Source organism: Mchenga conophoros, linkage group LG11 (genome assembly GCF_057382185.1).
Source record: "Mchenga conophoros isolate Kocher_MC1m ecotype Shallow Benthic linkage group LG11, M_conophoros_male_GT1.1, whole genome shotgun sequence".
Taxonomy (NCBI): Eukaryota; Metazoa; Chordata; class Actinopteri; order Cichliformes; family Cichlidae; genus Mchenga; species Mchenga conophoros.
Genome location: NC_140536.1, coordinates 29,086,997 through 29,144,292, shown reverse-complemented (window position 1 = coordinate 29,144,292; position 57,296 = coordinate 29,086,997). Strand labels below are relative to the sequence as shown.

The 57,296-nt window shown below is 40.9% G+C and overlaps 4 protein-coding genes across 7 annotated transcripts; 2 read left to right on the top strand and 2 right to left on the bottom strand.

Annotated features, from left to right (window-relative positions):
* Positions 1-3,767: 3,767 nt before the first annotated feature.
* nkd2b (NKD inhibitor of WNT signaling pathway 2b) lies at positions 3,768-28,595 on the bottom strand. 2 transcript variants are annotated; one of them, XM_085292299.1, is made up of 10 exons: positions 28,330-28,595; positions 28,175-28,201; positions 27,965-28,056; positions 8,187-8,247; positions 7,569-7,696; positions 6,219-6,314; positions 5,737-5,878; positions 5,432-5,489; positions 5,206-5,330; positions 3,768-5,066 (listed from the first exon to the last, which is right to left on the bottom strand). In XM_085292299.1, exons 1-10 carry the CDS (start codon positions 28,352-28,354, stop codon positions 4,450-4,452), a joined length of 1,371 nt encoding a protein of 456 aa, XP_085148425.1. In that variant the 5' UTR covers positions 28,355-28,595; the 3' UTR covers positions 3,768-4,449. The 2 variants fall into 2 exon arrangements, with proteins under 2 accessions (XP_085148425.1, XP_085148426.1); XM_085292300.1 differs by having other exon boundaries at positions 5,206-5,327.
* A 3,745-nt stretch (positions 28,596-32,340) lies between these two features.
* trip13 (thyroid hormone receptor interactor 13) lies at positions 32,341-39,141 on the bottom strand. 2 transcript variants are annotated; one of them, XM_085292298.1, is made up of 14 exons: positions 39,009-39,141; positions 38,507-38,590; positions 38,070-38,229; positions 37,849-37,975; positions 36,304-36,359; positions 36,111-36,201; positions 35,948-36,020; positions 35,790-35,853; positions 35,617-35,703; positions 35,372-35,478; positions 34,682-34,835; positions 33,526-33,638; positions 33,362-33,431; positions 32,341-33,286 (listed from the first exon to the last, which is right to left on the bottom strand). In XM_085292298.1, the coding sequence occupies exons 2-14, from the start codon at positions 38,578-38,580 to the stop codon at positions 33,191-33,193; spliced, it is 1,272 nt and encodes a 423-aa protein (XP_085148424.1). In that variant the 5' UTR covers positions 38,581-38,590; positions 39,009-39,141; the 3' UTR covers positions 32,341-33,190. The 2 variants fall into 2 exon arrangements, with proteins under 2 accessions (XP_085148424.1, XP_085148423.1); XM_085292297.1 differs by lacking the exon at positions 39,009-39,141 and adding an exon at positions 38,797-38,981.
* Positions 38,934-46,865, top strand: brd9 (bromodomain containing 9). 2 transcript variants are annotated; one of them, XM_085292296.1, is made up of 17 exons: positions 38,939-39,233; positions 39,766-39,986; positions 40,369-40,506; positions 40,594-40,723; positions 40,817-40,874; positions 41,633-41,777; positions 41,889-41,999; positions 44,143-44,330; positions 44,507-44,639; positions 44,769-44,844; positions 44,959-45,054; positions 45,147-45,279; positions 45,367-45,478; positions 45,591-45,647; positions 45,754-45,859; positions 46,300-46,470; positions 46,577-46,865. In XM_085292296.1, the coding sequence occupies exons 1-17, from the start codon at positions 39,185-39,187 to the stop codon at positions 46,675-46,677; spliced, it is 2,025 nt and encodes a 674-aa protein (XP_085148422.1). In that variant the 5' UTR covers positions 38,939-39,184; the 3' UTR covers positions 46,678-46,865. The 2 variants fall into 2 exon arrangements, with proteins under 2 accessions (XP_085148420.1, XP_085148422.1); XM_085292294.1 differs by having other exon boundaries at positions 38,934-39,233; positions 44,507-44,844.
* A 3,137-nt stretch (positions 46,866-50,002) lies between these two features.
* Positions 50,003-55,949, top strand: zdhhc11 (zDHHC palmitoyltransferase 11). The gene is made up of 11 exons (XM_085292293.1): positions 50,003-50,303; positions 51,157-51,375; positions 51,801-51,979; positions 52,110-52,211; positions 52,310-52,434; positions 52,516-52,671; positions 52,777-52,895; positions 52,976-53,025; positions 53,113-53,176; positions 53,279-53,348; positions 55,083-55,949. The coding sequence occupies exons 1-11, from the start codon at positions 50,280-50,282 to the stop codon at positions 55,223-55,225; spliced, it is 1,251 nt and encodes a 416-aa protein (XP_085148419.1). The 5' UTR covers positions 50,003-50,279; the 3' UTR covers positions 55,226-55,949.
* Positions 55,950-57,296: the final 1,347 nt, after the last annotated feature.

Sequence of the window (57,296 nt, the reverse complement as noted above, 5' to 3'; positions counted from 1 at the left end):
TAAATAAGCCGCACAGAAAAAAAAGGTGGGTCAAACAAAAGTGTTATATATTGGGAGAAAAAAGCTGCAGAACACCCAAAAAAGTTTGCCTCAGAAACTTCGTAAATAGAAATGGAAAGTAGTTGTGAGCAATGCAAAGGAATGCTGATGCACGAAAAGGCAGATTAAAGTGTTTAAGAGGTCTTTTCCCGCATTTAGTCATACTGCACTTGTTGAAAGGGGACACTTCCTACCTCCGTATTTCGTCCGTCAGCAGGTGCATTTGGGGCATTTCAGTGATGCTGTGGCGCCCTGTCTCCAGAAATCGTCTCCTCTCCAGCGGGTCACGCCGACAAAGTTTCCCATTTGTTGCCGAATCGACCAAACCTCCATGTAAGAACTTTATCGGCAGCTTTGTGCGTTTAATATACCAAAAAACAACAACAAAAACCCTGAAGCGTTTTTACGGCCCAGCGCCTACTGAACTCTAACTTTGGATGGAAGTTGGTAGTTGTCAGTGTTTAGAGCTGCCCGCTTCTCCAAGGCGTACAAAGTAGATATTTGCATTAGGGCGACCCTCCCCTCGCCTTTCATAGCTGCCATTGTTTGTCTCAGCCTGAGCTCGGATTCGGTCCTTCTCTAAATCCCTGACGGAGGGAGAAGGGAACGCAGCTTTCTCTGAGCCCAGGCTGGCAATTAAAAAGCTGCACAAAGAAACTATTATGCCAACATTTTTATGCACAATACATTAAACAATCGTTGGATTAAAGCAAAAGTGGAAAAGAAAGTGAGAACAATGATGCTATTTTGCACTTTTCCAGTGCCAACTTAAATGGCAGATTCGTTTGCAGCAACCACGTGAGAAGCAAAAGTAACAACCAGACCTCCGTAAATACCTGAAACAGGTGCATGTTGAAGACACGAGGCTCTGATATTTCTTCTTTATTTGAATCAGATGTCACCATCTGTTTGAAGTTCAGCAGGTTCAATATGGAGGGCAAAAACTGTTTCCTTTTTCTTTTTGTCTTTTAAAATATTTTCCATTTATTGTTTAGTATTTTACTCTTACTGTGCATTCAAAGAACTTAATACAGTGTTTTTAATAATGCAATATAATAATAATAATAATAATAATAATAATAATAATAATAATAATGTCATGTGCACAAATGTTCACAGTTTAATATGGAAGCTTTTCTACCACCGAAAACAAACAAACAAACAAACAAACAAACAAATAAATAACTGACAGGAAGAGATAAGTTTGTTTCAATCTCTGATTAAGTAGAAATTTTGATATTCTATCCAAAATATTTTTAACTAAATAAATAAACAAACTTGGTAACAGAAACAAGCTTCCATACCTTATCACACATTCATGCAGCACTTTTACACCATTAAGCTTTTTACATACACACAGGGCCAATTTGGGGTTCAATATCTTGCCCACTTCAAAAAGCCAGGGATTGAACCACTGACCTTTTAGTTAGTAAATGACATGCTCTATGTCCTAGCCTGACTTGAGTGACAAACCATCCAAAAGTCTTTAAGAGGAGAGGAAATCTCAGAACTCCATATTTCATGTGGGACGCTCTGCAGGGCCTCATGGAGCTGTAGCCGTGGAAGTATTAGGGACTCCCAGAGACACCCTTTTGCTTCAAGAAGCAGCAGCCACACAGGAGCACTTACAGTCAACCTTCATTAGTGGCAAAAAAAAAAAAAAAAAAGAAAGAAAGAAAGAAAAAAAATTGTTTTGTGAAACACTCTTAAGTTTTGTTTTGTCTAAATACTCTCCGAACATGTGTTGTAGTTTCGGTTCACCACTGAGTGAGAGCCATGAATCCTGAACTGACCAATCAGGATAAGCAGAATGACAGTGTTAGCTTCTAATAAATACTAAAAGACGCTGGTATTTTTTAGCTTTGATTTCTGACGTTTAATTGATATTTATACCAGAAAGAATTAAAATAATAGTCAGGCTTTTGTGTGGCCTTGCTGACAGTGGACCAGCTTGCAGTCTATCACAGAGCCAATGAGCAAACTCCTGTTCACTGAGGGTTATCTCCAGAGCGCCCTCTAGTGGAATTCCAGCAAATTTCAGTGTAGTGGGATTAATGTCAGCAACTGCCCTGTTCATTTTGTTGCTTAGTTTAGCTAAGTATCAGTTGTCTATGGATGCCCTGGCCACAAATTTAAAACCAGGACACAAAAAGGTTTGTACACATAAGCAGCTTGTTCTGATTTGATTTTGAAGTTTTGTTTTATAACAAGCAAGCTAACGTCTCCGTTTCTGATAATATTAGCCTAAAATTTCCTTTCTTGAACTTACAAAAAACTGGTTGCTAAAACCAATGTCATCAGTGCAGAGGGACTGAAAGCAGTTTGAGCTCAAAGATTTCAAAACAGCTGCTAAATGCACCACGAGGTAAGACCATTTAGTTAGCCAGTCATCAGATGATCATACAATGATTACTTAAATGATCTGTACAGTCACCGGATCTCAGTCCTTTGGGATGTGATTGAGTGGATGATTTGCATCAGGTATCAGCAGCTGACAAATCAGCTGCAACCGTGTGATGCTACCTGTCACTGTGGACCAAAATCTCGAAGGAATGTTTCAAGCACCTTGTTGAGTCTATGCCACGAGTTTTCTGAAGGCAAAAAGGGGTCTAACCCGCTGGTAGCAAGGTGTACCATATCACTTGTATATGACGAATTATTGCCACCTAGTGGCTGGCAGATTGATTAAAAACAGATTAGTATGCAGCTTGAAAGCCCCAGGTTATTAGTGGGGTAATGGGCTAGTAACAGTTTGATCATGAAGGCATGGTTGGGGGAATGTGCATCATTAGAGCACAGATACTTAATAAAATAAGGAGCCCCGTATGAACATCTAGTTAACTTATTTCAGTTTACATTGTGAAGGATCTTAATAAATATAATGCCCGTATATAGTTAAGACTTTTATGACATCTAATGGACTGGGTGACTTGTATGCTGTTTTTTAAAGCCACGCTTCAATATTCTTGTGATACTTAACACAAAACCCACACACAATATAGGACATTGATTTTTTCCTTGACTAAATTACTTCAATTAGTCAGATTACTAAAGTATTTCCAATAATTTCTATTAAATTTCCTACTAAATCATTTCTTGTAATAATAATGAGCATGGCTGGTTTAAATCAGGGATCTCAAATTCATATGTTATGTGGGCCAGACCAGTGAAAGTCCCTTTTCTGTCAGTGTGAAGTTTAACTCAACATTTAATCCCAGAGATTTCTTAATATAAGAAAAAGAAGTGCACTTTCAACAGTTCAACGTCTCAGTTTGACTTTTTTCCCCCTTCTTTCTCTTTTTAATGAACCTATCTGGTCCAGCAGTTGTAACAAGCAGTCTTTCTACATGAAGGACAGAAATTTCTATAGTAGATAGTGAAAAATCAGAACTTTTTATATCATTTAGTTGTTTATTTATTAATTAATTAGTTTGGTGTAATATGAATGGCCAAGGGGAGATCTTTATCAGTAGGAAAAGCTGTAAAACTTATGAAAATACAATTAAAAGTGAGGAACTTAAACCCTTTTCCACATTTTGGAATTTTCCAAGCTGTCCAGAGAGCTGGATTAGAGTCTTTGGCAGACTGAATCCAGTCCCCGGGCCTTATCTTTGACATCCTTGGTTTAAATGGTTTAAATTTAAAATAAAAAAAGTGTTTTTCCTCTTTCTGTCCACACTTGCAGCAGTTACAAGGATAAATAAACAGACGTTCCCTGCAATAATATAAATGAACTATATAATGTTTATTAAAATATATAAAAGACAAAATACATATATGCATAATTATACCCATGATGAAATATGCATATAGAGTATAATAATTATACAGTAAAATGTGTTTACATATATATATATTTTTTATACATATACCAAGATATTTTTGCATTAAAACTGGCAGTGGTGATTTCATATCCCCCCTCCCCCCCAAAAAGGAAACCCCCTCGGTCCACAGCAGGCCTCCGAGAGGAAATAACCCTCTGAAAAGCTTGAGAGCAGCAGCACCTTTACACCTGAGATCCATGTTTTGGAAAGGTCTCGCACAGAACAATACAACAATTCTGACAAATAGCTTCCATGAAGTATAATCAACAGCTTCAGGAAAGGAGGGCTGTTACATCAAAAGTCATCCTCTTTTATACTGGTACCTTCCCGGCAGAAAATCTACAAATAACACTCACAGTGTGGCACACGATATCATCCTTGTGGTGCAGCATTATCTGTCACCAAGCCACATGCTCCCCTGGTACATCGAATCTCGGGATTTAACTGTTTAGCTTTCAGGAAGGAAATTAAAAGATCCTGGGCAGAAGAGTGAGACCCTCCCATGGGATGACATTTAGTCCTTGTGACTGGTGTGGTTGGCTGTGGTTGGTCCTGTACAGTTTCAGCCACTGCACGCTGAAAGCGGTCATGTCTGGTGGTAATGGTGGTAGTGGTGATGGTGGTGGTGTTCGTGATGATGGTGGTGCTCATGGCGCTGGACCACAGGAACCACAAAGCCAGGGCTTCCAGGAGGGACAGACACCTGCTCTCTCTCCAGGCCTGGCAGTACAGAGGGCACTGGGGGTGGCTGCTGGGGGTGGGACTGACTTGGCAGAGGGGTTTTGGATGGGGATAGCGCCTCACGGCCTTTGGCCCTCAGGCGTTTACTGTGGCTGTATTGCAAAGGATGCTGGTGGTGGCCGGAGCTTTGGGCTTGGTGTGGCAAGTGGTAGACATCCTGACCTCCATGAGCTGCTGCGCTGCCGCTGTGGAGCACCGTCTGCAGAGGAGGGTGGTGGCCATGACATTTAGTGGCTTTACCACTTCCGCTTCCCCCATTGTTGCCTCCGCTACCCTTGGAGGTTCCTTTAGGGGACTTGACGAACTGTGCACCTTTGCTTCGAGACTCGGTAGGATTGTAGCTATCACTGATGACCTGTGAGCGGCGCTGGTGCGCAACTTGGACTTCTGGTTCCTGGGAGCGCGAGCGGCTCTGGGAGCTGCGAGCATGAGCCTCCTGTGGAGGAAAGACAGGGGTGGTTCCTGACAGACAGGGCGGAGACAGAAATTAGTGTAGAACAGCTAAATTAAAGCTCCTGTAAATAAAATTACAATTTTATTTCTCTTCCCTCAACTTGCAAACGAGAAGGCTGCACGAAAACAGAACAGAAAAGACATTTACCTTCAAATCTGGAGGTGTAGTTCTCTATACCAGCCAGGTCAAGGTAGTGATTCCTCCTCTCTGTGTTCTCATCCACACAGTAATGTTGACCCTCAGTGGCTGGTGGCTCATTACTCTGCCCTCTACTGTTGTAAATAAGCATGTGGGTGCGTTAAGAAATAAATAGCTAACTCTCAAGTCGAGTCAACACAGTGTACACAGGAAAGGTTTTAAAACAAGTGCTGACCTGATGTAGGACGATAGCCTCTTGTCGGCTGAACGACCCTCCTCTTGGTGACAGCGCTCTGATGAGGGAGAGATCAATAGTTCAGACAAGGGAAAACTATCTTTCCCATAGATTTGCCATATCTGTAAGCTGCTATGTATAAATCATAAGCCAGGCGCTGTAAGTTTTTGTATGGTTACACGTGAAACACTGGCCACATTTGTTGCTTCTGTTGCAGAAAATAATTCTAATAATGATAATCGTAATGATATAATTAAGAGTATTGTTACAACGATAATCTAAGTTATAATGCTGGTGCCATCTACCTGCCCCCGTTTCTCTTCTGTGGCTTCTGGGCTCTGGAGTGACAGTCAGTTTGACACGCAGAGTCTTGCTCTTGTTATGACAGGACTGATTCACAGAGGCATCCACCACATCATAGATGGTGTGCATCAAACTCGACATGTCCTACAGTGACAGATAAAACACTTTTAATACAGTTTCTAGTGCTGTCGTCTGACAGAATAACGTGTAAAAGGACAGACTATGAATAGTAAGAAGACACATGACACATGTAGAAGGCTCAGACAAGCACAACACAAAGGTAACATGATGCGAAGTAGCAGTGATCTCAACTCTGAATCTCAAAACACGTATAAGGTGCTTGGAATTTATAAAATATGAAACCAAAACAAAGTACCAGCACTCGCGGATGAACATGTTTATTGATATAAAATTAGTTGCCAATAAATGAATAAATATATTTAGAGGTATGCTCATCAGTAAGTGTCGCTATGTTGTCACATACCTCTTTAGTAACTTTTCCACTGTTGTCAAAGTCATAAAGAGTGAAGATCCACTCCTGGCGGTTGTCATCCTCCACAGAAACATCACACTCCAAATCCTGAGAATACAAACATTTAAATTTTTAGCAGTTGGTTGGCTTTAATCTCCATGTTTTTACCAATCCTAAGCACAGTAAGAGCACTGCATGCTCACTACTGCATGTCTGCAGTGTGCCAAAGAGAAAACACAGCAGCATTAATCACTGTGGTCAGTAAGTCCTTCAACTTTCTACAGATGAGTCAAAAATAAGTGTGGCCACCTTTTGGAGTTACCACTTTTTCTTAACCAACTTGAAGTCAGAAGTATCAGGTAACATGTTCATGAATGGAAAAATAAACATCTGGAGAATAGAGCCTGCAGCAGTGGAGATGGAGAGCTGACACAGTGTGAATGAGCACGTGCATTTACAAGAGATGAGACCTCAGGGAGAGACAAAGCTCTTTATGGTTTCATGAAATAACCTCGGCTCACGTAACCAGTGGTGATCACCAAAGGGCAAATCCAAGCAGTTCTTTAAAACATGCAGGTCTAAACATTACAATATATTTATTGGTCCCTAAATTCAATCAGGATATGGTCTGGAGTGGTGTAAACCTACAGACAGATCTTCTGCCCACATAGAGAAGGCATGCTGCGGCAGCTTGAGCAGAGGCTACCGATCATCCATTTACTGCCTGCAGTAGATGTTTAAATAGCTTTTGGATCTTAGCATATGGCTTTTTATTTCTAACCGGGGGGAAAAAAAGTGTCATATGAGGCAACACTGACTCAGTGTTATACGCACTCGTTTAAAATGGTGTCTGAAGCTGTACGTGGCTTAGGCTGGAACGCCACAGTCCTGCTCTCATTAAACCCAATGTCAGTCAAAGTTATCCCAGTTATGTCCGTACACTAACCCACTCCTGCGCACATACTTCGTGATAAACATCTGAACTGTTGTGTATTTGTAAACGTAATCACATTACGTGGTTGAAGTGTGGTAAGTACGGTGGTCTTGAGAGGTCAAGCGGACTGCAACTTAGGAAAACACCAGCAAATGCTGCAAAAGCACACAAAACACAACACGGGTTTTTCTGGGGACACAATAATGTGACGGGCCAGCTGGAGAAGTCACAGAAACCGAAATATTCAAAGGCTTGCAGAGGATTCATCGATGTTGTGTGGGAGAAAAAGATGCAAAGTATTATGTGTTTTAATCACATGATTCATATAATACTATAGATACATGCTTGCTGTTAGCCTTTACTGTTAGCTTGGCGCTTCTCCTGCAGTTATGTCATGTTATTGTGTCCCCAGAAATAATTGTGCTTACATCCAGGCTGATACGCTTCTTCCCCGAAGCTTTGGTTGCGTCTCTAAGTGTCTCCCTCTCGCCTTCTTCTGAGTGCAGGTACTGCAGGTAGCTTTCACAGCCCTCAGCCTTCTCTGGAGGCAGAACCACTGTTAACACAAGAGGACACATTTCAGTTAGACACAAACACACTGATTTAATTTCATTTCAAACATCCTCTTTAATCGGAAACCCTCACAAGCCTTTATCCTTTTTGTCTGGCTACAAGGTGTCTAAGCACGACTGCTTTTTCATTCCAAGGAAAATAGTGTTTCTTTTATGCTATGCATTTGCCTTAACCTACGAAATGAAGCCAAAGATCTGCGCTCTAATTGATGGCTGTTAACTGTTCCAGATGTAATTAAGGAAAGCTTTTAAGATCTGCACGTGATACAAGGCTTATTCTTACTAGTTTTATTACAGACGTTTATTTTGTAGTGGTGCTGTGCTTAGTCCACGTAGCTTGGTATGCTTTAATCAAAGCCATTAAAACCCAGCTCACTGCACGTTTTGCAAAAAATCACATCCAAAGAAATCTTGTGGAAAACTTGTAGTTTGACCACAAGCCAAATCAATTGAAGCACATCCTTCTCCACTTACCCTCTAGGGGACAGTGTTGATCTGTGAACTGTCCTTCCTTCAGCTCACCATTTGGAAACTCCTGTGACAAGGAAACAAATTAGAAGAGAGAGAGAGGGAGAGGAGGAGGACGAAGAGGAGGAGGGAGAGAGAGATGTAAGTGAATCTACAGTTCAGACCACAGACACAGAGAAACAAACAGTTCCAGCTAAAGCATTTCCTACTCAGATGAACGGGAGAGGGCTGGAGGCTCCAGCGCAGCCAAACACTTTGAACATCTGCACGCTTATTGTGTTTCACTGTCTGGGACACAGCAGGCCCAGCCACAGCCAAGCTTTCAAGATTCCTTCAAGCCCTTCAAACAGATCCCTCACATCCATCAAAAAAAGACAAAAAACCTCACCATGATGCACTTCATCATCTGAGCTCTCTCTCAGCCAACCTGTTTATTCTCATCCTGCTTGACGCGACACCCACCGTGAAGCATTTGATGGCAGCTCTGAGTCTGTCGTATTTCTCACTTGCGACTCGGCTCAGAGACGTTTGGTTTATGTAAAACAAACTTCACAGTTATTTTGAATGGAGAATAATTACCAGATGGAAATTTCCGTGCAGATAGGATGGGACTGATTAAATGCACAACTCTATAGCCATAAAACAAAAGCAGGGGAAAGGAGGGGGTGAAAAATATCCTGCATTAAACAGAACCACAATGCATTCATAAGCATCCTATATATGTTCAGGCACACTGAGGCAAAGGCAGCAGGGTCTCCATGCACACACACACACACACACACACACACACACACACACACACACACACACACACACACAGCTAATCTTTAATTGCAATTGGATTGTGGAAACAATGAAAATTAAGTGCAGCACAGGCCCTAAACCACAAGTATTTAAACAACAAATGATTCATCTTATTTACGTCATTCTCAGTACTCTAAGCTGCTCCACACACACTTTGAAATAAAATCACACCAGATTGAATCAAGGAGGCCCACTGAAATGAGGCAAATAAAAAACAGATAGATGCTAGAAAACAAAAGAACTCCATGTACCTTCAGCTCAACTGAGGCTCAAGCGGGAGTCTGAACATCTGCATGCGTTTAGGTGAATGAGCCCCCCCACCCTTTCCTCTCCCTTCCCCTTCCCCTTTCTGAGAGTAATCACAGCACCAGGGCCTGTGGTTCTATTTAACAATCTCCAAGCCTATGATTATTCCTCACTTCAGAGCATGATACCTCCAGCCTGTAATCTGGTGCTGACCTTCACCGCTAAAGGGGGAGCCCATTGAGTCTCAGGGTCAAGGCTTGGATACCCCTTGCAAATTGGCCACAGGAGACACTGAGAAAAAACAGCAAAAAGAATAGGAGTCGAGCCTTGGGGTGGGGGAAGAAAGGGAGGCAGGAGGTGAGGAGAAAGAAAGAAAGAAAGAAAGAAAGAAAGAAAGAAAGAAAGAAAGAAAGAAAGAAAGAAAGAAAGAAAGAAAGAAAGAAAGAAAGAAAGAAAGAAAGAAAGAAAGAGGAAAGCGGGCGCAAAGGAGAAGAGAGGAGGAAGGTGAACAAGAGAGACAAAGATAAGAGAAGCGAGGAAGTAGTTTGGGAGATAGTGCCTATCTGTTGCTTACTCCAGTATCTGGGAGCTCTGGGGGAGGGACGGAGGTGGGTTTTTAGAGGCTCTGGAAGGCTTCTTTGAGAGGTGGAGACAACTGATACCAATCCCTGGGCACCAAACAAGAAGGGCTCTTTAATCATCAAAAGCGCACACTGGAAACAAAGCGTATATGTATCCATAGACAAAAAACAAAGCAGTTTCCATCTTTTGTGGTTTCTGCAGCCAAGTTGTTGTTTCCTCTCTGCACTGGATGCTTTTATCTCTCCTCTCTGTGCTCAGTCCCATAATGAAGGCCAGTATGTAAGGAAGAGGGAGTTCACACAGAGACACTGTTCTGCAGCTCAGGGGAAAATCAAAGACAACCACCGATTCCTCCCATCCTCATCCCCATGAGGGTGGGAAGCAAGGTATGAGCACCTCCAAATGATTCAGCCTTAAATCCAATGAAACTAAATTAATCAACCAGCTGGTCTTTAATTAAAAATCACATATTGGGACGCATCTCGCTGAGTGCAAAATGAGGGAACCAGCGGGGCTTGTGTTGAGCACATGGCTCCCCCGACTACCACCACCACCATGTTCATTACATCTATGGGGGGAGCTAATGAGAGAGCAGGCTGGGGCCGACCGCAGTCTGCAGTTTAACGTCCAAACACATGGCATCTCTATCCCCATCGCCCACAGTGTCGGGCTCGAATCTGCCCACCACATGTGTAATTAACTGCTTTCTGGCATCTAGCAGCTCTCATTCTTTCACTATCAGATCACAAACTGCTCTGCGGCCTGCGGAAATCTGTTAGCATTTTGGAGCAAAGTGTTCCTCATTTTTCTACCAGTGGTGTACACCTGAAATCCTTGAAGTGTGTCGCATTGGGTATGGAGGAAAAAAAATACTAAAAAAAGCCAAGGCTGCATGTGCAGAACAGGCACTTCAACAGGAATGACAGGGAAATGATAAGGTATCAGATCTCAGTTTTCTTTAAAAAATGCATTGGAAAAAAAGCAGCGACAGTGTTCCATGTAAACAGATTCTGTCTCCCAGACACCTTGACATAAGAGACAGAAAGAAAGGTGTGTGATGTTTGTTCCTGTTTAATGCAGCAGTTCTGCCAAGCTTCCCTAAAGCCTCAGCCTACTGCCAGACTTTTATGTGGGATAGGGTAACCAGGGGATGCTTTCATAGCTCCCTACCAGGTGACATCAGACATCCCCCAGCAGCCCCTCTCTCTCACTCCCTCTCTCTCTCTTGCAGCCTGCCTACCACCCATCCTCCCACTGGAAAACAGTGCACATCTTTGTTCTCACATCACTCCCTCTAACTCACCCCCTAAATATAAGTGCACACACTTCTTTTAGTCAATTCTTTAAACCATATGATGCACAACTGCTTTTGAAAACTGTGTCTTAAAAAACACGAGGCTAACATGATTTTTTTTTACTCAGTTCCTCTCTCCTCTGGGTATTCTACATGGAAACTCGATCTGATGTCTGCATGTGTATCCAAGTATAAACATATGGAAAAATACAAAACATGATACAGTCTGTTTCCTCGTGTATTTTTGAAGTTGTGTGGTTTTCTGAAATCCTCCAGATTGCTTTTTTTTTTTTTTTTTTAAATATGAAAATATAATTGGAATAAAAGTTCTCTATGACATTCACAGTTTGTGGAAACACAAAGTCACCTCGAACTGACACAGAAAGGCTTCATAGCCATCAGCCAGCCAACATTCCTGCTATTAATTGGAGATGACTGCTGGGTTCTCTGCTAATGAAAATGTGGACCGAGTAGAATCAACATAAAGACGGGAGCACCAGCTTGTAAACAAAGTGGATTTTCTTATGCATACCGGAGGATGAAACTAGAGGAGTGTGGGGCCATTGAGAAATAAAAGCCCTCCATTCCTGAAGAAACCAACCTGGCCTTGACTCAAAACCAGATGTGAGCGGTTTTACTGAAGAGAGGCAGAGTAAAAAGTGTGTGTGTGTGGGGGGGGGTGTTCCTACAATAACGGGAGTTAAAAGACAAAAGATCAGTTGCACAACTCCCTGCCTCGCAGGACAGTAAAAGAAAAATAAGTGTGTTACTTTTTTGATGGCTGGAACAAAAGGGTCATTTTCTTTTTTGTTTATCTGACCTCTGGTTTTAATCAAAGTCAGTGACATTATGCTGCTCACAGTCAACAGAAGCATTTTACCACAGTTAGCATTGTTTATACTAATTTCAGCCTGCACGATAATTATCTTCAGGACCGCAGTATTTTTGCGTGCTATCATAAACGAGCCAAAAACAACTGTTTGTTCTAAGTTTGAAATGAAAACACCATCTCATCAAGTTTCAGTTACCAGACGGCTAAAATTTGCCTTTGTCTACTAATTATCTATCAGCGTGCCCTGACACGTCTTTCTCTGGATGGAAATGAGATCAGAGCAGAATGCCATCCTGTCATCTGGACTAGCCCGGGCACAGATATGGCAGTTTCATGGTAGCGGGATGCTCTCCGAGGTCAAACAGGAGGCAGAACCTCTCCCTTGGCACAACATGAATCGCTGGGGCGAAGCCTCGTCTGTCCTACTATAACAACAGCTGTGGTGAGAGATGAGCATGCTTGCATGTCTATGTAACAGCAACATGTAAACCACTGAAAGTCACCCACTCCCCTTCAATCAGGATATACTATCTCTTAAACTCTCCCCTCCTCACCCCACCGCTGATCTTTCTCTCGCTTTGATTGTGACCTGGTGGATGGCATAAACAAAGATTAGCATCATTGGCTGGCCACCCTGCATCTGTCACCAGCGCTGTAATCAGCTTGCTTTCATTAAAGTGAGCTTTGATAGGAGACTGATGTAATGGAGTGCCCTTCTCTCAGCTGTCACACAGGCAGCTACTGTAGGGACTTGGAAACCATGTGCTTCATACCAGTGACTCGATCAGTCTTACAGATCTGGGTTAGGCGAATGTACTAAATAGTATTCATAGTAGATCACGACACTGTTCATGTAATTGATCAGAGAAAACATAATGTGGCGCACACATTCTCACTGCAACCTCAGAGCAGAACTCTGCATTACAACACCGACAGACTCTGCATTGCCATCTTCTTCTTTTAACAGCCACAAGTAATGCTGCTTCGTAGTTTTGTGAGTAAAGACTTAAATATTTTGTGTCTAAAGTCTGGGCCAAGGGTAAAGTCTTTACCCCCGTTTGGACTGTTAAATAATTAGGAGACTCATTCATTTAAACCAAGCAGAACATTAAGTTTGTACCATAATGCTTTCCCAAAGATTTAAGGAGTCTTCAGGAATAGTTCTACAGCTTCTTGAAGGACATTTAATCCTCATCATTGGATGTTGGCTGTCTTTTCTTCTGTCCTCAGTCAAAATGATCCCACACTGTTTCAGAAATGTTGAGGTGCAGGCTTTGGGGAGGCCAATCCATGACTGATAGTGTTATATTGTGTGTTTTTTATCCAGGTATGCTCTTACTGGACTGGCAACATATTTGACATAATCATCTTGAAAAATGAAGCTGTTTCCCAATCAAATGTTTTTTAGATGTTACTGTATGGTGAATCAAAATCTGATGATACTTTTATATATTCATAAGTTACACTTTAACACCACTCATCGAAATACAGTCAAAAACCATGCCAGAGCCTTCACCGTGTTTTACAGATGGCTGTAGACACTCACTGTTGTATGACTGACTGAACCACAAATTTTACATTTGGAGTCATCTCTCCATAACACCCATTGTTCTTGTGCGATTCGGCATATCTTAGCCTCTTCTCCCCGTTTCCCCTTCTTAAGGGGCTTCTTGACACCCACCCTTCTACTGAGACCATTTCTGATGAGGCTTCAGTGAGCAGTAGGTGGATAAACTGAAGGGCATCTCACAGGTCCCATGCCAGGTATTTTTTTTTTCAATTGTTAAATGACATGACTTTCAAACATTGTTAATCTGCTATAGTTAGCTTTTGGGTCTTATACTTGTTTGTCCTCTACCTTTCCAAGTTCCTAAAACATTTTGAAGACACGCTACACACCATGCAGAGGTATGCCAAGTTTTCAGCTAATAGTTCATGCAAATCACCTTATGTCTGTGTCTGCCTATCTTATGTCTTCCGAGCTTTTTTATTTTGGGCTTTTTTCTTTTGTAGATTAAATTAAGGAATTCAGAATAAATTTTATGTTTCTAGAACATGCTGCTAGTAGGCAAGTCCCTAAAAATTCAATTTAAAACTGGTTCTTTGCTAAGCCTATGTGTAGACGCAACACTGGTTCATCCCTTGAGTTAGGTGCCTTTTTCATAAAAACAAATTCATAAATATTTCTCTCAAAATACTCAGGTACAAGGACTAGACCAAAAAGAAGTAAAAACACAAAAACAAAAACAGACAATTTAAAGCCAGAAAAATTTTGAAAGATCTTCAGAAAGAATGCAGAACTATTGCTCAAGACAACTTTTAAAATGACAAGAAAGTCCAGTGCCTTAAAAGCAAAGTGGAAAGAAATAAGGGGTGGCTCAAGACTTTTGCACATTGCTGTAATTAAGACTTTTGTTGTTTGTTGAGGACAGATATTCAAACCAGCTTCGCCTACTGTGTTAAACATATGAAATCCAGGGCTGGAGCACTCTTCATGACCAATTAATCGTGCTTCTTGTTAAAAATTTTCCCTGACCTTAAGATGATCCAGTTCTCATATTAAAGTGGGGAGATTTTTAATAAAACAATCAAAAGAATCATTCATCTTTTACCTTGCAGCACCAGATATTAAGAACACACATAAACTAGACAGAGAACACACAGCAAGCAATATTTTGAGCATATACGCACAGCCTGACAAACAAGAAAACAAGAAGGAAGCGAGTTCACAAGGCACCGGCATATCAAAGTCAGCGTAGGACTCAAACAGGATGTTCCTGTGTTTCTGGCCTCCATGTGAAATTCTGTAAGCTCCTGCACAGGCCCCTGGCTCTTAAGCTCGGCCAATGGGGAGCTCGTCCAGGCCGATAAAGCTGAGAGGATTTGTTCCACATTCCACAGGCCCTTTAAAAAAACACAGAGGATCTCAGAATGCCAGGTTGTGGGTGAGGCAACTGGGACGCCAATACCATTATGGTCCAAAGGTAGCTACTCCATGCAAGTGTCCAGCTGAGCTTGAAACCAACTGCAATGATCTCATGTAGCCAGGGGTTTAGTACATCAGCAATTCAGACTGGTTGTCCGTCAGTTACAGTGAACAAGTGAGCATGTCTCCGTCTTGTCTGCTTCTAGTGGGCAATAAAAACACCTCAACACAATCACTCTCATCTGTAAGAGTGCTTTTTGTGTACTCTACACTGTGTCAGGTTTCCAGCTGTCTGTCTAGCAGTGAGATGTCAGTTGTAATAGCTCTCACCTGTGAGATAACCACCGACACACTGTTTTCGCTGCTCATTTTGCTAAGCTGCAAGAGATTTGAGTCATAGCATTGAAAACCAGACCCAGCAGTGCATAGGGGCGAGGCTCTGCGGCTGGAGGCTGGTGGAGCTACAGGCGTTACAATGCTCCTGTGGGTGACTGAGAAATGTAAACAAATCATGTTGGGTAAGGACAGCTGCACACCAGTGGGTAAGAGCAGCAACACTGCTTTACATGTAGCATGTCTCTCAACCTGTTTCGTCTGACGCACTCCCTCATCTGTATCAGTCAAGCTCAAGTGCATCTTCATCACCACCCGTCAGCTCTCAAAAATGATCTCATGGATTACAAAATAAGTGTTACGTGGATACTCTTATAGAATGTAGTGTTTATAGGTATTTGAACAATGTTTTTAATCCAACAGTTTTAATCACGTATTTTAACTATTTATTAATTAGTAATGCTCAGTGCTTTTACCGTTTAGACCATCGCCTTTTTATGTTTAACGTTTGACTGCTATTGCAACTGTTTTTCTGTTCATTCATCTCTACTTTTATTCAGCCGTGCATTTGTCTGTCAGCTATTTATCACTGATTATCTACAGATTGGTTACAGAGACTGTAATAGGAAGATGGCCATAGATGGGACTCCGGTAACATGTTGGTTTAGTCCACGAATTGCAAAAAACTGTTATGCAGGGAGAAAATTAGTTATACAAAACTAGCCTACATTGAATCAGCTCTGGGTTAGGTTGCTAGATCAGAAATTTGCTGGACACAGGAATGAAGACTTCTAACACTTACCATAATATGGTCCAGTATGGAATATATTATGGACCATGGTGTTCCATAGACTGCATGGTATGTACTTAGCACAGTATGTACTATGACAGAAACTGCAGCACAAATGTGATTAACTGAATTAAAAATGCTTCAAAAGGGACCAACACCACAAACACAGTCAAGAGGTCCAGTTTACTAAGTTGAATTAGGAGGGGAAGGTCTAGCAGACATATAGTAGCCTAACTGGTACCCGCTTGACACTCAAAGTCACTTAAAAGTGGGCAATAAAAAAACCTCGGGCACCTGTAGTTTTTGGCACTACACCATTCGAGTTCTGTGCAGATTTGCTGACTATTTTTCAGTCAATCTCAAATACAGCAGCCAGTGACAAAAGATGTTGTGGCTCTCCTGCTGTTATTATAAAAGCTTGTGGTGTGGTAGATGAGCCGTCTGCTGGTTTCCTGTATAGGTCTTCCAACCAAACAGAAGCTGGTTAAAGGTCAAAACCAAAAATTTCCAGTCCAGCAGTTACTTATTCCGATGTCTTTCAATGTAACTTACAAAGAAAAGTACAGATGGATATGAGTAACTACAAAAAGAAGAGCTTATGGAGTCGTGACCAGTCGATTCTTAACACATCATTTTGGAAGGCGTATTAGGCAAACAGAGACGAAGGTCTGTTGTAGTGTATTATCAGTGCATCAAAACTCCAGGGAGATTCCGGCTTGCAGGTAAGAGACAGACAGAATCCTGAGCAAAACGCAACAAATGAGGGAAGAAGAAGGCGGAGCCTCTAAAAACCCATCTGCTATAATCTAACCTAACTACTCTACAGACACGTTTGCCAAACCTCAGGTTCTAGGCGACACCACTTATTTGCATAATTGGTACTGTGCTCTTTACTGTGAGATATTTAAGGCTTGAGGCCCTCCTGTTCTCTGCAAAAACATCCTGGCTTTGCAGACTGTGGTACACTTTTTGACACTAAATACAGTATCTTAATCTGACATGCTGACAAAAGTAGCAGCAGCTTATTCATAGTGGATGCACCCCTTTTATCTCCTTTCTCTCTTTGCAGTTGTGTAACTCCCCCTGACTGTCCTGTACCGCTGTCTCCTCCAGCCAGCAGCGATTGCCAGTCTCAAAGACCACAAGAATTCTTGACACTGCAAGAACAGGCTTAAATCCAAGCTGTGAAGTTCCTCACAGGCCTGGAACTGGACAGGGGGTCATCCCAGGGTCAAAACCAAATGTTTTCCTGAGGATTCCTAAAAATACACTCCTGCTGGGCACAGGAAGCAGAGGAGACTCCATGATCTTGAGATGATGTGAAGGAAGCCCGGCTATGTGAAATGGACAATTGCCAGTAAGTCACTGGCTGTGATGCTATGGCACGTGAGACGCAACCTCTTTTGAAAAAGAAGTAGAAAGTTGCAAGCTGAAGAGGAACAGATGAGATACTGAAAAGAGAAAGTAGCACATGGGCTAATTACTGATGCACCAAAATCATGCAAAGCTCATTCATATTTCTGTTGAATTATTCTCAAAGAAAATAATTGGTCAAAAAAAGAAAAAAAAGGATATTAGGGTATGCATGTGATGAATTGCTCTTGAAATCATAGCTACAAGACAAGAATATTAAAGCCTCGTGGTGCAAACCATGAATTATAATTTTTACTTGCAACACATCACAGAAATATGCCAAGTGCAGATTCTTAGACCACCATCAGCGAGACTTAACATCTGCACGTCTTCTTTTTGGACTCAGGCTGCCATGTGTGCACTTTAGTGACCTGACAGACTAGCTGTGTTTCTGAAACACTGTTCCCCAGTGTGAAATTCTGAAACGTAATTCATCCATGGCGCAAGCAGAGATCAAAAAGCTATGGTGCAGAGGGCAGCTTAGCTCAGCTCCACCTCCATCTCCAGCTTAGCTTTTTTTGCTGCAGAGTGCACGAAAACTGGTGCTTTCATGGCCGTAATATTAGAAGGTCTACAGGGCCGCGGAGGAGCCTGCACTTAGCTTAGTGTTAGCTTCCTTGTGTATTCTTATCTTATCTCCGATATAAAGCTACAAGCCCGATGGAGTCTTGCTCTCTATCATGCAGCAAGTCCGAAGGCAGTCCACTTGAAGCACTAAGTGTGACACTTAAAAGTCTGATAAAAGTTCTTTAAAGGGGATTTATGCTTCAAAAAGCAGAAGGGTGCTGATGTGCAATAACACCTTAAAAGCTATGAGATAATGAGGCGCTACCAGGATAGAGCAGCTCTAAAAGCCTTGCAAGCATGTGACAGTGGGGGTAAAAGTTCAGGTGTTCTGATACACTGGCATTTTTTGAAATGATAGGATCAGTTGGGCCCCTATCAGCATGAAGAATTAAGTGCTGGTTATAAAGAAAGATCCTGCGGAGCAACTGCACGTGATATTTCTGATGTTTTCATGCATTTCCAAGTCTCCTGTTGAGATTCTTTTGCAACATAACTCACTATATTTGGGCTTTTTTGAGGAACACATTTTCTCATCACATTCTGCTACACTTGTAAGCTCTTCTGTAAAACTGTAAGACACAAAAGGCAATGAGCGGCAATATCGTGAAATGATATCAAGATTTAAGAAAGTGTGTTTTCTTTTAGATCTGCCTCCTTTGAGCAGATTGTGTCTCTGAAAAGCTCTCAGTGAGGAGGGGCAGGCGTCTCATGGAGAACTGCTGTTTATTTGAAATGAACCTTTAGGTAAACATGTTACATGGCACACAGGGCTCAGGTCAGCTTTTGAAGTGGACGGGCTCAGGAAAAAATGGGTGGGGGAAGAAAAGAAGGCTGCCTTCAGAGGAAATAAGAACAGAGGCCTCTTTCAGCAGCATTTCATCCTCTCCCACCTGTTCTGTCACATATAGGAGCACAAAAGGTGTGTGGGTATATAACCAATGCATATTGTGAGAACTGCTGAGCTCTCATTTCTTCTGAACACATGAGCAGAATCATCCTGCAGTTTTTTGTTTTCATGTTTTGTTTTGGGTTTTTTTCCCAAAATTAAATTACCACCAATGACAAAAATAACCACTTCCTTTAAATGGGGACTCACTGAGGGTTTTGATGACGGGAGCAGGTTTGGGTAACAAAAGCACGTTTGCAGCCATCCCCCATCGGAGAGGAATGCGTTGTGCAAAAGGAGGGCCAGGCCTGTGCTGTCTGCAGAGCCTGGATCCAAGCTTTGAAGCTGCTAGTGTGTTTCAACAGCTAACCACTTTCAGATGGGGCTGTGGCATTTTATGAGCTGAGTAATAGCGATACCTACACATGTGCAGGGTTGGGGTCCCAAAGAGGGGAAGGCTCAGCTCAGAGAGAGAGGAAGACTCCTCGGGGGTCTGGGTTAGGCTGTGTTTGAAAAAAAAAAGAATAAGGATTTGGTAATTCCTATGTACAAATTGAAGACAGGAAGGTGGATAGTTATCTGTTAATCAGTGAGAACAGTTCTGCTATAAATTCCACCTTCTTCAAGTTACCTTGAAATTTGAATGAACGTGAAACAAAATCGTGGTACTACCCAACGTAGCATGTGTAACACTGAGCATGATGCATTACTACAGTGCTTGATCTATGCATAAAGAATAAGCTCACCAGCATACTCTTGGTCTTTTTTGGTTTTTTTGGATGGTTACAGGAAGCCAGGGTATGTGGCGTGTGTGGTGTTTCACTCTGAAGCCTCAAACCCAGCAGGGTGTCAGGTTCATGAATGCGGTGCAAGGATGAAGTTTCGACACATTAAGCTGCGACCCTGAAGGATGTTTATACAAGAGCAACACAGAAATTGAAGGTAACAAGAGACAAAAGGAGGCGTACACTGCATCGCATCATGAAAGGTGTTAATCAGCCCAAAACTATTCAGCTATACTTTGTATAAATGCCCCCCCCCCCCTTTTTATGCATTGATATTCCCACAACTCTGTATCTTGTGATGCCCATTTTAGTTCCCTCTATGATTATCTAACATAGAAGTCATCTCTACATTTGATATGTATGTATTAGGACAATTTTCGACTGGCTGAATTTAATACATAACACACTTCTTTCCTAAAGAGTAATCTCCTGTCTTCTTTAAGCAAACAACCAAAACCTCAGACTTCCTTTGTGTCTTAAAACCTCAAACAAAACTAAATGTTGAAGAGTAGCAGATCTGGAGTGTCCTTTGTTAAGTTAAACACATATTCAGGAGCTTCTCACATCCTCCCCAAACGTATCTTGTGCACTATATTTAGCTAAATATGTAATTATAACAATGCAATCAATTAACAATGACAGAATACAATAACACTATGGGCAACCATAACTTAAAAAATATAATATTCCCCTGGTTGCTTTAAGGCTTGCGAAATGAAGTCCACTTGGAAAAGAACAGGGGTTTATGTGGAAACATACCTTACACACTAAAATGTAATAACCTTTGAGTCTCCCGGTGTTTTACTTGGCTTGGAGAGCACTAGATCAAACACACACTTGGATCCAGAAGCCTTTGCCAAAAATGTCAGCGCTAAGCACTGGATTCCAGCTTCAGGTATTTTCTTTCCCCTGGCAGGGATCGGGGGTAAAGACACCCACCAGCATTAACCCTCACCAGGGCTGCCCCAAACAGACACCAGCACACTACCCATGATGTAGTGGAGGCGAGGTCTCCCTGCTGTCATCGGTGACCATGCATTTCTAGCTCATTGAGTGTGAAGGAAAAACCTGTGCTTCTTTCAGAAAGGTGAGATATTACTGTAATCCATTTGTGTAAATCTCTCATTAATATAATGAAGAGAAAGCACTGATGGTGTGGCTGAGATTTCACTAACCACAACAGTGCTTCTGTCCAAAAGTGTGAAGATAAACAGTCCAATAATGAAGAAAACGAAATGATTGTAACTTCTTTTGTCTTATTTTTGATGCCATCAAATATAACCAGTGGGTAAAGCTGTGTGTGAAGCCTGCTTACAACTATTTATTATGTACTTATGGAAGCTGATTTAGGTATTTTGATTACACTATTTGAAAGGTTTGCTCTTACTCATTCAGTATGACTGTTTCTTAGCAACAAGAGTGGAAAAAAGAACATATACAATAGCTGAATAGCTTAATTATCACAACATGGTGACTTACCAGACAAACATGAGTATTTCATGTGAATATTATTTAATTATTTATGTTGAACTAGATTCAAGTTGTTAGGTTAAGAAAAATCGCGAATATTTGTGGATGGCTTTTTTTTTTTTTGCCTTTTTCCGGTCTTCTTCACGCCCAACTGATCGCAGATCCTTGTGCCTGATTCTGCTGGAGGTATCTTCCTGTTAAAAGGGAGTTTTTTCTTCCCACTGTTGTCAAGTGCTTGTACACAAGGGGTCATCTAATTGTTGGGGTTTTCTCTGTATTATTGTTAGGTCTCTACCTTACAAAATGAAGCACCTTTAGCCGACTGTTTTTTGACAGTCTTAGACAGCTTAACACATAGTGAGAGGCTTCTATTCTATGTTCACATTAGTGTAACAACAACTTAAGTGAGGTTATATTCACTTCACCTGCCTCTCCTCAGCAGACAGGGGAAGTTTGTTTTGCCAGCACACAGACAAAGCAGAGTGGAAAAGACTTGACTCAGCTTGGTTTTCTGGATTGACTGTTAGATGGCAGTACCCAGTACCAGGTACCTTTTTAGTAGCTACTTGTCCAGGGTTCCAACTGAGCCGAGTCGAGCTGAATATGCAACATCAACAGACTGCACGCCACTGTGTGACTCACTGGATGAGTCATAAGAGTGACTCCTTCACAAGAATCAAACCTGTCATTTTTGAAACCCGACGACGAGGGAAACGGCTGCACACAAACCAGCACTGTGGTCCAGCAACAAGGTGCAGACATTTAGCATTGGTTTAGCAGCATGTATGCTTGATATCGTCCATTGTTGTGTCGTGCTTGTGTCGCATAAAAAGTATGTCAAGGGACTTTTGGGCTGTGTGTGTGTGCGATAATGACCTCACCCACATTGAAGTGGTACTCAGTTCTAATGGAAACCGAATAGAGCTGAGTTGAATAGCTGTTTGTGGAAAAGAGGCAAAAGGAAACCTGAGTAAACTCCTGTAATTAGCACAGTTGACCTAAGCAGTAGACCCAGCCATCCATCCATGCTCAACACGGATGATGCTATTTGTATGTTTTAACTTCACTCTTCTCCACAGCCGGCTGAGGGTCTAACAACAGTACAAGCAAGAGTAACCCACAGACCGGTCGTACCACATGTCTTTGACACTGCCCCCATCTGACAGCAGACGCTCTCTGCGGGCAGAAAGGCAGACTATAGCTGCTCACAGATTTCCAAACCACAACCACCACCAAACCACGATTTTCCCCATCATACAGTGTTGTGGTGTGGGAGGTCACAGCAGGGTCTATAGGATGATTTTGTTGTCTTGCAGGGGATTTATAATTCCATGTTAAATGTACTCTGTAGGTACGTCGTAACCTTTGATTCCTCCTATGCGTTTCCAGCTACTTCTGGAGAGACTCGCTAAAGAAGCCATACACAAAGAAGTGGTTAGGCTCTATCCATGAACTTGCTGCAGCAATGCAATAAAACAGGCATTGCGCTATATTGCCAGTGATGGATGAATGACTGTACCTTGCAAGGAGCAAAACAAATCCTGCTTTTCCTTGCGACTTTACTACTGGAAAGCAGTCAACTTGGAGTGATGTCACCCGACTTCCAAAGTAAAGGGAACGCAGCATAAGTGCTGGCAACATCGGACGCTTGGTGTGGCTACCTCGTAGGCTCTACACAGATTCACCATAGAAGTATAACTCAGGTGTTAAACCCTAATGTTGTAATCTACACCATAACCTTGCGTGCACTTCCCTCGAAATTTATCCACATGTCACACTGACAGCCTGCACAGGTGTAAATACTGGTAATGACATTGGCCACTTGCATAGTCTATATATATTCAACAGAGAAGTATACATGAAGCAGCAGGGAGGGATTCAGGCTACTTTTTTTTTTTTCTGTTTTAAGACTTTACGTTAAGCAGGCTGAATGCTGAATATAAATTTATTGTTCGAACAAGATTGGTCATGGATGTGCAGTAGATAAAGAGCTTGAATTCTAATAATGCAGAACCTGTATTAATACATAGTTAAATGTGGCTTGGAGACTTAAGTGTTTTGAATGGTCAGCAAGACTAGAAAAGCTCTTTATAAATGTTAGTCATGTCCATAGAGAGACGAGAGTTTGATTTATCGTCGCAATAAAATCTACACAAATATTCCTTCAAGATTAAGGAGTTTTTTGTGACTCCAAATCTGTTTAGTAAAATGCGTTTTTAAAACAACCGACAGGAAGGATCTATAGGGGCCCATAGCTCATTTTTAGTCCCAGTATCCCCTAATAAGATTAATTTGGCTCTGGTTTGTGCTGACAGCGTGTAAATCAGTATGTAGCGTGTGTTTCTTTTTTCTTTTGATGGCAATAAAGAGTTATTTTCATGAGCATTGGCCACAAGAGAATTACAGTAAAAGAGAGCAAACAAGTACTTCAGACAAGTATCGTCAGAATAATAAACATTCAATTTGCTAACAGTGTTGTAATGTCTTTCTCCATTAGACTCAGGCCACGCATGCCACTCTGTAGCCTTTTATTCACTCACAAATATACAGACACACAGGCAAAGCCACGTGGGGGTGCACACCTATGCGCTCAGATATGAAAGAAAGTCTAAAACAAGCACGTCGCACTTGTGAGAAGGGTCAGAGCCAAGCAGGTGATGATGTTTACACTGACAGAGGAGTGAATGTTCTGAGCAAATGGCAATCAGTGTAGGAAAAACCAAGAGAGTAGCTTGATTTACACGTTGAACACTTTTACAAGTTAATGTGGGAAGCAAGCTAAGATAAGATCAATGGTCCACTTCTGTCTCCCTAAAGAAAGCAGTGAAGAAGGCAGATGAGGCTCTCAATTACCCCCCTTCCCCCACTACCTTTAAAACAATCAAATATCTCCCTTAAGAAAAAACAACACCCGTAAACTCTATTCCTCCTCCTTGTACTCTTTTCCTCTTCCCTCCCTGCCCCCCTTCCCACCACAGCCCCTCTCCCTGCTCCAGGATTTTTGCTGTACAAACCAGGAACAGATGTCTGCTGAGGCCGTGCTGAAAGACCCCGCTGTTCTGGATGCCAGCCACATGCTTTTCATTCAGAGATGAAGGCTCACAGCTCGCCTTCTTGTGAAGCCAATTTTTTTTAAAAGAAAAAGAAAAAGAAAGAAAAAAAAAAGACGGGGTGGAAAAAACACAAACTAACTGCCTTCAAGTCTCTTCAAAAGCACAAATACAAGCACACCTTTTTTGTCTCCTCTCCACCATGTATTGTTCCCTGCTTGTGCCTCATTCTAGGATGTTTTCCTCTTCATTCGTGGACTTAGATGACGGAAAAGCAAAAGATAAAAAAGTCATGAGATGCTGCTGACAAAAATATTTCTTGAAAGAAGTCGAGGACTTCAGGAGCTGCACACACAAATGTATCCAGTATACTCACAGCCGAAGCAAAAGTGATCGCCCTTTTAAAAACTTGCCCCCGTGTGCTGAAAAATAAAGTGTTATTTAGTGTCATAGTCTTAAGATTACACAGATATCCCGGCCTCGGATCCAAATCAAATACTGCTAACTCAAAATTAACGTGGCGACTAGAAGATATACCCAAATGCCCAGCGGCAAAACTGCCCAAAGAAAACATCCATTTTGAGCAGGATCACCAAATGAGTATGTTATATAAGGGGAAAGTCTTATTCACGAATTCCGAATTGAATGTTAAAAAAACATTAGCTTACAATTAGTTTAGTGAGCTGCTTGGGAACTACGCTCTTAAACCTAATTTATTGTTGAGGGGTGAGCTCTATGTAACTCTTTGTAAGTCAAAATAAATTTGTGTCTTGCAGCTTTTGGCACATCGTTACATCCAGCTAATTCCTGACTCTTTTTCTTTTTTTTAACTTCAAGTGTGATATTATTAACCTTTCAAAGTGGCATAATAAAGCTCTTTGTTGTGGAGTTTAAGATGTTGACACACTCCTTCTTTGGAGGCCGCAGATATGGGAAGTTTTGAGACAAAAGGTGGTGCTGAAAAGCTGAATTAGCCTGTCAATATTTGGGCATTCAAACATGAGTGTTTGAAGCTCCAACGTGAAGCACAGTGTGTGTGTGAGAGAGAAACTGTGGATGTGTTGGTGTTCCTGGAAGCTTCACAGAGCTTGGAGGTAGCTTACATATTTAACAAGCGCAGATTAGGGTAATTTATTATGTAGTGGGGTGGGTAACTTTTCCACTAGGTTGATCTCACATGTAATGATTAAACATCACACGAGGTGCTTCAAAAGAGAAAACTCATCGTGAACACCTGCACAGAAGTGTCAGTATCTTGACTGTAGGATGAGCAAAGTCATTGCGCTGAATCGCTCTCTCTTTGTCCCCTAATGCCGCACTTCAAGGAGACTATAGGATTACACTGAAGAAACGGTACAGCTGCAATCATGAATCATGGTTTGCAGTGATATCAATATTTAAACAGGTCTTTAAATTTAAATTGATTTGATTTGATTTGATTGATTTAAATCCTTTGATCCTTTATCTCTTCCTGGAGCACAGCGATGCATTCGCACTTTGCCGGAGTTAAAAAAAAAAATAAAAAAAATAAAATCCTGCTTTATTGAAGAAATTCAGACTTACACAGACTGACGATGGGAACATGCATGTTATGGGGTTTTTGGTTTGTTTGTTTTTTTCTTTCTGGTAGCACACTATCCCCCAGCCCATCCCCCAGGACGGGGAAAAGGGGAGGTGGGATAGAGGAGTGAGGGTTCGGAGCCTTCGCTGATATCAGAGCCCTTTTATAACTCCCAGTTCTGTGCTTTGAAGTCGCAGCCAGACAACTCAGGAATTCTACTCCCCCGTTTGACAATGAGGAGGGGGATGGTCAGAGCTCTGCCGTGTGTTTAGCCAATCTCCTCCTATATGAAATCATAAGGAATTTTGAACTGTCTCTGCAGCTCATCAGCCAGTACCGTGTGACGAAACCTCTATCTGGCATGAGGGTCATGTGCAAAAACACTGAGCTGAGGGGAAAAAAACGGGTCTGCAATGAATCTAAAAAAAAACTCCCAACAACTTCTAAACACATTAAATCATTATTGCTGTTTTTCTGTTTGCTCGGACCTGTTTAATCCAAACTCCAGACATCTAAGAAGCCATAATCCAATAATTACAACTGGAAATGTGACAGAGTAATCCGATCCCAGCGAAGAATTAATTAGCAGAATGTGGGATCAAACAGGGAAATGGTGTGAGCGTCTGATAGCAGAGATAAATTTTATCGTTGAGGAAGCTCTGTCTTGTAGGTGGGGAAATTATAAAGCATTAAAAGGGTCTCCAGGGACATTTCATATCTTTACAGGAAAGTTGGTTTAGGCCCATTTTTTAGCAGCATGAATGGAGCTTCCACTTAATATGAGCAGGCAGTTGCATGCTCTATCTGGAATACAATACTGAGGTGAAACTCAATATATGATCTAGTATAATTTTCATACCTGACTGTGGTTTATTTAGTAGTTTATATTCTGTATTCTGCAGTTCACTTTTTTTTTTAGATTTATAAGCATACATGTTTATTTAGTTTTACAATTACATCTACAACATACAGAAAAATATAAACTATCCAGTACTAATAAGTAACAAAAAATTCTACTATGCAAATTGATTCTTTTAGTCACTTTCTGACATAAAATAACCACTACCAGATTACATTTTACCACAAAGACCCATCGAGACCATTATATGCAATGACTGTGCTTGAATCTATCCACCTTCTCAGTCCACATGGAGGTAGTTTCAAAGAAAGCATGAAAAGCAAAGGGTTTGCTAGTTACATGCTAATAGCCATCCAGTTTTGTGGTGTGATTGAGCCACTAATACAACCAGCTAATAGCACAAATAAATCAGGGGTATGACTTTGATAGAAGTGAGGGAGGGAGCCACCTACTAATAAGTGCCAAGCTTATGCCTTTGGTGGTTTTCCTTCAGGGGAGTGGGAACTCAGCCTCCTCTGAAGCCGAGTAAAGTTCTCTTTAATTTGCCTTGAGTGGGTGGTTTATAGCCCTGATATAATCCATAACTCTTCCACTATTACAGCCACCTACCTCACAGATTGTCTGTGCCGCTGTGTGAACTTCTTGCAGTTTCTGTCTGAGAGCCTGAGACTCATAGTACCCCTCAAAAAGGTACGCTAATTGAAGTGATGTAATGTTATGCCACAGAGGGCTGCTCACTGGGAGCCGCGCTAGAATAGGAGGCACTGAAGAAAAAGACACAACCCGAGTCACAATGCCAGCAGCCACAAGAGCAAACTTTATATCCCTCAGTCTGAGAAATGACTGACTACCTTTCCAACCAGCCTGTGTGTGTGTGTGTGTGTGTGTGTGTGTGTGTGTGTGTGTGTGTGTGTGTGTGTGTGTGTGTGTGTGTGTTTGGGTCTGAGTTGCTTTGCCAAGCCGCTTCACTCATGGCTGTCATAACCCATCCAGCAATGTTGGCAAGGGAATAACCGCTGCAGTGTTGTGCCAGAGCCAGACATGACAGAAAGAACAACAACCTACAACTCTGCGAAGACATCAGCATGTCTTCACACATGCCTGTGAATACAGTTTGCCTCCACTTAAGTCAAGAAGTTCTTAGATCAGCTTTCAGGGGAAAAAGAAATGTAACAGCTCTGAAGTGCCTCACAGACTCATCCCATCAGCAAATTCAAGCACACACAAAAACACCTGGCATGCTTTCGCCCCTCCACAATAATGCATTTTGTGTAAACTGTCAAACATATATAATGTGCACGCAATCCACATCCTAAAATTTGAATCAATAGAAGATCAGCTTAGTTTTGAAGAAAGTAAGAAAATAATTAATAAGTGTAGTATTACCTGCATGTTCTTCAGCTTTTGATCCGCCGCGCTGTACCTCTCACATTCCTCCATCCCTCTCCGGAGGAAGGCGTTCACCACAAAACTGTCTCCTGAGACGCGGAGAATACACAGCGATTAGCAGGTACAAATCTCAGGCTAGTCCTGCGGTTTATTAGACCGTTACCATTTACAAACCATTACGCAAAAATGATGTGCGTTTATCCTCACCTTCAGGGTTCTCTCTGCGCTTGCACGCTACGGATCACGACGCACGAGGATGTAAAAGAGACACTAGTTAGTTTTTTTTAGGCTACAATATTCAAATTGTGTCATTTCGCTTTATTTTTTATTTATTTATTTATATATGTATTTTGCTGTCTTACCGTGTTTTGACTGAAGTTTGCCCATTCTTTAAATCCCTCTTCCCTGGATCAGTAAATGTACTCCGAAATCCGCCACTTCTTACTCTACATGATCACATTGTTTTTAGTTTAGAAAGAAGAAAAGTCCAACTTCATCCAAAGGTGCGCACATATATCGCGCTATCATTGAAGCGTCGCTTGTCAGCGATGAGATGATCTGATAAAAATCGCTAAAATGATCTGTAAGCGGCTCAGGGTGCGCTCGCAGTCTGGCTTCCAGCTTTACTCCCGTTCAACTGATGTGAAACTGCTTGAACGCAACAGAAACGGCAGAGCGGGGCGTCAAGCTTGCAGAAGAAGAGAGGGACACTTCTGGTGCAGGCTTTTACAAAATAAAACACACCATTGGTGCAAGTTGAACTCGGTTTGAAATAGATTTGATCTACCATGTATACACGTATGCGTGATAAGGTTTTTAAAATGGAAATGTTGCCTACTCTGATATTAGATAGGCTGGTGGTATTTCTTTTAATTGATTGGTGTTAGTTTATTGTTTTTTGTTGCTATAACTGGTTATCATTTATAATGATTATTATTTACAAGAGTTGAGTATTCTTATTTCTTATAGGCATAATAAAATGAAATTATCTCCAATACCCACCACCATTATCCTGGTCAAGTCACCCGGAACCCGCTCCCTAATTCAGACAAAACAGCTCTACAGATCACACCAAATCTCAGTGTGTGTCCAAACGTTTTGTTTTTGTTTTTTAATTTAAGACAGTATGCTATGATGTTTTTATTGGAAATGCTATTTATTCCACCACTGAATACAAAAAACTTGTGAGTTATTTCAAAATGTCATCTTGATAATGGAAAGTTTAAAGTTGCTTTCGAAGAAACACGTTCCATACACTTTGTATTTTGTATAATTTCTCCTTTCGATAGTTTTTCATTTTTCCTATGTTCTCTTAGTACAGCTGTAACACACCTTTACCTCTACTTTGAAAAGTCAATTCCTTTTCCGGTTGCAGGTTATGTCTCTCTTGACTGTTAAACAATTATTGGCAGTTCATGAGCAGTTGAAAGCTGAACCATGTCCTCTGTTGGTGTCATCTTCCTTTTGACTCCATTCATGTTTTATCCCTAATTCATTTCTTGTAGGTTCATATTTATGGCAAATACTTTTCATTATTCTGTCATTTGTAGTTCTGTTTACACCAGAGGTCAGTTAATAACTGAATAAAAAAAGTGAATTATCTCCAAATAGCCTTGTGGTTATAAAACCTTGAAGAAAATTGTTGTAGCACAATTATTGCTGGACTATTTTACTACTTGCAGATGCTCTGGATTAGTGTCGTGAATGATTGAGGATCAATGTTAGGTGGCATATATAGTTTGTTTGGTTTGTGGGAATACGGATAGGCTTCCTATTGTCGTTTCCAGTATTTGTTTTTCATATATGCACAGTAGATGCCAAAGATAACTATTGTTTATTGAAGACAGCCAGGAAGAACATGTTGTACTTCAGCCCAGCAGACTTCAAAAGCTCCTCAGCACTTTTATAGTTTGTTTCCTTTGGCACAGTGTTAAAAGAGCCCAATCGCAGGACACATTCCACGCGCTATATAAATATTAATTTACTACAGCAATGTCTCGCTCAGTGTGAAGCTAATGTTTCTGTTTTGTAAATGTTCCTCGGTCGTGCAAATCCTTTAAGAAATCAAGAAAGGTGTTACTTTGATCTTTTGCGTGGAAACCTAGACACAAACTGTTGTGATACACTCTGCTGTCTCCTCCACGTGCTGCTGTCACATCACAGTCTTGCACTTAAACCTTGTTGTTGGAGAACTGCGTGGATGAGCATGTATTCTCAGAGCCACTGAAACATGTTATTCTTTCTGAGGGTGGTACTGTATGATAGCGTCCCACTTTTACTGCCATACCTTTAATGTGCAGCAGTATAGCTCTTTCTATCAGTGTGACTGCTATATGACTCCTCAAAGACGCAGAAATCTTAGATCACTGTCTGCGGTTGACAGGACGAGTCGACATTTGCATAGCTCATTGATGGCAGCTTCCTTTGATCCTACTTGCTGCGCCTAATTATCACAATTTCTTCATGCAGCCCGGCTCCGAGGATTCAGTCTCTTTACAAGGTATCTCTCCTTCATCCTCGTTCTCCTACGCCTTCTAACATCCTGCTTAAATGGATGACAAACATATGGGGTACAGAAATCTCAACAGACTCGAGAAACAACAATTGTTCATAATTTCTGACAGGACAGTCTTGACTGGGAACAGATACAGAGAGAGAGAGACAGAAAGAGCGCGCTGTGGTTTTCTTCTGAGGGAAATGTTCATTTGGATAAAAGCACTAGTTTATGATCAAAGGCTGCCATGTAGAAGAATTGAAAAGCCAACACTGCTTCGGCTTTATGGGCTCTCAGTATGCATTTGTGCAATGGATGTGGATTACCACGCTGGCAAAGGCAAAAAGTATTTCTAAACTAACAACTGAGTATCACACTTTTAGACCAGCAATGTAAATCATAACCTCTTAAAAACTCAGAGGAGATGAGTGATAATTTCCATAGTTCGTGTGCAGCTTGGCTCACTTTCCTCTTACCGCGCATATAAGTAAGAGTGTAAGTTAACCCCCACCCCTCTATTTGAATCACCATTGGCACATAAAGGTATATTCCATTGCTTTCAGCAATGTACCTGAACAACGGTTGAGAGGATAAACATCAGACTGTTTGTTTTGTTTGGAGTTTTCTGACATTTTAAGTCTGCTTGAAACAGTGATAAAATCCCCATAACAATAAGGCTTTTGACTTTTCTTCCTTCTCCGGCTTGATTGCCTTTTAACAGCTGCCTGCTTTTGGAGAGACTACAGTGAAAAGAAAAAGGCCTGCAGACAGAGCAATTATGGTTTTATTTACCATGCCCGTTCTTACAGCTCTCCCTTTCTCTACTGCCCCCTTTTTCTCTCACCTTTGTAATCACTGATCAGATTAGAGACAAGTTGAGCTCCCTCATGTGATTCATCTTACTCAAAAATTCACTGACAAATAGATATAATGGGAGCCAAACAATTAGGTATAAAAGATAACATGGCACTAAAGGGGCAATTCACACAAATGCAGTCTTTATGCATGAGGGGAAATCCATTCTGGGTTGGTCTTAATTATAGCATAAATCTTCGTTTTTTTCCATCTTAATTATAGACCTTTGACAGCATAATCAAATCCACCAATAAAATACTTACAAGCTTAATAAAACACGCAGTAAAGGTCACTGTAAAGGTGACAGTGTTATGATTGAGCAGGTCTGGAGCGTGCAAATGAAGACAAATCCAACATTTGCTTTCCTTTTACATTCAGGAACAGCCTACAGGATTCACCTTTGAAGTGGAATGAAAAAGCTGTTGCCAGCAACAAACAAAGGGCACATTGTTTGAAGCCGGCAGCTGACATGCAAAGCAGCAGAGCATTCACAGAATGCAAAACATGTTCATACGAACAACGAAACCACCGATCTGTTCGTATAAACTGTGTACAGGAGTGACGCATTTCAAACTCAGTCATCTTTCAACCTTTTGGTTTTTAGTCCACAGTGGAAGACCGCAACATGTAAGAGCTCACAGTCCCAAATCATAACCATGAATCACTTTAAATTCCCGTGCATGGGCCTGTATCATAAAGGAGGAATATTAGGTAGAACTGCTCTTTTGTTGCTTTGTTGTAAGGTAACATTTGATATTTGCAGGACTTTGTTGGTAACCCTCCCAAAAAAACCCCATTGTTCATCTAGTTGATACAAGCTTACCACAAGATTATATGCAATTAGCTTTTATTGCCACCTTATCGTGATCCATCTTGTCTTATTGCCCTTTCTGAGACAACCATGCAAATCAGAATCTGTAATAAACTGAATTCTGTTTATGTCTAGAACTGCATTACAGCCTCATTGCGCCCCCAAGTGGTGGACGTAGTGTATTAAAATCTCCAAAATGCATCAGACACTGCAATCAGGAAACAATGCTGTTTATTACAAGGTTATATACAAAATTAAACCAATAAACAACAAACCCAGATAGTTTAAATTGGATTTATCACATTCATTTATAAAACAAACAAACAAACAAACATGCGAACAGAGCACAAAGCAGATTGTATGTGAAGGGTAAAGTCCACTCACGTTTTTGTTTTGTTTTTTTGCATCAAGTGATTCATGCACAGGCATAAACCCCCTCTGTAGGGGACGCAGCCAGCTGAGCTTACAAACTTGTCAGGTGAAATAAGCGACCTTGAATGGGACCAATTAACAAGAACACATAATAACACACACAGGTTAACCGTTCATAACAAACAGCAACATGTTTACTATATTTTGGATTTGTTGTCCGGTGAGTCTGTTGGCCCATTGTGGGACTCACAAGCTGTCATGTCAGCATAGCTACACACTGACTGATCTAATGTCTGTGCACAAATAGTATAGGTTTAAAAAAAGAAAAACAAAAAGAAACAGTTATGGTTAAAGCAACAAATATTAAATACTTTGGAAGTGAGAAAAGAGTAAACATATTTGTTAATAGCATATAAAACAAAGAAAAATTCAAGCATTGGGGGCTACAACTTAAAATTACAATTCCTCTGTCGACATAGATATGGTCTTGGTAATTTAAGAGAGTAGCACCAGAAAAATTACCTGAATAAACACTTTTGTGTTACAGCACTTGTTAAAATAGCATTTGTGTGTATGTATATTGAATGTAGTGCTGACAAATGAACTGATTAAGCTCTATAAAAAAGATGTTTTATAGGTTTTAAACCACAAACAAGGCACAATCAGTCAGCCTGTGGGAATTTCAGCAGGTTCAGATACCATTGACCAAGTTAGCTTTTTCCTCCTTCTGTTTTTCCACAGCTTGGCCCATAGCCTCCAGAAACCTCTCAAGCGTTACTGTTGGTGTCTGCAAGACAACAAACCATTTTAAAAAGCCCATGTGAATCGTATGTTTGTCAGGAGAAAACAATCAAATACCTACCTTTACAAAGAGTGCATGGGCTATAAATGGTAACTTCCTGAGTGCTCTTCCGCTCAAACCTTTGCTTTTTCTGAAAAGAAAAAGAAAAAACTGAGCATTGGCCTCCATCTCTTTTCGCTTCCCACACTCTGATTTAGATGCTGCTTATTGGAGTGCGCACTTACATAGCAATGTTCCTCAGGTTTAGACTGTGTTCGGACACCTCACTCTTTGCAAAGCCCATCGTCTCGAGCTCAAACATGGTAAACAGTTGCTGCCGGGGGTAGATGATCTGGCACTGTGTACATCCGAGATCACAACTCAGAGACGTGTCGGAAAACAAAATTGCATTTTATTTACATAAGCTGAATTTTAAAAGTGCCTCTTGTGATTTTTCTGTCAAGAAATTTCTGCAAAAAACCTAAATACAGGAAGAATGTCCTGTGTGAGAAAACTGAGAATTAATGTTAATTTAACAGCTAGTCACTGGCCCGTACAGACCTTTGCACATCTGTAGTCCTTTGCCGCACTGCGATTACAAAGCATACGTGACTTTGGGATGTTTTTAGCTCAAATTTTTAATTTACACTTGGTGGTCTGTTCAGATTGGATCACGTTCACAAAATAAACAAACCGCTCTGGAGTTCCTTTGGAGACCACCTCCTCCAAAGGTTCTCGTGGGGTTGTTTTGTTTTGCACCTGGATGCACTTATTTGCATCCAAATATGTCACATTTGACCTCTGACCTTACTTTTACATTTCACATCTTTCAAGTTGACCCCATTTCAAGAGAATGAGCTGCCTAGTTAGATGTGTACTGTAGTAAAATATCATATTATACAACATCATAACAAGCCCAAGTTACAAATCAGTACCGCTTCGTTTTCCTTAAATATGCTTAAATTGTATTTTGCACCATGACTTTTTTTTTTAATTGTTCTATCAATATTTTGTTGGAATAAACTGCTATATGTACATTATGTAGCCCTTTTATCAAGAGCAGTTTACAGTGTCTTCATTCAGTTACACAAACACTCATACAGAGATTGCAAGGTACAATGCCTGGCACTGGACAGCATGGTGTGCACTGCACCAGATGGCTGCCATACGTATGTAACATTTCAGGAAACTGACATTCGTTTCCTACTGGCAAAGTGCTCTTTTTGATCAGGTGGTTACTACACAATATGGTGACATCATAATATCTATTATAGACCTGTATGCCAAGTTTGGTTGCCCACCTCGTGACCGTGTAGTTGCAATTTTAGATGGAAAAACATTTAAGTCAGATGTGTTTCACTTTAGAAGTGGAAATAAACTGCTGCCAGATTACTGGATTACCTTCATCAGCTCCTCCAGGCAGGAGAGGTAGATGTTGTAAATGCCTTTTTCAGATGGCGGTCCGATGTACTGCTTGATATCAGCTCTGTCTACAAAGGCCAAGTCGATTTTTTCTGTCACATTGGAGGTCGTCAAGATCACTACATTGGAATGTCTGAAATATCAGCCCAATAGCCAACACAGAACAACTTGTTTAAAGTAGGACATAATAAGTAAATAATCCATCCATCTACTTTCTGTCACTCCAAGTTTGGGTCAGTAGCAGTTTTAGCAGAGAAACTCAGACTTCAGTCTCCACAGCCACCCTAAAAGGTTACGTCTCATGGAAATGTTATGTTCCAAGTCAGCCAAGAGACATATTGTCTTCAAGTATGCCCCGGTTCTGCCTCAGAGCCTCCTGTTTAGATGCCCAAACCATATCAGCTGCTCTTTTCAATGTAGAGGTGTAGCAGCTCAGCTCTGGGCTCCTCCTCTGTCTTAAAGGGAGAACCAAGATACCCTACAGAGGAGGCTCATTTCCACCACTTCTCTCTGCAATTCCAATCTTTTGGTCTCTACTGAAAGCTTTTAACCATGTGTTAAACAACAGCTTCATTTTCACACTGCTCTCTCTCCACTACAACAGACTAGTACAGAGTCGATCTCTAATTTAAAACAAATAAAATCACTAAGAAAGGTTTGCATTCTGACCGTTTGATCTGGTCCAGCTGCGTGAGGACCGAGTTGACCACACGAATGGCATCAGAAGGCTCTGTTCCTGCCTGGCAGGCATTTCTTGCTGCTGTCAAACTCTCCACCTGTTCACAAAAGAGAAACCGTTTCAATCACACTTCAACATAACAAAGTACAACCAGTTGGCAAGAAGTTCTCCTGTCTTAGAGAAACATAAAAGACACAGAAGCAAATCAAAATGAAATAAATACACTTCATTTTACCTCATCAATCAGAACAAACACAAGAGCGTCTTTGTCATCAATCAGCTGTTGGATCTTTTGAAACATCTTTGTGACCAGCTTGCCACTCTGTGAAAAATAGGCATAATTAGCTACAGGAGACAATACAAGTAACAAAAACATTAAAAGAAAAAGAAAAAAAGACCCAGGTGTACCTCTGAGAACCACTTTGAGAACAAACTGTGGCTGTTTATCTCAACAAATTGGCCATATAAATACCTGCAGGGGAGAAAAAAAAAAGGTGCATTTGGAAATGAAAAGTGCTGGTGTAGTCATAGCTGGAGCGGTTTCACTAGAATGAGGACGATCTTACCGACTTGACAGTCTGATTGACAGTTTCTGGGCGAGAGCTTTGCACAGTGATGTTTTCCCTGTGCCTGGAGGTCCTGAATGTGGGCAAACAAAGAGAGACAGTCATTACTCTTTGTTCCAATGTAATAACAATCACTGTAGAAATTCCCTTCTTAAATATTTACCATGAAGCAGAACAACACGATTCCATGAAATCAGGTTGCTGTCAACATTTTTGTCTGAGAAATAAATTGTTGTTGTGACATAATCCAGGAGCTAGAGAAAAGGGGAAATAAGGTAAAGTTAAGAAGCATTAGGTTACACATCAGGCTATTTGATCATTTTTCCTAATTCCTAAACAGCTGTGATTTATTTTACCTGAGTTTTGACTCCAGTTTCATAAACCAGACTTTCCCAAATCCCATGAAATTCAGCTGTTAAAAAGAAAAAAGCAACTTAACATATATAATAGAACAGAAAATGCTTATGAGCTGCAAGAAAAAAAATATCATCCTCAGTAGCACAACATGCTCACCAAGCTTTACACCCACAGATCTCGAATGCTAAACCAAGATTATTTTATTTTTATCCCATAAAAAGAAGAAATAAAAAGCAGATGCTCCACCAGCAACATGGCAGCAGGATCTTGAGGCCTGTTTGACAGAAACATGTAGCCTGTACATTTGTAACAAGAACATCATAATGTAAAATACTGATACATTTGCAAAGTAGGTTTTGGTCATGCTGGATTCAAACACACAAATGAAATCCCAATTTTGATACTAGCAAAAAGTAAAGAAACGTTTAAATAAGCGCTAGATTTTCACAATTCTTTCTGCTGTATAATACTCATTCCTACTCTTAATATGATCCATAAACATTTCAGCACAGACCTTGTACCATGAAGATACAAAAATGTCATTTAAAAAGATTTTGGTTAAAATATGTCAGTTTGTAACTCAATGCAGGAAGATTGCAGGGTCACATGGATCCAATATCTTCTCCCCCTCCTTTTTTAAAGCTGCGTTGGAGACGTATCGTGACCATCAATCATTGCTCTCCAGTCCTTTACTGCCTGTTAAATGAGATGTTTTTTCTGAGAACCTCCTGATGATAGATGTTGCTGGAACATACCCAAACGACCATTTCCATCCTACATACATCCTATATTATACTATTATCCTCCACTATACGCAGATGGCGTCACATTGACTGTCCAAATATCTAATAAAAAAAACAAGATGGTCCACAGAACAATGAAAAGAAGATCCAGCATCTGGTGATACAGTCCTCTAAAAACAACCTTGACCTTAATGTTAAAGAGACCAAAGAAATGATGTCTATATTGCTGAGGACTTGATTTGGTCTCTTTATCTCCCGTCTGATAAAGAAGGCCTAGTGTCGCCACCACTTCATGAGGTGGCTGAAAAGGGCCCATTTGTCACAAAACAAGTTTCTCCACTTCTCCAGCTTCACCACTGTACAAATATTATAGCATTATTTTCCATGTTCCCATCTTACAGTTTGGTACAGCAACTCTGCCTTGGCTGACGAAAGGGCACTGCAGAGGAAAGTCACAGCAGCTGAGCGTACTGTTAGCAATCAGCTACCTGTTATTAGAGATATCTACCAAAAAACACTGACACCAAGTGTTTTTGAAATGCCACCAAGGCTCATTTTTTCCTTTCTCCACCCCAGGACAGTAAATTTCTCATGTCTCTATAACAATATGTTGCAAAGTCCTTTATGAATGACTTATTAAATGCATAGTCATACACTGTTTTGCACACAATCACTAGACCAGAAACTGTCACACACTGCCAACAACAACAACAACAACTGCAACCTACCTATAAGAGACAATTTATTGCACTGGTTTTGCTTTAATGACAGTAAAGCGAATTAAACTGAACGCAGTGTTACCTGCAGGCAGCAACCAGTGGTTTGCTGCTGAAAGCTCCTCATCCTCCTCCAAAGTGAGCATGCTAGGTCCATCTTCGCTCAGTGTGAAGATGTGAAAAGAGACACAGCAGTTCTTCAAATCAAGGGGCTGAAAGGGAGAATAAAAATTAATAAGTATAAAGCTTTACTAATACAATGATACTGCAGAGCTTTCATCCCCAAAACAAACTGAAATAACAGACCTGTGTAACTATTTCTTCTAGATCAGCTATAACCACAGATGCCACATGCTTCTGAAGGAAGTCATCGTCAAACTCTGTCCATGCGTAGTTTCCAAACACCATGCTGTGACAGTTCAGTAAACTCTGAACATGCATTTTCACCTCAGACCGTTTAGCTGTGCTGAAATATGAAACACAAATCACAAATCACAAGAAGGCATGCGTGTATATATCTAGCTTCTGGCTGGTACTATGACAATACCATTGCTGATTTGTTTTAAACAAACGTTATCATCAGACATGACTTGAAACATATTTAAATCTTTGGTGGAAAAAAATGAGTCATTTGAGTTCAAAGGGTCAAAGTAAACTAAAGGAGGCATTTTAGCTTTTCATGTCCTTTATCACCTGTGTATTAATAATAACTTCACTGTTTACACTAGGATTAAACTACCCACCTGTCAGATTTAACGTGAACTTCCACATGGATTTTTGGTGTGAGGTTTCCCGTCTCCATCCTGTCATCCTCCATTGCCGAAGAACTGTGAACACCAGAGCAATAACTGCGGCTTTAACAACAGCAAGTCTCAGAGAGCTTCTGTATTTTATTAAGTACTGAACCAAAACTCATCACTACATCGCGTTAGCAAGCTAGCTAACCCGGGTAAGGCTGTAAACGTGAGCTAGCTAACCCAGCTGCCTCATTTGAACAAAATAACCTGCTGAGGTGACAAAACAAAACCCAAACCTTAAAACATTAGCGTCGTCAAACTGTTTAGTCGTATCAATCAAACATCTGGTGTATTTTTACTATCAACCGTGTGCTGCCGATATTTATGAGTCGAATTCCGCGCGTTTTGTTTAAACCGGAAATACGACAGTAGTTTTTGTAGCGTCACATCTGCCCACCGTCTCTCTTGTTTTTTTTTTTGTGTTTTTTGATACAGCTTGTAAACTCACTGTCTGACCCATACTCCGGAACAGTAGGAGGCGGTAATGCTGCTTTACGTTGGTTGCCAACCGCCGTTAAACACAAAGAAGAAGAAGAAGAAGACCGTCTCTCTCACAGCTAGGCTAACGCTAGCGACCAGTGTTAATTGGAATAAATTTACGACTTTGAGAATTTGAACAGAAACATGGGGAAAAAACATAAGAAGCATAAACCGGAATGGAGAACAGTTGACGGTACATTAGAGCACATTTTATTTGCACACCGAGCGCTCACTGCAGCGTCGCTTTTGTTCTAGCTAGCATTATGTTAGCTAGCATTAAAACTGACAGAGTTTAGTTTATGTATAGTAGCTCCATTCATTCATTCATTCATTCATCTACTGGTGGAATTATGTATAGCTAAAATCTCGCATTAATCACTTTGCTGCATTACGTTGTATACTATGTTCTTATTGTTGTTTGTTTTACGTTATAAATTATTATAAAACACTTCTAAAAATTACAAACTGTATTTGGGTTGTAAGTAGGAAAAAAATACATACATACATAAAAAATAAACAAAGAGATTATTATGCCTTATATTTTATATAAACCAGAGAGCTTATTATGCCTTTTTTTATATAATAACCAGTTTGGCGTGTAAAGTCCTTCGTTTTTTTAAAAGAAAATCTGCATGTTAATGTCAACTTCTTTCATACTGCCCTTCTACTTTGTCACTGCTATTGCCTGACACAATACCTTTACCAATTCTTCGTTTTGGTTGTAGACTATGAGGACAAAGCTCTTGAGAAGCCTCTGAAGCTTGTGCTCAAAGTTGGAGGAAGCGAAGTGACTGAACTCTCTGGGTCCGGCCATGACTCCAGCTACTACGATGACAGATCAGACCACGAGCGAGAACGTCACAAAGAAAAGAAGAAAAAGAAGAAGAAAAAATCTGAAAAGGATAAAGACAAATATGTAGATGATGAGGAGAGAAGGCGAAGAAAGGTTAGGTAGCTGAATTTCGTTCTTCTGCGTGACTAATGCACCATTTACTACTTTTAAGTTGTTTGTTTTTTAATTGGCTTTCATTTCATTGGGGTGGCTGTAGCTCAGGAGGTAGAGCAGGTCATCTACTGATCGGAAGGTTGGTGGTTTGATCTCTGGCTGCTCCAGTCTGCATGCCATATATCTTTGGGCAAGATAATGATACTGATGCTCTCTGATGCATCCATTGACGTATGAATGTTTTTGATCGGTAGATTGCACTTAAGTGTCAAAGACAGTGCTTGTGTGAATGAGGCTTCTTGTATAAAGCGTTTTGGGTGCTCTGGGAGAGTAGAAAAGTGCTATATAACAATCAGTCCATTTACTATTTACCATTTCACAGGAGGAGAAAAGGAAGAAGAGGGAGCGGGAGCAGAGTGAATCAGAGGCGGCAGCAGTGACTGTTGCTAGTAGTAGTAGTGGTGGTGGTGGTGCTGGACCTGTTGAACCATTCACACTGTCAAAAAGTATTGGATTGGAGGTGATAAAACTTAAATCTTAAGATTGTGACCAATAAATTATTATGGTTATTTTTGACAAGTTGTTTACATTCTGTGTGTCTCTACAGCCAGAAGAGAAAAAGAAGAAGAAAGAACGGTTTGAAATAGAGCCCGAAGGGGAGGAGTTTCACCCCACTGTGAAGGTGGACGTAGAACAACCAGGAGACAGGCCAGTCAGAGCGTGCCGGACACAGCAAGGCAAGACTACCTGTCTATAAGCGCATACAGTTTTTACAAGCATTTTATATTTGGGCAAAAATTTACTTGTAAGTTTATGTTTGCCCGATTTAGAGAATGAGTCCACACCACGGCAACAGCTGCTAGAACACTTTCTGAGGCAGCTGCAGAGGTAAGAACAGTGTTGTCTGTTTACAGCAAAATCTTCCAAATGCAGGCACCGCAGATACCTTCATTGCATTTGATCCCCTCAAATGAAAGCTGAGTCTACACATTATGTCCATGTCCATTATGTAACTATAACTAGAAAATGTTTCGGTAAACAGGTTAAAAAAAACAGAACTTGTGTCAGTGTCCAAATATATGTGGCCCTAACTGTACATATTACGATGAGTGCAGTCCACAGTAGTTCTGTTTCCTTTTTTATACCAGTAGGTTAAAAATGTCAGTTTTGCATGTGTCTTTTCCCACAGTCCACTTGGCAGATTAGCATGAGCTTAGATAAACACATATATTCTCTTAGAGAGGGAGGTTCGCATTACTTTCCTGCTAATAATGTTCTAAAAATAGAGCATTTTGCATTTGCTGTTCTGTCGTGGAACACCAGCATGCTACATTTTGAACATGGCCAATAAATATCGCTCCTTTGACATGCTTTCAAACATTAACCTAGCAGATAATGAATTATTATTCTTTTGAAGAACTGAGGGGAAGCCCTGTTTGTTTATCACAGATTACAAAATGTGGCATGTGAATAGGGCTACATTATGAAATTCTTTGTTTGATAAAAGCACAGCAAGATCCATTAATAATGACCATTTTGACCTGAAAGATAACATTCTTGATCAGATCAGAACACTGGACACGTCTAAACAAGTCTAAAAGCTGGTGCTTTCAATAACATTGATGGTGTGTCTCTCATCTTTCCAGGAAAGATCCCCATGGGTTCTTTGCATCTCCAGTAACAGATGCAATCGCTCCTGGTTACTCAATGATCATCAAACATCCTATGGACTTCAGCACCATGAAAGACAAGAATAGAAACAATGACTATAAAACAGTAACAGAATTTAAGGTGAGGGTGCCTTTAACATCTAATTGTGAATTAGATTTTCTTCCCAGCTTAAAGATGTTGGGCATTAAACCTGCAGCCTTCATAGTTGACTGAACACTTTTTGTTCCTCAGGCTGATTTTAAACTGATGTGTGATAATGCCATGGTATACAACCGACCAGAGACTGTCTACTACAAGGCTGCAAAGAAATTGCTTCACACAGGATTCAAGATGATGAGCAAGGTAACACGGTCAAGCAAACCAAAGGCAAAAACACTTTATTCATTTGTTATAACAACAGTGTATGATTGTTGTTGATGTGTACATTATATTGTTGTTTTATAAAGATAAAACAGCACAGCAACAGAGATCACAAAGGAAGTTATTAGCAGTCAAATCATGTTCCATACACAGTTATGGAATATATTCAAAGTGCTGATATTTTTAGTAGCAGAGTTGTACGACTCTCACATACAAATAAAACTGATTTGGGTGTTGCAATCCAACGAATCACTCCGAAGATATACAGTGGGGCAAAAAAGTATTTAGTCAGCCACCGATTGTGCAAGTTCCCCCACTTAAAATGATGACAGAGGTCAGTAATTTGCACCAGAGGTACACTTCAACTGTGAGAGACAGAATGTGAAGGAAAAAAATCCATGAATCCACATGGTAGGATTTGTAAAGAATTTATTCGTAAATCAGGGTGGAAAATAAGTATTTGGTCAATAACAAAAATACAACTCAATACTTTGTAACATAACCTTTGTTGGCAATAACAGAGGTCAAACGTTTACTATAGGTCTTTACCAGGTTTGCACACACAGTAGCTGGTATTTTGGCCCATTCCTCCATGCAGATCTTCTCGAGAGCAGTGATGTTTTGGGGCTGTCGCCGAGCAACACGGACTTTCAACTCCCGCCACAGATTTTCTATGGGGTTGAGGTCTGGAGACTGGCTAGGCCACTCCAGGACTTTCAAATGCTTCTTACGGAGCCACTCCTTTGTTACCCGGGCGGTGTGTTTTGGATCATTGTCATGTTGGAAGACCCAGCCTCGTTTCATCTTCAAAGTTCTCACTGATGGAAGGAGGTTTTGGCTCAAAATCTCACGATACATGGCCCCATTCATTCTGTCCTTAACACGGATCAGTCGTCCTGTCCCCTTGGCAGAAAAACAGCCCCATAGCATGATGTTTCCACCCCCATGCTTCACAGTAGGTATGGTGTTCTTGGGATGCAACTCAGTATTCTTCTTCCTCCAAACACGACGAGTTGAGTTTATACCAAAAAGTTCTACTTTGGTTTCATCTGACCACATGACATTCTCCCAATCCTCTGCTGTATCATCCATGTGCTCTCTGGCAAACTTCAGACGGGCCTGGACATGCACTGGCTTCAGCAGCAGAACACGTCTGGCACTGCGGGATTTGATTCCCTGCCGTTGTAGTGTGTTACTGATGGTGACCTTTGTTACTTTGGTCCCAGCTCTCTGCAGGTCATTCACCAGGTCCCCCCGTGTGGTTCTGGGATCTTTGCTCACCGTTCTCATGATCATTTTGACCCCACGGGATGAGATCTTGCGTGGAGCCCCAGCTCGAGGGAGATTATCAGTGGTCTTGTATGTCTTCCATTTTCTGATGATTGCTCCCACAGTTGATTTTTTCACACCAAGCTGCTTGCCTATTGTAGATTCACTCTTCCCAGTCTGGTGCAGGTCTACAATACTTTTCCTGGTGTCCTTCGAAAGCTCTTTGGTCTTGGCCATGGCGGAGTTTGGAGTCTGACTGTTTGAGGCTGTGGACAGGTGTCTTTTATACAGATGATGAGTTCAAACAGGTGCCATTCATACAGGTAACGAGTGGGGGACAGAAAAGCTTCTTACAGAAGACGTTACAGGTCTGTGAGAGCCAGAGATTTTCCTTGTTTGAGGTGACCAAATACTTATTTTCCACCCTAATTTACGAATAAATTCTTTAAAAATCCTACCATGTGGATTCATGGATTTTTTTTTTCACATTCTGTCTCTCACAGTTGAAGTGTACCTCTGGTGCAAATTACTGACCTCTGTCATCATTTTAAGTGGGGGAACTTGCACAATCGGTGGCTGACTAAATACTTTTTTGCCCCACTGTACCATTAATTTAAACAATATTCAATCGACTGCAAATGTTGTTAACTAATGCTACTAGTAATGCAAACCTTGATGTTCTAAACCCAAAAGTTGAGGATATACGTTTTTGCTTTGGTTAAAATATACAGTCACATGTTTATGGAATCGGTACAAATGCTTTACTACCAATATCATTGTTTATTATTGCTTTTCCATAAAAGTGGAATTTAAATATTGTGTCTTTTTTTTTTTTTTCTTTCTACTCGTTGTCCAGGAACGGCTTTTGGCTCTGAAACGCAGCATGTCATTCATGCAGGACATGGATTTTACCCAGCAAGCAGCCATTTTGGGGGATGAAGACCTGACAGCTGACATTCCTCCTCCAGAGACAATCCACATTCCAATGGAATCTCCAAGGAAGCCCAGGAAGCAGCCAGCCAAGGACATGAAGGAAGTCATCAGGTATTCCCTGAACAGTGTCTACATTTCATGTCACCTTTACTTTTTTTGCGAACGTGTTCAGACTAACATATTCAGAGAAGACAGTGGGGAAGTGCTTGACACCGGATGCATTGTGAATCTTGTCACACAACACCTCGTCTGTATACTGATACTGTGTAACATTTCTGCCGTCTCAGTTACCTGTATGAACCAGAGGGAAACGCATGCAGCTTGACTGACAGCACAGCAGAGGAGCATGTTCTGGCGCTGGTTGAACATTCTGCAGATGAAGCTCACGACCGCATCAACAGATACATGCCAAACTCCAAGGTTTTACACTTTGAACACTTTTTATACAATCCAGTTGTATCCAATGTTTACACAAGTTATAGCTCTTTTTTATTATTAGAGCTGACAGCTTTTAAAGCGTTTAATTTACCCAGTGTTTTGCTTTTTCAGATGGGGTATTTGCGTAAGGAGTCTGACAGTTCTCTTTTGTATACTGTTGTAAATCAACTCGATCCTGATGCAGAAGGTTTGCTACCACTACACGGCCTTTTATATATCTACTAAAACCTTTTTATTTCTGCTATATCATTATAATATGTGATATCTCTGTAAGAACCCAGTTTGATTTATTGTTTTGCAGAGGAAGAGACCCATAAAGTGGATCTAAGTTCTCTGTCAAATAAGCTTCTGCCTGGGTTAACAACCCTGGGCTTCAAAGATGACAGGAGACACAAAGGTATGTGATAATATATATTTTCGTTGATTTACTTAATCTTAATTATTTTAAGTAGTTCGTGCTTTTTAACAAGTTTCTTTCTCTTTGTATAGTGACCTTTCTTAGCAGTGCCTACAACGTCCAGAGCCTCCAGAAGAACTCTGTTTTTGCAGACTTGTTACCTGATGAGATGGACATGCTCTATTCAGCCTATGGAGATGACACAGGGGTTCAGTGCGCTTTAAGGTAGGCGGTCATTTTTTTGATCGCACTGATAAATTATCCAGTTGTGGTAAGTTTTTCATTTTTGATCACCTGTTTTCACTACTTAAGTATACAGGAGTTTGTCAAGGGCTGCAGCGGTGTCACCAAGCATTGGGTTGACGGGCTCCTGGACAAGATGACCGCAGGCGATCACACAAAATCTGTCAATCAGATACGACAGGTATAGTCTCTTTTTTTTTCTTCTTCTTCTTCTTTTTCTTTTTTTGCTTGCTTAAAGAAAAGTTTAGTTCCTCTGCTGTGTTTACGAAGCTTCTTTATTTGTAACATTTCAGAAGAGAAATATAATGCTGAAACCTGACGAAACCAAGTCGAACATCTGTGACATGCAGGTACGCTGTGGCTCATGAAAGGAGATACTATAATATGTTTTGATTATTGTTTTTCTTGTTTCAACTGAAATGATTGACTAATTCAAGCTGGATATTTTCTGTTCAGATGGCAGATGGAGCTGGCCTGGGAGAGGGGAGTTCGGTGCTGGATTTCATGTCAATGAAGACTTATCCAGATATGTCTCTGGATATCACCATGCTTAACTCATTAGGTGATTGTTCTCTATCAACATGCTGTATATACATTCATATTTCTATATCAGTAATTCAGATACAATGACATTTAGATAAGAGAAGCCAGGTAAATGTGATGTTACCATAGGGGTAGGTAAATATTTGGAGTTGCTGGAATAAAGGGCATTATTTTCATGTAAACATGTTTACTATTTTTCAGCACATGCGGCAGCCACGTCTCCTTCATTGGCATAGAACAGAAATGCTGAATTTGCTGTTTCACTTTCTTTTCCACTGAATCTGTACTCAAAGTTTAGAGGAGCTTTCTGTGGGAAAAATGTATAATGTTCTGCTTAACAAAATTCAGCTAAATTGTGCAAGTTTTAGTTTAGTTTTTTATGGATATGCGCCCTTATTAAGGTCGCATGAAGTGCCCTTTAATTCCCGATAATGAAGCCATATTTTTTTTGTATATCAGGCAAAACGGTGAAAAAAGAGCCAGGTAATGAGGAGGGCCAGCAGCCTTTTGATGATGCTGATAAACTCCTGCAGGAGTTCCAAGAAGCGCAGGTGGATAGAGTTGGTTCCAGACCCTCATCCAACCTGTCCTCACTCTCTAATGCCTCCGAGAGGGACCAGCACCACTTAGGTATCTCCAGCAAATGCCTTCTTTTCCCTTTATTTTAATGATTATATGAAATGAGCTACTAGTGCCAGCAATACAACATAAGAACCATTTTTTCGTGCATCCATAGGGAGCCCATCTCATCTGGGTGTTGGGGACCAGTCTGAAATGGTTCATGATCCCTATGAGTTCCTGCAGTCTCCAGAGCCAGAGAACACAGCCAACGGCTGACCACACACTGCCGCACTGTTATCCTGTTGCTAACCACTCTTGCTACTCTGTTATGGACTGTTGAATTGCCGTGAAGAAAGCAGGAGCCTCAGACCTTTGTTAAAGACTGAACATAAGTGTACAGACTAGTGTGATTGTGTGTTTTTGTATGAGTTGCAGCACTTGAAAAATAAATGTTTGTGCCTGTGTTTGTGAATGTGTGCACTCAGTTATTAGACACAAATCTTTTACTTATTCTGATTATACACAGTGTTGTTAAAAAGCATTTGCCCTCTTTTTTTTGCATGTAAATGCAAAATGCAGTTTTTAAATGCTGTTTTCATTTATTAGGGTAAAGAGCAGAATTCATGGTTCCAGCAATTAATCGTCCAGCCCCAGACGATAATACTATCACCACTATGGACTGCTGGTGTGATGTATTTTTGTGAAATTAGATGTTTTACTGCAGATGTAACAGGAATCAAACCTTCCATAAAGTTCTGCTTTTATCTGTGGGTTTTAAGTGGTGGAAATGAAGTTTCTCTAAAGGGTGGCTGGCCTCTCCCTTAGAGATAGGGTGAGGATTTCGGCCATCCGGACGTCAGAGTAGAACCTCTACTCCTGCACATTGAAAGAAGCCAGTACAGGTGGTTCAGGCATCTGACAAGGATGCCTCCTGGGTGAGGTGTCCTGAGCATGTTCCACCAGGAGGAGGCCTGGTGCAGACCCAGGACACGCTGGTGAAATCATATTTCCTGGCTGGCCTGGAGAAGGTGGCTGGGGGGGAGGGAGGTTTGAGCTTCTTTGCTTAGGCCGCTGGCCCTGTGACTCAAATTCAAATTTTATTTGTCACACACACACAACCATACACAGTATGACATGGGGGTGAAATGCTTGTAGCTGTACAATGCCCGACCATTAAATGACAGAAGAAAAGTTTTACAATATTTACAATTTACAGTTTACTACAAAAATTTACAAATTAACTTAGGAATTTACAGTAAAGAATGTGCAGATAGCAGAAGAGATTATAAAGATAAGGATTATAAATGATAGGAATTATAGGATTATAGGAAATGTGTGGTGGTGACGTGTGTGAGAGTTCAGTCTTATAGTGACGTGTTTGGGAGAGTCCAGTCCTACACCTGGTTCAGGCCCCGAATAGCCTGGGGGAAAAAGCTCCTCCTCATTCTCTCTGTTTTGGCCTTAAGGGAGCGGAAGCGCTTCCCAGACCTCAACAGTGAGAAGAGTCCATTGTTGGGATGGGAGAGGTCCATCATAATCTTCCTAGCTTGGGACTTGCACCGCTTGGTGTAGATAGACAGCAGGTCAGGGAGCTCTGATTGAATGATGCGTTCTGCCGAGCGCACCACCCTTTGCAGATCTCGTCTGTCCTGCTTGGTGCTGTTCCCAAACCAGGTGCAGATGTTTGCCGTCAGGACGCTCTCAATGGTGCAGGAGTAGAAGTTCTTGAGCACCTTCAGTGGCAGATGGAAGTCTCTAAGTCTTCTGAGGAAGAAGAGATGCTGACGGGCTTTCTTAACCAGGGTGTTGATGTGACAGGACCATGACAGGTCCTGAGTGATGTGGACACCCAGGTATCGGAAACTGTCCACTCTCTCCACTGGCGTGCCACTGATGATGAGGGGTTTGTAATTCCTCGCCTGCTTTGTAGTGAAGTCCACGATCAGCTCCTTAGTCTTGCTGATGTTTAGGAGGAGGTTATTCTCCTGGCACCAGGTCTCCAGGTTCCTAATCTCCTCCAGGTAGGCCGTCTCGATGTTGTCGGAGATCAGGCCCACAACAGCAGTGTCGTCAGCAAACTTGACAATGGAGGTGGTGTCGGATGTGGCTACACAGTCATAAGTGTACAGTGAGTACAGCAGGGGGCTTAAAACACAGCCCTGAGGCACTCCAGTGCTGAGTGAGATGGAGGGGGAGACTTGTTTTCCCACCCTCACTGATTGGGGTCTGTCTGTGAGGAAGTTGAGGATCCACTGACACAGTGATGAGCTGAGTCCTAGAGCCGTCAACTTGGTGAAAAGCTTAGAGGGAATTATTGTGTTGAATGCTGAACTGTAGTCCACGAACAGCATCCTAACATAATTCCCTCTGCCAGTGTCCAGGTGACTCAGGGATGTGTGGAGCAGGTGAGATATGGCATCATCTGTGGAACGATTAGTCCGGTAAGCAAACTGAAGTGAGTCGATGGTGGCAGGAAGTGAAGAAGTGATGTGATCTCTCATCAGTCTTTCAAAACACTCGGCCCAGATAAGTCACAGGGGCCGAGTTCTGTCATGGCATCCGATGCCATTTTTATTCAGTATTTTTCTTATTGTTGAATCATTAACTGAGACTAGTGAGGCCTGCAATTCTTTAGATGCTGTTCTTTTGTGATCTCCTGGAGGAGTCACTGATGTGCAATGGCTCTCACTGTGGTTGACTAGAAATGTTTAGTCTTTTTCGGAGATAGATGTCAATTACTTTCTCATCTGTTCTTCCGTTTCTGTAGATAGTGGTATGATGTCGTATGTGTTGCTTTTTGGACTTGTTTAGCTTGCTTTACCTTGTCAGATCGGTTCTATTTAAGTGATTTATTGATTCAATCACAATTATTTTAAAGGAGTGTGTGCGTCTGTGTGCGTGCGTGCGTGTGTTTGGGGGGGGGGGGGGGGGTGCTAACTTTTTCATACAGGACCAGGAAGGCTTGAATAAATACAAATAAATAAATGTATAAATACAACTTTGTCTAATATTACAATTTGATTTATGATGTGAAGCATGTAAGTCTGACATCGCTGCAAAAAATAAGAAAACAGGAAGGGTACAAGTACTTTCTCACAGCACTGTATATACACTATGGGAGCACAAAAATAGGAAATGTCCGTGTTATCCAAATATCGTGCATTTGCAGCGAAAACGCAGTTTCAGAGTAACTGAACTGCTGAGGCCTCGGGTTTTCAGCATGGGTAAGCTTCCACCTGTAAGTTCTAACTGAGCAATGTACGCTGTTTGTCTCGGTGTGTTGGGGAAGTGAAACTGAAGCACTATGGGTGCTGCGACATATGCATTTAGCACGGTCTAATATGAGTTGAAAATAAAGCACGGGCTTTATTTTTGAAAGCAGAAGTACCCTGTGAGCACATGTGTCTGTCTGCAGTTCCTTCTTGTTCTGTGGAAGCATTGGTTTCAAATTCCCTGACACCTGTAAGTATTTAATAGCGCGTTTAATAGGCGAGTTGCATGCACATCATCTGGCGAGTCAAGGTTGACAAAGAAGAAAATACACACAAACACATGCACACAAAAAAGGGGAAAAGGGCAGGTATCGCGAAGAGAGCCATTGCGCATGCGCTGTCGCACAGTTTCCATAGCGCTGCACCGTCCTGCTGAGTGAGTTGATTCTTCTACTTCACGTCCTTCGGCTTTCACAAATCCAAGGACACCGGAGGACCGGTGTGCCCGTTTTACCCAACATACGGGAGCTTTAAAGTTATTTGTCGATGTTGTCGTGTTTTTATTTTCATGTGACTTTTACTCATAAGAAACACCTGCTTGGCTGACAAAGTTATGATGGGACATTAGGCGGTGAAAATCGAATGAACTGAAGAAAATGTAATGTTATGGTCGCTGTCGCAAGTAGAAAGGTAAGTAATTATGGGTTAAGACTAGTGTCGTCGTTATTATTATTAGTAGTAGTATTAGTATTGTTATTTTAACGGGTACAAATGGAGTCAGCTAGATTGATTGCAAATTAAACAGCCGGGTTGATCCACTAAAGCAACCATAAACTGATTGCCAGCTACTCGCTTTAGTTGTTAAGCAAAGCAGAGGCAACAAAACTAGCTGCCAGGAATACAGCTGGATGGCTCTGTTGCTTCTTTTTCAGATTTCTAATGCATAGATGAACAAGAACATAATTAACTGCCTTTTTTGCAGAAAGTCCAGAAACAATTGACCTTTTATGCTTTTTAAGTTAAACGGATTGCACAATTCATATGCTGTGCTAAGGGTAAGGCTAAAAGCAAAACATGTGATTGCAAGGCCTGTGGAAAAAGAAGGGGATGTAAAAGTTTGTGGAAGTCACTTTAATCAGCTGTTTCCTGCAGGCTTTGCGACTGAGTCTCCGTTCTTGTTTATTTGCCTTTTTAATTTAGTGGCTGAGAAATTAATGCTGCTTTTATGAAGTTTAAAATGTAAGAAATGTAGTTCGTACTGCTCCTCAGTTACACTTCACTTTACTATCACACTGCAGTGCTTATATGTTTCTTTTTAATAAATATAAACCCTTGAAAGTAAACCAGAGTGGCTGGATCACTGTAGAACATCTAGCTGCACCTAATACAGTCTCGGTATAGCACCATCTGTGGATGAACAGTCACTGCCATTATGCTCAACTCATTTTCCTAGCTCATTTCCCCAGCAAATGTGGCCACACTCTGCCGGTACTCTACTTTTATGTGTACTCCAACCTGTCCTTATTCTTCTCTCGCACCATAGATGAACTGCTTCAGTCAGAGGTTCAGACAGACAGCTCCCATGCTTGGCAGCAGCAAAAATGAGCTTGTCCCCTCCAAGCCTCCCAGAAGGAACGGATGGTCGTGGCCCCCTCAAGCCTTCCAGGTGGTTGGGTGGTTGGTGTACAGCTATCTCACCATAGTCAGCTTTGGTATCTATATCCCGCTTCTGCCTCTGCCGTGGAAACATGTGGCCTATACTGTATCCTTAACACACAGCGGGTCTTTCTTATTTGAATATGGAGCAAACATTAGCCTGTGCTGGGGTTTTTTTTGTCTTTTTTTGTCTGTGCTGCTGAACAGGACAAGGATTTTGTTGTGTGGCATGTCTGTATGGGCTTCAGTCACACCCAGTGTGACAGACTTTCTTTTTCTGGCCCAAAAGACATAATCAGTGGCCTTTTTGTAAGCTGTTGAATGCCGCATGATGTCAACCACAAGAACAGTCAATGTCTTCAGTCTTTATTTCTCATGCACAAGACTTGTACAGCAGTTGTTCTCTCATACTAGTCCCACTTAATATTTTTTCACATTACTGCACATTTATCACACGCTGCAATATTCTTTAAGGGCGTTTAAAAAAAAAAAAACTAAAAAAAAAACTTCCTTGACTGTTGTTTTGTGCAGCTGATGGGCGTAGCGTTTATTGTGCACTTATTCGCACACATCGCAGTTCTCACTGTAGATCCAGCAGATGACAGCGTGAGGGCCAAGCAGAGCTATTCCACGCCGATGCCTCTCTTTGACCGAACAAAGCAACCGCATGTTATCCACGACCTGCATTGTTATCTTTGTGATGTGAATGTGTATGTATCCTGAGCAGCAGTCTCTAATGTTCATTTGCATTTTCAAATTGGCAGGTACCCTATCACAAATGAGGAAAAACGTTTTTTTTTAATAAAGTGTAATGATGTAAAACATTAAATCTTCTTGCAGTGGCCCCAAAGTAAAACACTGTGGTGTTTGCAACAAGTGTGTGGAAGACTTTGATCACCATTGCAAATGGCTGAACACCTGTGTGGGTGGAAGGAACTACCGGTAAGTTGAAGTTTTTGGATTTATGAGCCTTATCGTTGCTGTCCACATGAAGTAAGACTTGCTCTATAAATTCATCGGTTTTCATGCATTACTTTCAGGTACTTCTTCTTGGCACTGTGCTCAGCTACAATAGGCGTCTTTCTGCTTATTGTGGTTGTGTTGTTCGTATTTATTCAGCATTATCTCAATCCGTACAGCTTACGGACTGCACCGCAGTTTGCCGGTGAGTGACCTGCAGTATAATCTTACCAAGTCGGTGGAAATTGCAGCACTGAAAGCTGTCCTTTGTTCCTTCTTTTCAAAGATGTGTCGGGGAATAGTACCTGGCTGATGTTTTTGCCGTTAGCTCCCATAAAGACGAGTTCAGCTGGTCTCCTAATACTATCCTTCGTAACAGTCATGCTGAGCACCACCTGCTTACTGCTGCTAAGCCATCTGCTGGGCTTTCACCTTTACCTCTGTAAGTGAATTTTGGAGACATACATGTCATAAGGTTATTTTCCCCTCTTCCAGTGATTAAGCCTCACTATATCCTGTGGTGTTTGCTCCTCACTCTGGTTTATAGATCATAAAGGCATAAGCACGTATGATTATGTTAAGCTGCAGCGGCAAAAAGAAGCAAAGAAACGAGACGTCGAAGCAGGAAATGGTACTCGTAATGCAAAAACTCATAAGGCTCCACAGGTCAGGCTTCTTTTCTGCCTCTGTTATTCACCTGTTTAGTCTATTGTATTCAGTAGCTTTGTTTTTTTTTCTTTTAATAGAACCAAGAGGCCTCAGTTGACTGTGAGCCATCATTGTCACAACGTTCAAGGTAAAATATTTCCTTTCTGTTTTGTAACGCTTCTTTTAAAGCTGTTTGTTTTAAAAAAATAGTAATACCTCTCTGGCTTTCTTGAAGTTCTTGCAAATTTCATGATAAAAATCCGTTCACCAGCCGGCTTTCGGAGTCCATATGCACAGAGGTAAGCATGTCTGCTTATATCTTCTTTGATTGATTTATGATGGATCTAATTTGTGACACATTAAAGTGTTCGAGGGTTTGTTTATGTTTTGTTTTTTTATAGCTGGAAAACTTTAAGAAATCAGAGAACAAATTCCGTTATGGTACAGAAAATCCCAGTGAAAATATAGCAAGTAAGTATTCATCTGTACTCTTTACCAATGAGCTCTTTTATACTTTACAGTTACTTTATACTTTACACTTTTTGTAGGTAGGCGTTTTCAATAACTCTTACACAAATAATAGCGCAAATATTTAATCAGCCAATCACATGGCAGCATCTCAGTGCATGTAGACATGGTCAAGACAACCTGCTGAAACATCAGAATTAGGAAGAAAAGTGATCGAAGTGACTACACGTGTAGCATGGTTGTTGAGGAACTGCTGATCTGCTAGGATTTTCGCGCATGACCATTTCTATGTTTTATAAAGGATGGTAAGAAAAAGAAAATATCTATTGAGCACAAGTTTTCTGGTTGAAAATACCTTGTTGATGCCAGAGGTCAGAGGAGAATGGCCAGACTGCTTCAAGCTGATAGGGAGGCATCACTATCTGAAATAATCGCTTGTTACAACCAAAGTCTGCAGAAGAGCATCTCTGAATGCATCAAACCTTGAAGCAAATGGGCTCAGGAGAAGACCACACCGGGTGCCTCTCCTGTCAGCTAGAAATAGGAAACTGAGACTATAATTCACATGGGTTCACCAAAATTAGACAATAGAAAGCTGTGAAAACTTTGCTTGGTCTGATGAGTCTCAATTCTGTTGCAACATTCAAATGGTAATGAGTTTTGCACAGACACCATCAAAATAACCATGAGAGCATGGATCCAACCTACTTGTATCGACAGCTTAGGTTGGTGGTGTAATTGTGTAGGGCAGTGATTTCCAAAGTGTGGGCTGGGGCCACCTAGTGTGCTCCAAAGGAACTTGTAGGTTGGCCGCAGTAATAACAGAAATTCTGAAACTATGGACAGTTTCATATTTATATACATATATTGAAACTGGTAATAGAATGTGGTTAGTTTGTATTATTATTCATTACTCTGACCTACATTTACTCCTCTGGTATTGAGGTTTGTCCCAGTGACACATGGGTCACATATTGGCGGTAACACTTTGCATACGGGTTTGCATATGACTGAGTAACATTAGCAGTTTATAGCCAACAGCCTATGTTGTTGTTTTGTTTTTGTGTTGTTGTTTTTCAAATTAAAATTTCCATGAAAAGCATCACTTTCTCTTGTATTTTTATTAGAGTGAAGATTTAAGATTTTCTTGCTTTTAAGTTGGCCACAGTATTCTTGACTTTGTGAATGGCTGGTGTAAGGGATGTTTCCCTGGCACACTTTGGGCATTTCATCTTTTGATCGCTGCTTACAACAGAAAAATTATTCATGTTACAAAGCTCAATTCATCATCTTAAACCATGTACTCAAATCCAATAGAGCACCTTTGGGATGGGGTGGGACAGGAAGTTCACAATGCAACTGTGTGAAGCATTCATATGATAAGTATTTCCAGGATTTGTTGAATCTGTGCCACAAACAACTATGGCAGCTCTGAAGGCAAAAGTGGTTCAATCTGGTACTAGCAAGGTGTACCTAATGAAGTGTCCTATTGAGTGTATGTCAACTTCATTTACAAATATGAAACCCCCGCAAAGTATTAGAAATCTGCAGTATATGCATACTACTTCAGAACTGCAAACAATTATTGGAATTATTGCAGTAAAGTGTACAAGTGTTTATGCTGAGCGTAAATGAAGTGTGTTCTTCTACATTATCAGGTAAGTTTATTAGTATGTATTAGGAAAGACTGTCGGCACATGAAGTTTGTAAGTAATGCTTATCTCCTCTGTTTGACAGGGGGAATAGCTTTGAGGGACATCAAAAACTGGAAGCCTGACAATGATGAAGAGTCTCAGAGTGCCACTGTGAAGTCTGTTTGCAGTGTTCCTGGAGTGCAGGACCCTCTAGGCAGCTCAATCATGACTCCCGATGATATTTAAACAAACAGATGTCTGCGTGGTGGTGGATCAGAAGATGCTGCTCTCAGAAAATATTTATTTTGACATTATCAAAACAGAACAGAAAGGTTGGCTATTTACAAGAACAGAGTACTGTGTGGACCTTTGCACTTTTATATGACTGTTTTTTTTGTTTTTGTTTTTTTTTTTTGTATACCAACTGCATAACCTGACCTGTCATTGGGTTTCATTCATTTTTTTAATAATTTTGTTTGTTTGTTTTTTAATGACAACAGTTGAATTATTTAAAGCAATGTTTTATCTCACTGACTTAGTTAGCGAGGCAGGTCAGTCTCTGTTCCATTTCAGTTAGACAGATGTATTTTTGCATCTTTTTGAAAACTAAATATATCACGGTGTAGTTTCCTGTTCATTTCACTGATGGTAACATTTGAGAATCTTTCCGTTTTTATCTGATCACCAAAGAGAGAACCTTATATGGGAAAAATGTTTTGTCTAACTGTGAAGAGTGGAGCAGATAGTGGCCTGAAATAACACTTCAGCTCTCTGTTCCCTTTCTATGAACAACCGATTTTAAAGTTGACGATGTTAAGCACACCCTTTTTTGCTAAATATGACAGTAAAGAATATAAAAACCATGTTTGCTCTGTTATTTTATTTCTTAACTTCCAGTGTCTACATCATTATACAAATATGTATCTGACTATTTGCTTTGTTGACAATATACAGCATGAAAAATAGTCATACAGCTTTGACACACACCTAAAGTTGGAGCATTAAGGTAGGACTTTTTGGAATGGGTTACAGTTGAAGTCATACATTTTAATGAATGACAAAGGATGTTGCAGTTGCAAATCCCTTCAGTTTGCCAGCAGGAGGCTCCAGAAATGGAATTAGCAGTTTGTTTGTTTTTTACACAATATGACTGTGTGGGTGTGTGAGCTTTCCTTTGTTTATTAGGAAATGTGCCATGTACACAGCCAACAGTTTACAGATTTAGTGGAGATGGTGCAAGAAACTGGCTCACTTTGCAACAATTGTCAAACATGTGAATGTCATTCTTACAACCACAGCCTTTAGCATCAAATTTCTCATTCTTCATGTATATATGGGTCAAACCACAGCTGTACCAGGCCTGCAGCTTGTGTATGCTGCTTTTGAAATCAATCAAAAGTAAGTTTTGGGGCACATTTTCACATACCCCGCACATGACTGCTGCTTGAAGCATTTGTCTGATTTAGTCTGCCTTTTTCTCTAAAAAACAAAAAAGCCACTAATCATTATGTTTCTTTTGAGACTTGTTGTTATTGCATTTTTTTTTCAATTACACGTTTTATTTAAGAATATATAATAAATGGATTGTTGCAGGGAGTTTTAAGTGTACATTACTTGGATTGTACATATTTTCACCACTAGAGGGCTGTAGACACCAGTGTCACCTGGATGGGTGAGCTGGGAATTTGTATCGGTGTTTGCATACCAACGTATAGTGTGTCCTTTTTATTGTCTCTCAGAGAGGACTGTGTGATGTGTCAGCTTTGTTGTTCCTGCCAAGTCTGATCCTCCACTTTCTGTTGATGAGGTCACTGAACTTGTTCACCTGGTACAAAAAGTTGTCATGCTTAGAGATATCAAGTTAGTTTTTAAGTTTTGTACAATGCAAGATGGATGGGTGTAGGAGTAGTTTACATCAAATATTATGATGTGGCATAGAAGGGGGGGGAGAGCACACACCTCACATCTGTATAATTTAAGTCTAATTTAAGTGTATAATTAAAATCCTGCACCACTCAGTAACAGTGGTGAGTAAATATAGGTATTTATGATGGTATTAATATGCAATACAACAGCCTTAAACTGAAAATGATGATCAATACTTGCATGTTGCTATATGCCAGAAGTGGTGAGGGTCTGTCAAAGTGAAAATAGACGGCCCAAAACCTTTGAATCCACCCACGCTACGTGCCTGATCTAACGAGACCGCAAAAAAAACCACACTTCCCCTTTTTGTTTATTTTTATTTTACATGAAAAGAGAAATATCATATTAACAAAAGTGTAAGCATATCTGTGAAATCTGTTTCATGAACCTG

What these genes read in the sequence shown, in the direction of transcription:
- trip13 (XM_085292298.1), bottom strand. Translation starts at nt 38,580, where the DNA reads ATGGAGGATGACAGGATGGAGACGGGAAACCTCACACCAAAAATCCAT. An exon ending in TCAATCAGACTGTCAAGTCG is followed by an intron (nt 35,854 to 35,947) that starts GTAAGATCGTCC and finishes TCTCCCCTGCAG; the next exon opens with GTATTTATATGGCCAATTTG. An exon ending in GCCTGGAGGAGCTGATGAAG is followed by an intron (nt 33,639 to 34,681) that starts GTAATCCAGTAA and finishes GGATGTACACAG; the next exon opens with TGCCAGATCATCTACCCCCG.
- zdhhc11 (XM_085292293.1), top strand. Translation starts at nt 50,280, where the DNA reads ATGGTCGCTGTCGCAAGTAGAAAG. An exon ending in GACTGCACCGCAGTTTGCCG is followed by an intron (nt 52,435 to 52,515) that starts GTGAGTGACCTG and finishes TTCTTTTCAAAG; the next exon opens with ATGTGTCGGGGAATAGTACC. An exon ending in GGGCTTTCACCTTTACCTCT is followed by an intron (nt 52,672 to 52,776) that starts GTAAGTGAATTT and finishes TCTGGTTTATAG; the next exon opens with ATCATAAAGGCATAAGCACG.
- brd9 (XM_085292294.1), top strand. Translation starts at nt 39,185, where the DNA reads ATGGGGAAAAAACATAAGAAGCATAAACCGGAATGGAGAACAGTTGAC. An exon ending in AGCGTGCCGGACACAGCAAG is followed by an intron (nt 40,724 to 40,816) that starts GCAAGACTACCT and finishes TGCCCGATTTAG; the next exon opens with AGAATGAGTCCACACCACGG. An exon ending in TTTCTGAGGCAGCTGCAGAG is followed by an intron (nt 40,875 to 41,632) that starts GTAAGAACAGTG and finishes TCATCTTTCCAG; the next exon opens with GAAAGATCCCCATGGGTTCT.
- nkd2b (XM_085292299.1), bottom strand. Translation starts at nt 28,354, where the DNA reads ATGGGCAAACTTCAGTCAAAACACG. An exon ending in CAGAAGAGAAACGGGGGCAG is followed by an intron (nt 5,490 to 5,736) that starts GTAGATGGCACC and finishes CTCCCTCATCAG; the next exon opens with AGCGCTGTCACCAAGAGGAG. An exon ending in CTACACCTCCAGATTTGAAG is followed by an intron (nt 5,067 to 5,205) that starts GTAAATGTCTTT and finishes CCTGTCTGTCAG; the next exon opens with GAACCACCCCTGTCTTTCCT.